Here is a 72,089-nt window from a genome sequence, read left to right as displayed (position 1 = left end):
TCATCAGCCCACACGCCCTTGCCTCCGAGGACTACATTCTACTGGGAGACCTCAACTACCACCTGGAAAAGAAAAACGACTGCAACACCACCACCCTTCTGGACAACCTGGCCAACCTCGGACTCGAACAACTTGTCAACACCCCCACCCACTATGCCGGACACACGCTCGACCCAATCTTCACCTCCAGCAAGCACATCTCCTTCAATCACACCACAGCTCTCTACTGGACGGACCACAGCTGCGTTCACTTCAACTACAAAAAGACCACGACCAACAACCCTCCACAACCTATTCCCCGAAGAAACTGGAACAAAATTACTACCGACCAGCTCTTCACATCGCTTCACCAAAACCCTCCTGCCAAATCATCGGACCCAAACCAAGCAGCCACCAACCTCACACAATGGATCACCCACAGCGCCGACGAACTAGCACCCCTGAAAAACCATCAAATCAAGCAAGTTAACAAAAAAGCCCCCTGGTTCAACGATAACCTTAAGAAATCCAAGAAGTTATGTCGCACCCTCGAGAAAGCCTGGAGAAAAAACCCAACCACTGACAACCTGACCACCTTCAAGAACGCCACCCGCAAACACCACCAACTGATCTGATCCGCCAAGAAATCAGCATTCAAGGATCGACTTGACAACAACGCCCACAACAGCAAGGAACTATTCAACATCGTCAAAGAATTTACCAACACCACCGCCGGCACCAACGACATCACTCCCTCCCGAATCCTCTGTGACTCCCTAGCCTCTTTCTTCTACAACAAAATCGCCGACATACATAACAGCTTTGAACACCAGTCAGGAGATCAGTCCACTCCACCCACCTCCGAACCAAAACTCCCCTCTATCAACCTTTGCGCCTGGAACCCAATCACCACTGAAGACACCATCCGCCTGATGAACTCCATCCACTCAGGATCGCCAACCGACCCATGTCCCCACCACATCTTCAACAAAGCAGACTCCATCATCGCACCCCATCTCCGAGACAGCATCAACTGCTCCCTCAACTCCGCTACCTTCCCGGAAAGCTGGAAACATGCCAAACTCAGCGCCCTTCTGAAGAAATTCACAGCAGACCCCACTGAACTTAAGAACTACCGCCCCATATCGCTCCTCCCATTCCCTGCCAAAGTTATTGAGAAAGCCGTCAACAGTCAGCTCGCCGCCTTCCTCAAATCCAACAAATCCCTCGACCCCTCACAGTCCGGCTTCCGAGCCAAACACAGCACCGAAACCACCCTCATCGCAGCAACAGACGACATTCGAACTCTACTGGACAACGGAGAAACAGCTGCCCTCATCCTACTAGACCTCTCCGCTGCCTTCGACTCAGTCTGTCATAGCATCCTCATACAACGCCTCAGCAACGTCGGAATACAAGGAAAAGCATTGGACTGGATCATCTCGTTCCTCGCCGGAAGAACCCAGAGAGTCCGCCTCCCCCCTTTCAGATCAGAGGCCACCGAAGTCATCTGCGGCGTACCACAAGGATCATCACTCAGTCCCACCCTCTTCAACGTATACATGAGTCCCCTCGCATCCATCGCACGCCAACACAACCTCAACATCATCTCCTACGCAGACGACACCCAGCTGATCCTCTCCCTCACCAAAGACCCAAACACCGCCAAAACCAACTTACACGAAGGAATGAAAGAAGTAGCCGAATGGATGAAGAACAGCCATCTAAAACTGAACTCGGACAAAACGGAAGTCCTCATCTTAGGATCATCCCCCTCCGCCTGGGACGACTCATGGTGGCCACCGGCCCTGGGAACCGCACCCATACCAACGGACCACGCACGTAACATGGGCTTCATCCTGGACTCCTCCCTCTCGATGACCAAACAAGTCAACGCCGTCTCATCCTCACGCTTCAACATCTTACGCATGCTCAAAAAATCTTCCGCTGGATCCCCACCGAAACAAGAAAGACGGTCACCCACGCACTGGTCACAAGCCGACTGGATTACGGAAACACCCTTTACGCTGGAACCACAGCCAAACTACAGAAAAAACTCCAACGCATCCAAAACGCCTCAGCTAGACTCATTCTGGACATCCCCCGTCAAGTACACATTTCCGGTCACCTGAAAGACCTCCACTGGCTCCCCGTCAACAAGAGAATAACGTTCCGTCTCCTCACCCCCGCACACAAAGCCCTCTACGACCTAGGACCCGAATGCCTCAACACGCGACTGTCCTTCTACACCCCCACCCGCCAACTACGATCAACCAATCAAGCCCTCGCCGCAATTCCACGCATCCATAGATCCACCATGGGGGGAAGAACCTTCTCCTACTTAGCGGCCAAAACCTGGAATTCTCTCCCCACCCACCTCCGCCTTGTACAGAACCACCTCTCCTTCAGAAAGCAACTAAAAACTTGGATACTCGATAAGTAAAGTACTGATGGAGCAGATTTCATCTGCAGTCATGCATTGTTTTATTTTTTGTGCTTCAGACAGGCTGCATTTAAATTGCCACGCACATTTTGGTGCAGGTTAAAAACATGGCACATGAAAAACATGAAAAGTGAGGCCTATTCACTTCAGACTGAAAATGCTTTTGCTGAATTAAATTAACATGTGTTTTTTTTTGCAATGTAGAGAAAAAGTGGCCTTTTTACCTTCGAAGATTTTTAATAGAATGTGTTTCTCTCTTCCCAGCACATCCATGTAAACTAAATGTATTATTCCTGTCTTAATAGACTTTGACTTGTTGCATATTTTGATAAACATTTTCAGTTAATAACACCTCTTTTTATAATGTGTGTGAATTAATAATGCACTTGGGACACATAATGGACTGATTTACATGAAATTAATATTATCTTTGTGTTTGTTTTATTTTTGGGGCCTACACAAAACATGGCTGCCTGTGAATCCATCAAGACTATGGCTTGCAATTTAATGAGAAGGGAGCATGCGCAGACTGTGGCAGCTTTCCTCATGACAAAAAGTCAAGGACAACCTGAATTCTTGTCATTCTGCCAATGTACCAGTTAGTTAAAAGTGTCCATCTACTGCGCTGAGAAGGAAGGAAAGATGAATTAGATTGAAACATTTTTCCTAGTAAATGTTGCAATGTTTATAAATGTAGTTATTCATGTATGCTTCTTTTGTTAAGACTAGTGAAGTCAGGTTTTTAGAATGAGTCAGGGAAGTGTGACCTCATGCATCATGACTGACCAATCACGTAAAGGTTTTACTGAAAAATGTTACATCTTTGTGTACTCTGCCAATAATTATGGTATAAATACTGTCCTCTCTGGATGGGAGCTGCCACTTCTTCTTTTTTCTCAGCTCAGCTGGCTTCTATGGGTTAGGTACGAGAAACGTCCCGGGAGATTGCTGAAGGGCGGGCTTGCGTCCGAGGAGTGTCAGGGGGAGGTTTCTTGCTTCCACGTCATATCTTGGCACTTTATGCCACATTCCTTTGAGGCCTGTGAAGGGCGGGCTGCTTTCCTCTTTAGACACAGACAGACAGAGAGTGCAGTGGATCAGGATAGGATTAGAGGCTAATATGTTTTGACTAATTAATTAGGTCTGAAAAGATTTATTTGATTTATGCATTTATTTCTCTTAATAGCATATTTTTGCAAACTATTTAAGTACTGATTAGCTTTGCAAGACTATTTTTCTTAGAAACTCTTTAAGACTTTTGCGCCACATTTTTCATAACTACATGTAATGCTTATATGCAGACTGTAATGTGTTCTGTATTATTGATATTTTTCCTGTTTTCCAAATTCTGTAACCTGATTGATATTTTACTAATGAATAAAGGGTCAGAGAAAAATTTACTTTTTGACTAGAAAATAAAACCCTTTAAAATAATCAACAACTCTCTTTATTGGCTTACAATAATAATTGTATTTTGACTGTTCATCTTTATTTAAAGTCTCCTGAAGGTAATACATGGTGTGAAGGGCCCAACACCTTTTGAGCGGTAAAATAGAGGTAGCATGAGGGTTTTGCATTGAGAAACTACCAGAAGAAATTACCGCTCTCCATCAGTTTTTGGTAAGCAGAGGATGGTCATTATTGATTAGTTTGGTGATTAGTAATTATTGCTTTCACCATCAACTACTCAACTAATGGATCATTGACCTTAAGAGGGAAATAAAATAATTGCCCAAGTTAGATAAATGTCTAAGTCCTGATTCCTGACTCCAATGCTCAGAACCTGAAGACTGGCAAAGCAGTACTGGCAGGTGATGCAAGAAGTGGTGTGAGTATCAATAGGGTTGTGAAATGTTGTTAATATGCTAGCATGTTTTTTTTGAAGTGTTGAAAATAGTAAGGATTTTTTACTGTTGGTGACATTTTGCTCATTTTGAATTGATGGTGTTATTGATTATATTGGTAATTTCATAGGACATAATTTTTTGGTTATTGATTACATGTTTTAACTCTTCATGTTAAGTTAGTGTCTTGTTCTATGTTGTCTGGAACACGCAGGTATGCACACCTGTGGAATCCCGGGAAGGAATAGCGGGTGGTAAATGGAAGCCACACTGCACTGAGGTTACTCGTCTGTTGGAATAACACTGAGAAGCTAAGGAGGGCTGGCAGTGTTAAATTAGGGACTATTTTCTGTGTGAGTGATTAATAGCAAAGAGTTCACTGGTGAAACTTTGGTCTGATATCACCTAGAAAGGGTCACACTAAAGGAGTAGCAGGTTCTTCTGAGCTTGATTGATAGCAAAAGGGTTCGCTGGTGAAACTTTGGCCTTAGATATATCCTGAAGGATAAGTCCAAAGGAGTAGCAGGTTCTTCTGAGCTTGATTGACAGCAAAAGGGTTCGCTGGTGAAACTTTGGACTAAGATATATCCTGAAGGATAAGTCCAAAGGAGTAGCAGGTTCTTCTGAGCTTGAGTGAAAGGTAAGCGTAAGGGATTTACCTGTAATGTTTGAAGAGTAAACGGAAAGTCTTACTTTGTGACGGGTAAGCGGAATGTGTTACTCGCAGTGAATATAAATCTATCCTTTATTTAGCACAATAGACAGAGTAGCGAATGTATTTATGTTGTTACTAACAGAGTTATTGATTAAGAGAAATATTGCAGTAAGATTTTGTGGAGGGTCAGTGGTAGGAGTAAAACTGACTAAAATTGAGACTGACAGCTTTGGAGAAAAGAAATTGCATTGAACTATTGCAAAAATGAAATTGTTTGAAGGTTTAAAGAAGCTGTTAGGAGGTAAAGTGAAAAATTCGTTTTTTATTGGTGATGCTCCTGAAGGAACACCTGTGCATTTTATGTCTACCAGTTTGGGACAAAACACATGTATGTGGGTTCACCAATGGTGCAAGATTACTGAAAAAGAGGGTGCTTTGAGGTTTCCAAAAGATGGTACTTTTGAATTGCACATTATTGACAAATTAAGGGAAGTGTTATGTGAAATAAAGACACCATCTAAAGCTGCACAATTTGAGGCCTTAAGCACGTGGGAAAAAGCAGCAAGAGAGAAAGCAAGTGAGGATGAAAAGGTAAAGCACCAGATACAGGAGAAGGGAATTAATGCTGACAATGAGCTTCAAATAAATAATCATTCAGGGAATAAAATAATGGATGCATTGTTAACTGAGTGTCCACCACTTTATGTGGTTCCCATGAAAAATACTGAAAGTAGTGCACCAGTAAATACTACAGGGGCTACTGCTTCTGTTGAACAGAGAGAAATACAGACTGAGAGAACTGTGCAGGCATTTTATATTGACCCATTACTTGTTGATTCAGCACTGACAGTGATACCTCCAGGTGTTACTGCTTTAAATGTGCCTGATTTAGTCCAAGAATTGCAAACTGCAGATGCACAGATAATGCCTAGAAAAAATATGACTGTCCCAATTAATATGGTCCCTACTGAAAAGGTTCAAAGAGCTGCAGAATCAGTGATTTTGCCAGGGTTTATTTCAGAAACTAAGAACACACAGATTATTGAACAGAAAGTACACCAAGCACTGAAAGGTGAGAGAAAAATGGTGTTTACAACATCTGCAGCCCAGGATAAAATAAATATATTTGAAAATGGGATTTTTCAAACCTGCTCTGAGGAAGCAGCAGTGATTAAAAATATAGAAAACATGGGGGAACATATTAACACAGGCCCTGAAAAAGAGAAACAGCTTAGTGTTTTAAATTCAACATGTGAACATGAAGAAATTAACTGTCCCTGCTGTTTAAATAATGAAAATGTGAACCAGTGTCAAGAAAAAGAATTAATTTCCCTGAGTAAGGAAACAGCTACATGTTCATTAATTACTCATAATGGACTGACAGATTTGGCTCAAAAATATAAAACTGATGTTTCAGGAAGTTTTCCATTTCAGAAAAGTTTCAGGGTACACATGGATGATGAAGCAAATGAGAAAATGTATTCTTCAGAAATGCAATTGCACCTTGCAGAAATAAAATATATTTTCAAATGCAATGGGTTTGAGAAATTAGGAGACAAATGGGCACGAAAACATGAGAAGAAAAAGAAACGACCAGACCTAGCAAGGAAACTGGATAAGGAAAAGAAGCCACCAGATTTAGTTGAGAAAAATAATAAACAGAATGAGGGAGAGGCTTTTGCTTACTCATTGAGAGAAAAGGTGGGAGAAATGTATGTGCATATGCCACAGAATAAAAGTGAACTTGCAGTATTTCTGAACACAATCCCACAATTGAGAGACAAATTTATGCTGTGGTACCCACAAGTTGATGGATTTGATGAATTTTTAAAAGGGTTGTGCATTCATTTGGAAATGTTCTTTTACATTGCCATGCAAACAGAATTGTGGTTTGAATCTAAAGTTGTGGAAAGGCCAAGTGAAGAGACAATGAAAAGGGTTTGCATGAATGCACCATCATTTTCTGTTGTTATGGAGGAAAATATAGCAGTGATTTATTTCCTAAAGGGCAGAGTGCTAGCACAGGATGTTGATTGGGTACAGATTAAAAGAACACAGGATGGAAGTAAAGGTGTTTTGGTTTGTGCAAATTCAGGTATGGATGTTGTACTGCTGGAAAATGTGTCCTTTTGCCATCTTTATAACAGATTTGAGCATTGGAAGAAGAAAACTAAATTTAAACATGATGCACAAAAACATGGAGAAATGCAGGTGCAAAATATGCCAGTAAAGCAAATGCAAATGTCAGTTCAGAAACAGATACCAATGGCAGAAATTTTTCAAGCACAGATGGTCCCACAAAATATGGAAAATGCTAAAATTAATTTAAATGAGTTGCCCAGAGTAAATGTGAATTGTTTCCAGAGACAAAAACAGAACCCAGTCCAACAGGTTGCTCTTTTTGCAAATGAGAGTTTTAACACTCACAATTCTGAATTTACCAATTCCATTGTGAGGGCAGTGGAAAGTCCAGATTTAGTTGCAGGAGTTTTAAAGAAAGAAATTACAAACCAAGTATTAGAAAATTGTGCACCAAAATTAGGCCCATTTGAGGAAGATTGCAAAACTGTTGTCTGTGACTCAGGCCTAGCAGGAAAACAATTATTTTGCAAATTAAGCAGCACAGATTACTGTACACCAGATAATGCTATTTTTCGGATTCCTGATGAGGATGTACATTTTAAAATGGCCCATCAAGAGACAGTTGTAGCATTGTTTTCAGAAAAGACAGTTGAAAAATTACCTTCTGCTTTGGAAAAAATATTAAACACAGAAATAAGAGAGTTCACAGAGAAGGATGCCAGGCTAATAAAATGTGCTGAAAATGTCTTATTAAAATTTAAACCAGATGACATGTATTCAGGAACACAATCAGTTGCAGGAATTTTACCAATAAAAGGATTTTTGATGGAACTGATTGGAAGTTTGTGTAACTTTCTGATCATAGGTTCACAGAAAATAAATGAAAAGAACAGAATAGTGCAGGAGATTAAAAGCATATTTTTTCCATGTTGTCCTGTGGTACCGAATCCAGCTAATATATTTTTTCACATTCCATGTGGTGAAGAATGGCTTACTTTTATTGATTTTTGCCAAGTTCATGTCACAGTTCCATTGCATGAGAATAGTCAGGAGTACTGTCAAAAAGAAGATGAATATCTGGGACACAAAATTGGAAAGGGAGGTAGAAAGGTGTCACCAGAGAAGGTGGAAATAATTTCCAAGATGAATCCACCTCAAATTCAGAAAGAAGTCAGGACATTTTTGGGAATGGTTAGCTGCTGTAGAGAGTGGTTAATAAACAGTTCCCTAGTGGCTAAGCCTTTACTGAGGCTGACACACTCAGGTGTGTCTGATCCGCTTCCATTGGACAACAATTGCACAAAAGCATTCCTAGAGTTGAAAGAGAAAAAATGGCGCGCCCCAGCACTAGGAATGAAAGTTTATTTGAAAGAAAATACACTAATTTGCAGTGAGAGGGAGGGCTGCGCTCTCTCATTGCTTATTCAAAAAGATGAATGTTTTCAAGGGTCTGTGATGTATTGCCCAATGGCCTTTGACCCTAACTTCACAGAAATGTCAGCAAATGGATTGGATTGTGATGAAACTGAAAATGAGTGTCTAAATATCATGAAAATATGCATAAAGCCAAATTCAGACTTGAAGGATGAACATCTGAGTCAGCCCAACAATGTCCATTTTGTAGATGGCCCATGTTTGAAAGGTGACACATTAAAAGCAGCACATGCTGTGCTCCTTATACATGATGTTGTCAAAGCTTCATGACTTTTAGTAATTACCCCAGCCCAAAATTCGAAATTGATTGCCCTTACCATAACATGCAGTATATCTGCTCAATTGGGAGTCACTGTTGTCATGGGAGAGAGAAATGCTAATTCATTTGCACAAAATTGTGTTCTGTTAGCATATACATTCTATGGAATCTTCACAGTTAAGTTTAAAGAGGCTCAAGAAAATGTTTTTGAAGCAGCACAACAGGGTTGTATCAGAACTGTTTTTGAGAAAAATTACAACTGCAAAGTGACAAATGTGTTATTGCAAAGACTGATGCCCAGGTATAAATTGCCAGTTTCTCTGAAATCAGATCATAATGTGGTCTCAAAGATAATGAGTGCAGAACAACAGATTGGACAAGAAATGGATTGTAGCTATCTGCCTGAAGTGTCACGCATAATAAAGCAAAACAATGGCAGCACAGAGTTACCTTTTGCAAAAGACTGTTTTTCAGCATTACCAAAGTGGCTTGAAAATGCATATGCAAATGCACTTGTGGAAAACACTGAGGAGAACACTAGCCATTGCTGTGTAGGTCTGGTTGATGTACAGTGTGCAGTTTCTCACCAGATTGCAGCTGCTACACAAGATCTGCATAATGGATGGTGCAACGGTTTTGATCTGAGAGATGTTGTGGTGAAACATCTGAATCTGATCAAAGTGAAAATAAGAATGAAAGGCCTTGGTTGAAAAAGTGCAAAGGATTGATGGTGCTCTGTCAGAATTTCTCAGCACCTAAGTAGTCCAATTTGCATGGAAAGTATGAGCCATACTGATGACAAGCTGATGACAATGAGTAAAGAAATGCTGAAACTGTCCTGTTGAATTCCTTTTTTATTATTTTAGTTACTTATTTTAAAGAAGACTAACTGTTCCAAGAAGCTACTTACAGATCTCTGCACTAAAACATTTGAGCTTGGCTATATATGATCTGATTACAGACCAAACTTGTGTTTGCCTTAGAAATAGAAGTAACATTTTTATATGCTCAGCTTTTGCAATTTAAAAAAAAAAAAAAAAAAAAAAAAATTGTCACTTATGAAATGAAATATGTGTGATGAATTATAAATCATTTTATTATGATTTGAATTATCAAGAGGGTGGATTGATGGAGCAGATTTCATCTGCAGTCATGCATTGTTTTATTTTTTGTGCTTCAGACAGGCTGCATTTAAATTGCCACGCACATTTTGGTGCAGGTTAAAAACATGGCACATGAAAAACATGAAAAGTGAGGCCTATTCACTTCAGACTGAAAATGCTTTTGCTGAATTAAATTAACATGTGTTTTTTTTTGCAATGTAGAGAAAAAGTGGCCTTTTTACCTTTGAAGATTTTTAATAGAATGTGTTTCTCTCTTCCCAGCACATCCATGTAAACTAAATGTATTATTCCTGTCTTAATAGACTTTGACTTGTTGCATATTTTGATAAACATTTTCAGTTAATAACACCTCTTTTTATAATGTGTGTGAATTAATAATGCACTTGGGACACATAATGGACTGATTTACATGAAATTAATATTATCTTTGTGTTTGTTTTATTTTTGGGGCCTACACAAAACATGGCTGCCTGTGAATCCATCAAGACTATGGCTTGCAATTTAATGAGAAGGGAGCATGCGCAGACTGTGGCAGCTTTCCTCATGACAAAAAGTCAAGGACAACCTGAATTCTTGTCATTCTGCCAATGTACCAGTTAGTTAAAAGTGTCCATCTACTGCGCTGAGAAGGAAGGAAAGATGAATTAGATTGAAACATTTTTCCTAGTAAATGTTGCAATGTTTATAAATGTAGTTATTCATGTATGCTTCTTTTGTTAAGACTAGTGAAGTCAGGTTTTTAGAATGAGTCAGGGAAGTGTGACCTCATGCATCATGACTGACCAATCACGTAAAGGTTTTACTGAAAAATGTTACATCTTTGTGTACTCTGCCAATAATTATGGTATAAATACTGTCATCTCTGGATGGGAGCTGCCACTTCTTCTTTTTTCTCAGCTCAGCTGGCTTCTATGGGTTAGGTACGAGAAACGTCCCGGGAGATTGCTGAAGGGCGGGCTTGCGTCCGAGGAGTGTCAGGGGGAGGTTTCTTACTTCCACGTCATATCTTGGCACTTTATGCCACATTCCTTTGAGGCCTGTGAAGGGCGGGCTGCTTTCCTCTTTAGACACAGACAGACAGAGAGTGCAGTGGATCAGGATAGGATTAGATGCTAATATGTTTTGACTAATTAATTAGGTCTGAAAAGATTTATTTGATTTATGCATTTATTTCTCTTAATAGCATATTTTTGCAAACTATTTAAGTACTGATTAGCTTTGCAAGACTATTTTTCTTAGAAACTCTTTAAGACTTTTGCGCCACATTTTTCATAACTACATGTAATGCTTATATGCAGACTGTAATGTGTTCTGTATTATTGATATTTTTCCTGTTTTCCAAATTCTGTAACCTGATTGATATTTTACTAATAAATAAAGGGTCAGAGAAAAATTAACTTTTTGACTAGAAAATAAAACCCTTTAAAATAATCAACAACTCTCTTTATTGGCTTACAATAATAATTGTATTTTGACTGTTCATCTTTATTTAAAGTCTCCTGAAGGTAATACATGGTGTGAAGGGCCCAACACCTTTTGAGCGGTAAAATAGAGGTAGCATGAGGGTTTTGCATTGAGAAACTACCAGAAGAAATTACCGCTCTCCATCAGTACCCCCCCTCCCCCAAGCGCCTTGAGACCCTATGTGTGAGTAGTGCGCTATACAAATTTCTGAACTTGAACTTGAACTTATCCTGCGGAGCATGTGGAGGGTGTTGTAGCAGGAGGAGGAGACGGCGTTGACCTGCTTAGACATGGAGAGGGAGGAGTTGAGGATGAATCCTAGATTGCGTGCATGGTCAGTGGGTGTTGGTGCTGTTTCCAGTGTGGTCGGCCACCAGGAGTCGTCCCAGGCTGAGGGGGTGGGTCCGAGGATGAGGACCTCCGTCTTGTCCGAGTTCAGCTTCAGACGGCTGCTCCTCATCCAATCGGTGACGACCTTCATTCCCTCGTGGAGGTTGGTTTTGGTGGTGCGCTGGTCCTTGGTGAGGGAGAGGATGAGCTGGGTGTCATCAGCATAGGAGATGATGTTGAGGTCGTGATGGCGGGCCGCTTGTGCGAGGGGGGCCATGTAGACGTTGAACAGCGTTGGGCTGAGGGATGAGCCCTGGGGGACGCCACAGATGATGTTGGTGGCTTCGGATCGGAAGGGTGGGAGGCTGACGCTCTGGGTTCTGCCGGAGAGGAAGGAGGTGGTCCAATCAAGAGCCTTCTCTTGGATTCCGACTTCTAGGAGGCGTGTCTTTAGAGTGCGATAGCAGACCGTGTCGAAGGCGGCTGACAGGTCCAGGAGGATGAGGGCTGATGTTTCGCCGTTGTCTAGTTGGCGCCGAGGTCGTATGAGGCGGCGATGAGGGCTGTCTCGGTGCTGTTGTTTCATCTGAATCCGGACTGGGACAGGTCAAAGATGTTGTTGTCTTCGAGGTGGCGGGCCAGTTGCATGTTGACGATGTTCTCGATGACCTTTGCTGGAAACGGGAGCAGGGAGATGGGCTGGAAGTTCTTGAGGTTCTTGGGGTCCGCTTTGGGCTTCTTGAGGAGGGCGTTGATTTTGGCGTGCTTCCAGCTTTCCGGGAATGTCGCTGTTTCGAAGGAGGTGTTGATGACCTTCCTTAATTGGGGAGCGATGGCTGAGTCTGCTTTGTTGAATACGTGGTGTGGGCACGGGTCAGACGGAGATCCTGAGTGAATGGAGTTCATGACCTTGCGTGTCTCGTCATCGTTGACGTTGGACCAAGAGGTCAGGTGGTTGGGGCTGATGGTGTTCCCAGGTGAGGTGGAGTCTGGCGTAGTCTGGGCGGTCGTGGTGTTGAAGCTGTCGTGGATGTCAGCGATTTTGCGGTGGAAGAAGATGGCTAGTGAGTCGCACAGTTCTTGTGAGGGTGGGATGTTGTTGGCACTGGGGTTGGAGAGTTCCTTTACGATGCTGAAGAGCTCTTTGCTGTTGTGTGCGTTGTTATCCAAGCGATCTTTGAAGGAGGATCGCTTGGCTAATCTGATGAGGTGGGGGTGTCTGCTGGTGGCGTCCTTGTGGGCTGCGTGGTTGTCCGGTGTGCGTTCGTGGAGCCATGTCTTCTCCAGTTTCCGGCATGCTCGTTTAGAGGTCTGGAGCTCGTCGGTGAACCAGGTGGCTCTCTTGTTGGCATGGCTGTTGGATGGTTTCTTAAGCGGGGCGAGGATGTTGGCGCAGTCATCGATCCACTGTCTAAGGTTTCGGGCTGCGGCGTCTGGGTTGGTGGGGTTGGTGGGTGGGTTCTTGGTGAGGGAGGTGATCAGCTGGTCTTCGGTGACTTTGCTCCAGCAGCGACGAGGCAGCTGTTGGGTGCGGTGGTGGGAGGTTGGTTTCTTGAAGGTGAAATGGATGCAGCGGTGGTCGGTCCAGTGGAGGGACTGATCTGAGTCTCTTCTAGTGAGAGCTGTGAAAGCTATGAATGGGCCAATGGGCCCTGTGACAACAGTAGTGCATGGGCCTAGTAGTGCATGGCCTGTGGACAGTCCAGACTCTCGACGTGCCGCAGACTGCAGACACTGCAGGCTCAGTTGAGGCACAACTAAGGTGGCGGGGTCCAAAAATACAAGTACCATTACACCGCATGGTGCAAGCAGCAGCAGGAGCTGTTGGGGTTGTTTGAAACCTGTGCGCAGCACTGCGATGCCCGCCCGCCCGTGCGCGGCTGACTATAGGTGTGTCTCTCTGTGATGCATGACTGTTCTTGTTGTATCATTGGGCAAAATCAGTCTGTGACATCAGCGCTGACACCGCACTGGGTGAATGGATTACATTGTAGTCTAAGATAGAGCAAGCTCAGCTTAGCCACCCCCCAAGCCCACCTACCATATGCAGCGCATACCGCGGCTGCCACTAGATTGCTGTCACACAATGGAAAGAGCGCTCCGGGCCGGACAGCTGAGGAGGCACGATAAATGCGTGACTTCGCATTTCAGTGTGGTGATGCGGACCACCGCACTTAAATGCGTTAGCCTAAGGCCTGATGCGTGGTACTTAGCAGGGCTGCCGGGCTCAGCCACGAGGTGTAATGAATATAATCAAGAAATAGAAGCACTGTGATTTGAACTGTATTGGCGTTGCTGAGGAAGGCCTTCCTGTGGCGCCACAGCACACTACAACGGCAACGAGGACCCCACTCTGGATCGAATCGGATTCCAGCGAGCTCCACCATCCGGCACTGACAGCTGTTGGCACCTCTCCCCAAGGTCAGAACAGCACACATGGGGTATCGCCGCAAGACCAAGGTGGCTTTAGGCCAGGGCCGGTGTTAGCAGGGAGGGCAGGTGGGCCAGGCTCACCCAAACTTGTCCTTTGGCCCACCCAGTAACGGGTGAAGAGGCCACGGGGAAGGCACCTGTTAAGCACTTCCTCCATGTAAACTTGGAACATTGAGATGGTTTCTTTTCAGTCTTTTCCCTGTCTTTACTTTAATTATCAGTCATGGGTCATTATGGAACACCTAGAACACATTTATAAACTTGTAGTTTGTATAATTAGTACTTTAAATATGTATTGATAAGGGGAGAAAATACCAGCTTTATTTGCTTTTCCCGGTTTTTGTACTAGCTGACACATTATAATACTGGTCAAGTTAAATTACTGGTCATGTTGGTTAGAAAAACGTTCAGTTGGGAACCCTAGCAAGTCTCTCAACTGCTATTGAGCAGTGTGTTGGTGGAGCGGTGGGCGAGCCAACAAATAAACAGGAAGAGCCAAGCCAAAGCCGAGCTAAGGGTCTGGCTTGGCTCTTTGACCAAGGAGGAGGCTTGGCTCTTAGAGCCTGTGCAAGAGCTGAGCCCTGAAAATGTTTGCTATGTACATCATAAAAAGACTTCAAAATTCAAAAAAGTGTTATTTCTTTAAAACATGAACGGTTTGACTACTATGTTGCATAATAGTGCTGCACTGACACCGGACACCTGAAAGACCTGCACTGGCTCCCCGTCAGCCAGAGAATCACGTTCCGACTCCTCACCCACGCACACAAGGCCCTCCACGACCTGGGCCCCAGGTACCTCAACAACCGCCTGACCTTCTACATTCCCACCCGCCAGCTTCGATCGACCAGCCACGCCCTCGCCGCCGTTCCACGCATCCGAAGAGCCACCATGGGAGGAAGATCCTTCTCCTACCTGGCAGCCAAGACTTGGAACTCCCTCCCCATCCACCTCCGTCAGACCCAAGACCACCTCTCCTTTAGGAAGCATCTCAAGACCTGGCTGTTCGAGCAGTAGCGGACCCCCCTCCCCCAAGCACCTTAAGACCCTCCGGGTGAGTAGCGCGCTATACAAATATATTGATTGATTGACTGAGAAGTATTTATTAAAAGTGATAGTTTTTAACCATGAACTTACACTTATTCCTGCCTCAGTCCTCACACTGGTGACAATGCCATTAGAGAACCAAGAGGCAAGAAAGTTGTCACGTGAACCCTGTATGTGGCCCAGATTATTATAGAGCAACATTAGACTATTAATCCAAACACAATACGTTTTTGCATATTTGGTAATCTGATTCATGTATTTGAACGTGCTGTCATGTGCAAATATGAAGCAAAAAGAGTTTTTGTGAAATGAAATATTTGCAGATGGTCACACAATTTAAGCTGGGAATCTGTAATTTATCCAGGTTTTATGGTTTCACTTTGTAAAAATCAGCCACTAAACAGCTATTTATGTGTCTCACCTTTTATGTTAATGCTTTGTTTTTACCTCTTTGTGCAGTTTTCTGCAGTTTTTATATATCGTGCAAACTCGACCTGGAGGTATTGAAGAGGTTTACATTAAGTCTGGACGGTGGACTCCGCTCCGTCAGTGGAGTTGGCAGAATTTTTACTACTCCGCACTCTGCTTGAAGTGTGAAGTTCAGCAAAATAATTTCTGTCGAGCTCTGGTGGAGTGGACTTTTTCAGTGCGCTGCTGCTGCTCAAAGCTCACCCCTAAAATATCATGCAATCTTGTCAATTTTGCTGTCTTGGAATTATCCCCTAGATTCATCAAAGTCCCGTTTTGCGAGTCTGTGATAGCGATTATTAAGGAATCGCTATTACAGATTCGCAAAACGGGAATCATGTACAAATCGCAATTTTTTTTGCGATTCCTACAGCTTCCTTATTTCCGATTAGCTAACTGCTAATCGCAAATAAGGAATAACTCCCCATTCATCCCTATGGGCCTAAAGACCCATAGGAATGAATGGGAAGACATATCAATGTGCGAATCGCTATTAGCGATTCGCATTTTGAGTTTGCGATTTCAAGGCTGCAGGGGTGTCCACAGGACACCCTGTTGCACCCCTGAAATGACATTGGACGCTGGTGTTACGCACACACATGTCCCAAGGACATGTGTGTGTAACATACAACTTAGAAAAATGCACTTAAGTGCATTTTTCTAAGTTTCCGCTATTTACCACGAGGTTTGACTTTGCGGTAAATAGCGGCCCAAAATAGCGAATTCGCAATTTTTAAATGTTTCATGAATTGTATTTAAGGAATCTCAAATAGAGATTCCTTAAATGCAATTCCTCGCACAATTGCGAATTCTATAATAGCAATTTTTGCATTTGGGATGATGACTCCCAAATGCAAAAATTGCGCTCGCAAAGGGCCAGATTCTCAGAATCTGGCCCTTTGTGAGCCGATTTTCGTTTCATGAATCTGGCCATATATCTAATGCATTAGAGAAACCATCCACATATGGCCATCTATACTTCCATGCACAACATAGTGTCTTACAATAAAGTAATCTGCCGCCGGGTGTCACATGTTAGACCTCACCTGAGCTGGCTTGGATGTCCCGAGGAGGACCGTCCTGACACCCAACATGGTTCCCATAAAAATGTAGCCACGACGGACAGATTAAAAACAACCCCCATGGAGACATTCGCAGGCAGCTGTATTATTCTGTGGGTTTTACTGTTACCATTCACCAGACTTTCAGACGCTCTTTAGGCTGGTGGAGAAAAGGAGGATGAATAATGAAAGAGTCTGTAAGTCTGTGAAAGACTCCGTAGCATTAATGCTTGGCATGGCTGTGTGAACAAAGAAGAGACCCACCCTTCTGGAAGTTTGTCAGGTGCTAGGCAGGGCACCGGTGCGGATCCCATGTGTCTCTATATCCGGGGCTTGACCTACCATAGTGACATTATTGGCAACACACCCCACCGATAAAACAACAGAGCGTGCATGCTGAATAAATGAAAACACAACACCACTTCTGTTTGGGAAAATATTGCTGCAGGTTTATTCCATACAAAAGTATGCAATATAGTGGGTTATATTACGGGCGTTCCAAGGGCAGGCAGCTGTAACCAACCTATGCTGCCCTGCCTGCCTGATGAGCCGAGCACTGTGGGGATCGAACCCAATAAATTAGTGCTTTTACCTTATGGGGTGATCCACTTTCCGGTTCACGTGACACAGTGGTCCCTTATTTACTCACGCCCCTTTCAGGGCGGAGTGTAGCAAGGCAAGCCCCCTGTTGTTCAGACCCACAACCGCCCGAAGGACTAACGGGGAGCTGACGCGGCTTTCCAGGAGCCTGCCCTGAGGCTCCTGGTATCTGGTTCTGGCCCCCTTATTGTGCAGCGCAGAGGTACCCTTCTGTACCCGACTGCTTCCAGATTGCCCTATAACTACGCCTGCAACACAAAAAGAAAACATGACAACATTCCATGAACCTTGCCTGCTACCCCACGCCCGGGAAGCGCCTGTGGTAGGGTGGGAGACAGCATACCTGGTGCAACTGAGGATGCAAGGGTGGCCGGGGGGAGGCATATATACCCTCCCTAGCTCCTCATCGCGCAGGGAGTGACGCACCTTATGCGCCACAGGCAAAGGGGACTCCTCCCTGAGTCCCGACATCGAGGGGTTGTGTTAGTGCACAAATGGCACTAAAGGGACGCCCTTTTAGGGTGGCCGCCTCCGTGGGCCGTGGGCAGCCACAGAGAAGGGCTGAGAAAGGAGAGAGGGGGTAGGAATTACTGCAGCTGTGCCGATCACTGCCCGCGTCTGTGCACGTAGATGCTGGCAGAATCTCAAATGTACGTATGTTTGGATTTATATAGCGCTTATAACCCATGGGTCTCTAAGCGCTTTGCCTTGGGAACCCGTCCTGGCTTTTCCCTGTGAGATAGCCCCTACAGGGCATCCCCAAGGTGAAAGCCAGGCATCCCGCCGCGGGGGGCCGTTGTGGAGATTAAGCAAGCTTAATGCCCAGAGTTGCAGAGTGTGAACCCATGATTAGGTCAGGCACCGAAGCGAGAATTATCGAGTCCGTGGACATTTGAGCTCGAGACCCTGCCGCGTCGGGAATTGAACCCTGGTCCCGGGTCTGACCTCTGCTTCAGGGTCTGCCTGCTCTAACCAGTGAGCCACACTTCTCCAAATGGCTCTGAGTCTAGTGCAAACCAGGTGAGTGGCATCAGTCTCGCTCACCCGAGTCGTGCTTCAGTTCAAAATTGCCTGGGTGATGGGCGGCACATTGAAATTTTAATCCTTTTCAGGGCAACTACACTTTGGTTGACCTTTGCGCCTTTTTAAGTGTTGATCTGAAGTGATAATAAATTACTCCGCAAGTGTTCTATGAATTGTTTAGGCAAGGTTTGCAAATTGCACACTTTCATGCATTCTGAATATGATTTCTCTAACCTTAATTGTATAGGCTATGGCACAACAGCCCATGAGTGTGAGGGGATCTCTACAGCCGACCCGGATGGTGGCCGAACAATACTCCACCTGGTTGCGTAACTCCGCGGAATTTAGCGGAGATTCTCAGTAACTCTGTTGAATTCCGTGGAGTGAAAATACACAAGCTCTGCTCACCCTTACTTTACATGAACACCAGTTGCAATACACACCACATTCATTTCTTTTAGTCACAGAGATTTGGCCAGAATCACAGGATGTTGAGCTCATGCTGATATTTGACCCTGGCTGGTTCAATTCCAAAGTTGTAAGCTCTGGACGTAACGCCACATACTGGGTAAATTGACGGTGGCTGGCTGAAGGTACATGAAAGCTTGGCTTGTTATGGGCTCGAAGTTTCAATAGGACCTCGCGCTGAGCCAGGCTTTAGGCTCAAATCCATATCAAGCTTTTAGTGGGTATCCCATCTCTAGTTGGGAGAGTGGAGATAGAGGTTTACCTGCCAGTGATGAAGCATGCACAGTGACACCAGGGTCTAGGCCTATGAATGGCCTTCTGCACCTCAATTATCATCTGTGTAGGGGTTTTGAGAGTGTGTTGTGTATGTTAATTAGTGTAAGATGTGCATAGTAAATCAGTGTAGGATGGGGCATGCATTATACTATTTAGACAGTGGCAGTGCATGCCTCATTGGATGAAAATCACGTGGAATTACAATGCCTAATAGAGTAAGGGCCTGATTCACAAAGGTAAACTTGCACTTTTGTGTTAGTATTCTATTTGCTTTGTATTGAAGAACTATGATTTTATTTTAACTAATAGTAATGTTACGACTCCGGAGATGCCGCAGTCGGGGGTGTAGAGCTCTGCACATGAAAAGGTCTGTCTTTTTAGGTGCAGAGTCTCTACCACTGCAGTCGTAAAATTATATTTGTAAAATGAAACTTGTAGTTTTTGAATACCTAAATATAGTAAACTTACACAAAATTGTAGGTGTACCTTTGTGAATTATTATTTATTATTTATTATTATTTATTTAAAATTTTATATAGCGCGCAGTTACCCTAGGGCATCCCGGCGCTTGAACAGAGCAACAACAGCTAAAAAACAGTCAGTTCGTCAGGGCAAATCATGCGGGAAACAAAAATGTTTTCAGACCTTTGCGAAAGCGCAACGTGTCGGTCTCGGCGCGAAGTTTTAGAGGTAAAGAGTTCCAGAGCGTAGCTGTATTCACAGAGAATCTTCTCCCGCCCGTGCGCGATCTCTTTACTCTGGGGACAAGGAGGAGGTGTTTCTGGTCAGACCTCAGCGTTCTATTCGCTTTATAAGGCACAGCTAGATTTTTTAGAATCGGTGGTCCTGTTCCCTGAAGAATTTTGTGGGCAATGCAAAGTGCCTTGAATTTTACTCTCTCACGCACTGGTAACCAGTGCAGCGCCTTGAGGGCAGGTCTTGCTGATGCAGTTCTGGGGATGCCCATGAGCAGTCTAGCCGCCGCATTTTGGACCTGCTGTAATTTGTTTAAGGTGGATTCAGGGGCACCCAGAAAAAGGCTGTTACCGTAGTCAAGGCGAGATGTTATAAGCCCCTGAATCAGCAGTTTCCTCGATGGAAAGGGGAGGAGCGGAAAGATTTTACGAGCTGCTCGTAGCAGGGCGAAACACACTCCTGCCGTTTTTTTGGCTTGGGTCCTGAAGGAAAGATCTTGTTCCAACCATACCCCCAAGCTCTTAATCTCCTCTTTCAAAATGGGGAGATCACCCATACAGCTCGGCCAGCAGGTTAATGGCAGTAAGGGAGCTTTATTCCCTAACAGCATAATCTCTGTTTTAGAGCCGTTCAGCTTGAGAGCTGAGTCATCCATCCATGTATGAACTTCCACCAGGCATGAGTGCAACAGATCGGGGTTGTCAACCAGTTGAGGAAGTGCGACCACTAGCGGAGTGTCATCAGCATAGCTGATGATCTTGATGTTATAAGGGGCCACCACATCCTCCAGGGGGGCCATATAAACATTAAACAATGTCGGGCTCAATGAAGAGCCCTGTGGCACACCCCACTGGAGGGGGATAGATGGAGTCCGGTTGCTGCCTTCCCAAACCTGGTATGACCGACCGTCAAGAAATGAGCTAAGCCACTTCAAGGCGGCCCCTGCCACACCCACCTCTGACAGTCGCTGAATCAACACCTGGTGATTCACGGTGTCGAACGCAGCGCTCAGGTCCAGGAGGATCACTGCCACTGAGCCTCCTGAATCCATGATGCGTCTGGATTCTTCTACGACTGCCAGGAGAGTGGTGTCAGTGCTCTGGCCTGGACGGAAACCGGTCTGCGAGTCTCGGAGCAGACCGTTCGACTCTAAGAAGTTTGACAGTTGGTGGTTTGCCAGCTTCTCAGCAATTTTGCTGAGGCCTGGCAACAGAGATATAGGCCTATAATTTGACAACTCCGCCATATCCAAATTAGGCTTTTTTAACAGTGCCTTTACCACTGCTGTTTTCCAGCTTGGTGGCACCAGGCCCTGGGAGAAAGATGCATTCATCAGGTCCGTAATGGGCACCACAACTGAAGTAGCTGCTTGCTTTAAAAATTTCATAGGGACCGGGTCTCTGGGGGAGCCACTTTTCATTGAAGTGAGAACTTTCAATGTTTCAGCCTCTGAAACTGGGCCAAAAGTGTCCAGAATTAGGCCCTAAGCGTGTCTGTTTTCTGCGAGATGCTGTGGTAAAGTAAATAACCGTGTTATCTCACGTAAGATATTGTGTTGGACTGAATTTATTCTCACCAGTATGGAAGAGTTACAAATGTGAGCATTTAATATTCTGATATCTTGTTATAGTACATTGCACATTCTCAGGTTCGGGTCAGGGATACTGGAATTATCCAATTTTATGGCTGGGGAATTTTCCGAAAAGTTATGGATGTGCCATATTTGCCATATAATTTATCATCTGCTGCATAACCTGCAGATAAAAAAAAGATTCTAGCTCAAAGGGATCAAAAGTTACTAGAAAATGCTGCAACAGATATTGCAGTGCAGTTGAAGACTCTTTGCAAAGGTTGACTGATTAACTTTCACATGCCTATTGCTATACTTTTGTGTTAAACCTGTATTCATGTGGTGCAACTCAGGCCCAGACAGTGTTAACAAGTGTAAAACAAATACCAGAATAACTAAGTAATACTATCACAAAACACAAAATGCCGCTTCATTACACAACATAATTTACCTTTTCTTGCTGCTGCATAATTTGGCCCTCCTCTACCGCATAAATTCAGTGGACCTGGTTATAGTGATACTCTTTGTCTAACTACATTTACTTGGAATGGGACTAATCTTAATTCAATTCAATAAAGGGCTACAACAGGTTATGCAATGTGACATGATATACACATGAAGGCATTATTACTTATTATCTACACTGACCTCAGAACTAAGGAGCTCATTACAATGGCGGAATGATCGGCACCCCGGGCCGCCGGTGGCGATCGTCCCGCCATCGTCATGAGATTTGCCCACCGACATATTAGGATGGCGGTGGGTATCACGGCGGATGCAAAGTCCGTCTGCCGCTTTACCGCCCGTGGAGCAGGGACACTAATAAGGTGGCGGTGCCTAGCAGGCACCGTCCGCCATATTAGGATGTGGGGACTGAACAGCCTTTCCATGGGGGCATTGCCGCCATAGAAAGGCTGGCAGGTATTGGTTTTGGGGCCCGTTGCGGGCCCCCCTTGTGTCTGGGGGAGGTAGGGTTCACTCCCAACATTTTTTTGCACCGTGTGGTGCATGCCATGTGGTGCAGTGAAATGCCAGACATGCGATTTTGACATTGTGGCAGGTGCTGCTGTCAGCAGCACCCGCAGCAATGTCAAATTGTAGAATGCCAAATTGTAGAATGCAATTGTAGGATGCAACCGCCATGGTGGCGGTTGCATACTAATTCGCGGTGCGGGACCGCCGCATGTCTGGCGGCCGGTCCCAACACCGTGGGGATGGTGGACGGACTCAGGTCTGCCCGCCATCCTAATGAGCCCCTAAATAACCGGTTCACTGACAAAACATTGTTACCCAAACATCCCCATACAACAATATCGAAACATAAATATCGATGCCAAAAATATCGACATCCTATATTTATAATGGTAAGTGCAAAAATATCGAAGGACATAATATTGATGACATAAGTATAGATGTAAAAAACATAGTTTTTTTATATATATATATAAATAAAATAATAAATATTACATATTAAAACTAATATTTTTTTATATAATATACATTTTAACAGATATAACAAATAACCTTAACTTATAAAGTTTAACACACATGTATAATATCATTATTATATATATTTACTGTAAAACAATTAATAAACTATGAATTTATTTTATAATTTTAAATTATATAAAAATGTAACAAATAAATATATATATATATATAAATAGGAGGAGCAGGTGTCCAATCAACTAGCCGATTTTAACACCAAAGTTGTCCTGTGGCTTAGGTACATCGATGACATTTTTATGATTTGGAATGGATGTCCTAACTCTGCCAAAGCATTTGTGGGTTCATTAAACAAAAATAATGTAAATTTGACCTTTTCAGAACACATACATAAGTCTAAAATTGAATTCCTTGATATTCAAGTAGAAATTCAGGGAACTGCCATAACAACCAGCCTCTTTCTTAAGAAAACTGCCGGCAATAGCCTCTTAAATGCTAAAAGCGCACATCCTAGAAGTCTCGTAAACAGTATCCCCTATGGGGAACTGCTGCGAGCAAAACGAAACTGCAGTACAATAGAGGCTTATGAGTTGGAAAATTCCACTATGTGCAAATGCTTCAAAGAAAGAGGCTATACAAATAAGATCATTGTACAGGCATGTAAAAGAGCTGATAGTACTACTAGAAATGAGCTACTCAACCCAAATAGAACCAGGGAAGAAGACAATCAAGTCAGGTTTATTACAACTTATTCAGGCCAGGCACATGAGATCAGAAGGATCTTTCACAAACACTGGCATGTCCTTCTGACTGACAATCATCTCAAGCCTCATTTAAACCCAAATCCCCAGATAACATTCACAAAAGGCAGATCACTAAAAGATGACCTTAGCCCCAATGCTGTAAGAAGTCAAATGGAACCTAAAGAAAATCCAGGCTTTAAATGTTGTGGGTCATGCAAAGCCTGTCGAAATAGCACAAACTGTAAAGAGCTGATTGTTCCTACATCTGGGAGAGTGCTTACAATCAAAAAATCACTCTCATGTCACACAATGTACTGCGTGTACATACTCATCTGTCCTTGTGATAGGTGGTATGTGGGCAGCACCACTCTAAAAGCAAAAGAAAGGGTTCTACAGCATCGTAGGGCAATTAAAAACCACAATGTACAATTTCCGGTAGCTCGTCATTTCTTTGACCATCATTTTCAAAATGAAAATCTGTTGAGGATGGTGGTCATCGATAAAGTGAATCTGGGAATCCGGGGGGGGGAAACAGAAAACTGGCTCTACGACAAATGGAATCAAGAAATATCATCGATTTCGAATGTATGGATCCTAATGGGTTGAACATTAACGAGGAATTAGCTGTACACCTTGCATGATAATGAAATTGATATGTATATTAACTGTTATACTGTCCGCTGATGGATCTATACAGGTCTTTCTTTTAAAATGTTTCTATGTATTTTATTTATAGGTACTTTGAGGAATTTAAGTGACAATGATCATGGAGCCAATCAGATTTGAATGCTGAAGATCATATAGCCGCCGGTTATATATATATTTTTTCAGTCAGTTTGTTTACGAAAGGATTTATCTACGAACTGTTATCTTATTGAAGGTAGATATGGAGGATTTTGCCCACTGGGGCTTGAATTCCGCAGCTATAATTGTGACTTTATTGAATCACTGTTATGTGCATTATGAGACAGTTTGCAACTATTTGCCCACTGGGGCATGATGTAGGTAAATGTGACTAGACCGATTTACCCTTGTGCACACTTGAGCGGGATATACAAATATTGGTAGGGATACCAACTCCTTAAAAATATGCTTGACTTATATCCTCTCAAACTGATAAATAATGATGACAGTTCATTTATTTATTTTTGCCGAAGAATATAATTATGTGAATATTGATATACACAAACTGAGATAAACTTCTATTCTGTGGCAAAAATGTAGGTACATGAACACTGACTATAAACATGGAGAATAGTGGTGGCAAAATGTCATTGTTTAATTCGTGTTTGAATAGAAATGTATGACATGTATTCTACAGATTGACTCTTTCAAAATGTCTGCTATAATCAGTACCGAATTCTCACACATTTGGGTGTTAGTCCATTTTCTATGTTATTCGAAAGAGTAAAAGGACAATTGTTTGGTGGCAATTTGTAAACGTGATCAAGCTGTAATGCGAAACGCGTTGTTTTCCTGCTGATTAAATACTACGTGCACTGCAATCTTTTGAGTGTCGGAGACGTCTGTTCGAAGGAATGGAGTACTTTGGAGAGAATATATATATATATATATATATATATATATATATATATATATATATATATATATATATATATATATATATATATATATATATATATATATATATATATATATTCCACTATCATAAAATGTATGTTTAAAAAACATTATATTATTAATTAAAACATTAAAATATTTAAAAATATTTAAACGTTAACTTAAATTCCCACTCCAGTCAATGCAAAAGAAGGGAAAGTTTTGGATAGCGGAGGGGTAAAAATTACTATTCCCACTCCAGTGAGTGCAACAGTAGGGAAAGTGTTGGATAGTGGAGGGGGTAAACATTATATTCCCACTCCAGTGAGTGCAGCAGTAGGAAAAGTGTTGGATAGCAGAGGGATCAAATTTACTATCCCCACTCCAGTCAGTGCAACAGTAGGGAAAGTGTTGGATAGCGGAGGGGTAAAAATTGCTATTAACGCTCCAATGAGTGCAACAGTAGGGAAAGTGTTGGATAGCGGAAGGGTAAAAATTACTATATCCACTCCAATGCATGCAACAATAGGGAAAGTGTTTGATAGCAGAAGGGTAAAAATGACTATACCCACTCCAGTGAGTGCAACAGTAGGGAAAGCGTTGGATAGCAGAGGGGTCAAAATTACTATTCCCACTCAAATGAGTGCAACAGTAGTCAAAATGTTGGATAGCGGAGGGATAAAAAATTGTATTCCCACACCAGCCAATTCAAAATTAAAAACAAACATTGAAACTAAAAGCGGACTAGTACAAAGAGCTAAAAAGAAGACTCCAACTTGCAGTCCTCGTTTAATGGAAATAGAAACAGGACCACACTGGTGAACAGGAGGCTGGGTACAAATAAGGCGGGTACAAATAAGGCGGCCATATGGGAGAAGCACCAACACAAGTATATCTTTTGCTCCCCTCGCCAGCCGATCACAATACCCAGTGGAAATAGGTCAGAATATTCATTTTACACCACTAACCTCACACCATTAGCCCATTTCATCTATTATTGCATCTCATTAATCATCGCAATATATACGAAATAGGCACATCACAATAGTCGTTCATCCGCTAACTTCTCACCAATAGACCTTACCATCTATTAATGTTTCTCATTAGTAATTCCATTAGATACATAATAGATACACCGCAATAGTCGTCGGTCTCCTATGTCTCTTTGCCCACACCTCTCCACACAATATAACACGGACTGCTTACAAAAACTTACCCACGCAGCACCTTACTAAACACCTACGATGGAGTTCACAGGCACACACACTTATACCATCACCTACCCCCCCCCAACCTTTCTAAAAGCGCACCTAAACGCTTCAAACACAATCTTATAAAACAACATCCTGAAATACCCATAGCGGATCCCTATTTCTCAATACACAACGGACACACAACTAATGATATCATCTTCCACACGAAGCACAGGGCGCAATGGAGAAATGCCTTTCTCACCCTATTTACACTGTCCGCCACCAGGAACATTCCACATGGTCTAGTTATCTATATCGCCCCCTCCCAACTTTTCCAAGCGACGGCAACCGTTACCATTTACAATAATGGAACCATACTCATGCAATCTACAGATCGCAATCTAAGCCTACTAGATAATCAAGGAGCTAGTGTCTAAACCCCATAAGGCTACTCAAGTCACCCCTTCAGCTAATGCTCAACATACCTCACGACCTATACCTACTGACAACAACGCCATTGCTCTCCGTCCTCTACCCGCCAACACATGTCAAATCACCACATCGACATTCAACACAGCGGAAGCTACCTACGTACTCCCAGCGAACACCGTTCACCCATCATCACCCATAACTCTACCCATACCTTCAGACCAATCATCCTACCCTACATACCACCTCACACACACACTCGCTCCTACAACACCTCCATCTTACCCGCAACCATCCTCACCTTCCCCACACATTTTAGCCTCATACCACACACCAAGCCAGTCCCCAGCGCCTACCCCCTCAACACAGACACACTCACCACCCACAGCCACCCCCACAGCCCACTCATCACACACACTATTATCAACAGCTTCCCTCCCATCCACACACACACACACAGACCACCCAACACACGCACTCACATCTACAACACCTCACCCGCAAACACCCTTACCTTCCTCGCACACTTTAGCCCCATACCACACATCAAGCCAATCCCCAATGCCTGCATCAATACCCTCGTGGTACAAAAGGGGGTGGTGATGGACGGAGCATCTGAACCAATCAAACACTCACACCCAGTCAAAAGATCTGGGTTTGAGCCATCACCGTTCTTTAGCCCACTCTGCCACCCCAGTTCAGACATGGCTATATGCAAATCAGTCTGACCCTGTGCCTCATGGGAACAGTCCAGCCCAAACTGCCAAGCATCAATACCATCAACACAGACGTACTCACCACTCATAGCCTCCCCCACTGCCCACCCATCACACACACTCTTACCTGCAACCATTCACACACCAGACCAGACCCCATCTATAGCCACCAATACTACCACCCACACAACCCACCTAACATACACACTCCCACCCTCAGCACCCTTCTCACCCACACTCATACATTCCACAACCTCTACACCAGGCCAGGCCCCGTTGCAGACATCCAAATCCATATCCAAACCCACACCCATCACACATCCGCACACCATGTGCCCACCTGCACACAACCTTAGACTTGACGAGATCATAGTCTCACTGAACCAAATCAAAGAAGAACTCCAAGCTCTCAATAATCGTTTAGCTAAACAACCGCGGGATGACAGAACAACCAGACTTCCCAAAATCTGCCAACATTGAAGACAAACTACCACTAACACGAATCCCTACTGCCCCAGCTGGTCCTCAGTCCCCTCCTCCAACAATTCATCTCGAACAATCAGAAGTACCAACCTGCTCTCAGAAAGTGATCTACTCTCCCTGGTGAGTTCATACGATCCTGCTCCCATGAAGCCTAACACACCTCCAGCATCACCGACGCATGCCCCACTGAAGCCTAACACACCCGTTGCTTCATTAATTCCTACTATTCCCCTGAATCCCCATAGGACCACTAAACCAAATCCCAGAGGAATCACAAACAACAACCTTAGAAGAATCCCTATCAAGCAGGCACCTTCGTCTACCACCAGCACGCCCATACTCAAATGTATTCTCCTAAATTGCAGATCGGCCTCTAGACACGCTGCGGACATAGCTGATTTCATCCTCACACATGAGCCTGACTTGATAATGCTTACTGAATCTTGGTTAAAAGAATCCTCCACACCAATCATTGACATTTTAGTTCCTCCCCACTACAACATCATCAGACTAGACAGAGCTAGAACCGACAAGTCCGGGGGCGGCATAGCCTGCATATACCGTAGTAATATCTTGGTAAGCAGAGCCATCTCCCCTTCATTTCACTCATGTGAATACATGTGCCTTAACATCACCAGCAAGGGTACACCACCAGCAAGGGTACACCGGTCTGCGCTCTGCATATCATTTATCACCCACCAGGTGAAAACCTGACCTTCACCGAACACTTCATGGACATGGTGTCATCATACATGGGTCGACAAAATACCCAAATATTCCTCGGAGACTTCAACCTCCACTGGAATGATCCTAATGATACAGCAGTGAATAGTCTTAAGAATTTCCTGGAGGATCTAGACCTAACGCAATTCTGCAACATCCCAACACACGACAAAGGATCGATCCTGGACCTATTAATCTCTAAAACAGGCTCCATTCAGCTAGAGTCGATCCTACCCTGCGACTGGTCAGACCATCACATCATCACTTTCACCATTAAGGAAAAGGTGAAAAAGAGTTCCACTCAACCCACAAGACCAAACGTGTGGAAAAGAGATCTAAAAAACTCAAGCCCAATACCCTACTGTCCTCCTGTGCCAACTTATTGCTGCCTCCCGTAGGATCCTCCACAGTACACGAGCTCACCAACCACAACCTCTCGACCATGACATCAATAATAGACGAGGTAGCACCTCTACAACTAAAAAGAGTCTCCTTGAAAGACTCTAAACCCTGGTATAACGGTATACTCAACGAGGATAGGCGCTCTCTCAGAACTGCAGAACGGGCCTGGAGGTCAACACCATCTACCAACCACCTTATGATCCTTAGGTCAAAGAGAAACGCATATTTCCGCAAGATCAAACGCACCAAAGCCGACTATTTCAGCCTCCAACTTGATCAGGCAAGAAATCGTCCCAAAAAACTCTTTGAGCTGATCAAAACCCAATCTAAGGAAGCACCCCATCGACCACTAGATGTTGAATGCTCGCAGCCAAACTGTGAAGAATTCTCCACCTTCTTCTTCCTGAAGACCGACACCATCAAGAAAGACCTCCTAAAGGACCTAACCTTATACGCGAGACCGGTTACACTTACCTCTCCTGCTCCCAGTACCACGCCAGGCCAACCCCCATCAAAGCCTATTCCCAAGAATAATGCAAGCTGGTCATCATTTTCCTCCTACTCTGAAGATGCTTTAGGCAAAATTCTCAGCGCACTGAACCCATCCAACCACTCCGCTGACCCGCTTCCGGCAAACGTAGTCAAAGACCTTACTCCACTGCTTTTACCTCTCTGGTCTAAGATCATAAATAATTCCCTTCAACAAGGATGCATTCCAGACATCCTCAAAGTAGGCCAGGTCTCACCTATTCTAAAAAAGCCCACAGCAGACCCCTCGGACTTAAACAACTATCGCCCAATCTCCAATATCCCTACCCTAGCCAAGCTGCTGGAAAAATGTGTGCATCTACAGCTAACGAAACACACTGATCATTTTGACCTACTCAACAAACATCAATCAGGGTTCCGGGCTGGTCACAGCACAGAGTCAGCTATGACACACATCATTCACGATGCGCTACAAATACTTGACCAAAATGGATCCTGTCTGCTCATCCTACTTGACCTATCTTCAGCCTTTGATACGGTTAAACACGAGAACCTCCTAGACCTCCTGAAACACAGAATGGGCCTATCTGGGGAAGTGTTAAGCTGGTTCACTTCATTTCTCCAAAATCGGACACAACAATTCAAAATTAAGAACACCCTGTCCAAACCTGTCCCGGTGACCCTGGGGGTACCACAAGGATCAGCACTATCTCCAACACTGTTCAATCTCTTCCTGGAACCTCTAACTGAAATTCTACAAACCTCTAGCATGCAATATCACATGTATCCAGATGATACACAGTTATACCTCAAGATACACTTCCTAGAGGACATTAAACTACTTAACTCAGCCCTCAGGAACACCCAAACTTGGCTGGCAGAAAATCATCTTAAACTGAATGCCTTAAAGACTGAATTTCTTCTAATAGCCCCGCCGGCTCAAATCCCAAAAATGCAAGATTGGATCAAACATATCACGGCGTTCAACGTACAACCGACCATCGTGGACTCAGCAAAGTCACTCGGAAAAACCTTCAATAGTAACCTCAACATGCAAAAACATATTAGCAATGCTACAAAGGGAGCCAACCTTCAGATAAACACATTGAGGAAATTAAAACCCTACCACACAATGACTTTAAGCAGGCAGTACAAGCTTTGGTTATACCCAGAGTGGAATATGGCTGTGTCACCCTTTGTGGCCTGCCCAAAGCATCAACCGCACCCCTCAGAGCTTCAATCAACACGGCAGCAAGACTCATAACTGGATCCAAACATAGCTCCCACATCACCCCAGACCTTCAATCCCTGAACTGGCTACCCCTAGATGCGAGAATTCAGATGAAAATTGCGTGCATGACGCACAGAGCTTTACATCAAAAGACCCCCAGCTACCTGGTAGACAAACTGACTATCTCTGGTGGGACCAGATCCTCAAGAAATTCTGAAAAACTATTACTGAAACCACAAAAATTCCACAAGAAAAAAACATATAACAGATCCTTCTCTGGGATGGCACCCAGAATTTGGAAAGCCTTACCCCCAGCAATCAGACGTAACCCTTCCACTATCGCTTTTAAAAATGAAGTTAAATCCATCCTCATGGCTCAATACACATGAGTATGTTCTACTGAGTCAAGGTGCGAAAGGCAGCTAAGCCCTTAACCACAAGAGACTTATTTATGCTAAATATAACTTTATTGTTTTTCTTTATCATATTCTTTGTACTTCTATGTGGATCTACCATTATTGCTTGTATATGTATCATTTAATGTTTGTATAGCGCTCTGATATCCGCTAGGATCTTGTTCGCGCTCTATAAAGCTTTCAAAATAAAAATAAATAAATAAACAATACATCAACAATAACAACAAAAAAATTAAATATATAACTATGTTCAAAATTAAAATACAAATATATTTAATATTAAAAACATAGAAAAATAAAAACATAATAAAATGTTAAATACATATCACAAATACCTACAAATATATAAAATGAAATATACATTTTTTTTTTAAACAAACAAATATTTTTAGTTAGAAATCATTTATAAACAAAAACATTATTGCATACATTTATTTAATTTACATCCTACCCTCTAACGCCACACAATTCACAACCCACATTAAACCCAAATTAAAAATAAAATGTACTTCCATCATTAACATATTTAATTATCAACTAAAGAAATATTATTAATTAGAAAACAAGTTAAAACAAATAAAAATTAAATTACTTCCCACCATTTACCGGTATAAACCCCACAACCCACTCCTAAAATTAATTACACAACTTCCATATTTAATTGTCAATTAATTAATTAATATTAATTAACAACTAATTATTAATTAATTAAAAATAAAGTACTTCCCACCCTTTACCCCTATAAACCCCATAACCCACACCTAAAATCAATTACACAATTTCCATATTTAATTTCCTATTCATATTTAATATTAACAACAAATTATTAATTAATTAAAAATACATGACTTTCTACATTTAAAACTATAAAATCTCAATTAAATAAATATTAATAAATAAAAAAATATTATTACTATATTATAATTAATTAACTTCCCACCCTATACCTCTATAAACCCACAACCTGCTACGGAACAAAAAAACGCGAAATTAACCCATCTAACCCATCTATCCCCGCCATATTAGTATGGCGGGGGTACCGCAGCGGATGGGAAGAATGGGGCGGCAGACGGGAAGACCGTCCGCCACTTTTCCGCCCGGTCGACAAGTCGACCGGGCGGAAAAGGGTTTAATATGGTGGCGGTGCCTGCTAGACACCGCCATCCATATTAGCATGGGGGCGGAAACATGCCTTTCCGTGGCGGCAACGAGGCATGCGGATTCTGCTTTCGGGGGCCCGTTGCGGGCCCCCTGGCTATTGGGGGGTGCACATGGGGGGTACCTTTGGTACCCCCTGCATTGTCATGGACATGGTGGCAGGCACCTCGTGGTGCCTGTCACCTTGTGCATGACAATGCACGCAGTGCATTCCCAGCATTGTGGCGGGCGGTGGTGTGAGCACCGCCTGCCACAATGCTGTGAATGGAGGATGCCACAGAGGCATCCTAATTGCTGGTGCGGGACTGCCGTACCACTGGCGGACGGTCCCAGCACCACTAGGGTGACGGGCGGACGGAAGTCCGCCCGCCATCTAATGGGCCCCTATATTTTTGCAAACGATAATGACTTCTATGTTTAAAAAAATGATATTTCTTACCTTCAAATCGATGTACTTAACCACGATAGTCTTGCTGTTGATTTTTTTGACTCATGATATTTAGGACTCGATATTTCTGTAGTTCAACATTTCCAACGCAATATTTTGTATGCACGCCCTAAATAACCTACACTTAGAACTTCGGATCATCATCGACTGCAAACTCAACATCATAGCCCAAGTCAACGTCATCATTGCCTTATGCTTTCACACAAGTTGTTTTTCGCCACAGGACTGAATGGTGGGTTTTCTTGGAAAATTCTTCTAAGGGCCCGATTATGAGTTTGATGGCGTGTCGGTGATATCGTCCCGCTGCCGCACCACCAAGCCCTTGTGAGGACCACCGCCCTATAATTACTATAATTACTTTTTTGTCATTGGTGTGCATTTCCTTTGCCGTTCCCATGGCGGTACCTATAAAATAAGCACCACAATAGGAACGTCAATGGAGATTCCAGCACGGCATGGACTGAAAAGTCCATGCTGTGCTGGAACTTCTGTACATGCACACAGGGGGGAACATGTTGTGCCCTAGTGTGCATTCACAAGCCTTTATTTCCTCACTGCCACTGTTTTCATGGAGGAAAGACCTCCATGAAATCAGTGGCATGATGAAAGTAGTAATATGCTTGGCGGATCTGTGACTGTCTTCCAAGCATATAGATGCTTTAGGGCTGCTGCACAACTGCCAGGAAACAGTGATTCCCTGGTATAGTCGGCGTTCCCAACACGGCGCAACCACTAGGGTCATAATGTGGCAGGCGCAAAACTCCCACCACCGAGACACCATGAGTCTGCCGATCCTCAAATTGCCAAACTCATAATCCGGCCCTAAGTTTTGAACTGTCTTGTACTGCAGCAAAGAGTAACTTAGTGCCTTCACAAGAGTTAACCAGTTTCTCAATGTCCTGTGTTGCTTGAACTGTGTTAGGAGTGTGTTTCATGCTAAAGTAGAAAAGCAATCATGAAGTAATCCAAAAGCAATATACAAATAATTTCAAGTGTTTTTGAACAGTTTACAAATCGTTTTCTGCAACTGAATGTTCCTACAAATCCAGTGTTCATTGTATTTCTAAAAGTAAGATTGTATGAAGATTTTAACTTACCTGCTACTAAGTAAATCTTGGTTCTTGAAATAAAACAGCAAAACAACAGATTTGTATACAAACAATTGGTCTGCATTCAGCCTTTGAGTGCATGACATCATTTGTTGCCTGAGTGTGTACAACAAATGCTTAACACTACCCTCTGATAAGCCTGATTGATCAACCACACTACCACAAAAGAGAGTAAGGTATTGTCTGCTATAGCCTTTGCTATACCTCTGGCGATCCACTGGACTCGGTGCATACTATACCTTACTTTGGCATAATATATACAGAGCTAGCTTCCTACAAATGGGCAATCAAGGATCATCCTGGAATCACCCAGCTCCCGACACCAAGCATGCAGTCTGCCCTAACCAGCCAAGAATCTACACTAAATTAATTTTTTTAAAGGGCGCTGGCACTGTGCTGTTATCAAGCAATGAAAAACTTACTAGACTACAAACTCCTCTAAATATCCTCCCCTCCTTCTGCTTCGACCACAAACATGGAACCAAACTTGCGTCTCCTCCCCTTGTCCGCAACTTCTGATCAACTGATGACTCCAACTCTTGCCCAATCACCAAGTACTACTCAAAGCCTGCACAAAATAGTGATGAGGGAAGCAGCAAACTGACAGGGTTGTTGGCCTGCCCAAGCAAGGGAGAGTCCAATTTAGGCACCCCACAAGATTATCATGGAGACTAGAGTCTTCCCTGCACACAAATAAGAAGCAGAAGACATGCGCCCTCTTGGTCTAACATGGCTTTCGAGGGCAGTCCAGTAGCTACCAGCAGTGCAGAAAATTTTAATAGCACTCTATATTCCAACCCCAAATGGTCAGCACAGGAACCTCACCTACAGAACTTTTCAGAGCACAAGAAGAAATTGAAGAGAAAGATAGCAAAGCACTCTTGTACTTAAAAAATGCTTATTCTCAGGTCCTGACAAACTACCTCGAACCCCTCTGCAACCACGTTTTCAACACAGCCCTGATGGCAGAAAATGTAAGGCAATCGTAGAACAACAACCTCTTTCGTACAATGCATGGATGTCTCTCCTGAATAAGGTACAGCTATCTACGGAAGCCTTACAGTATCAGCCGAATCAGAAGGACATTCAGCTCTTAATTTTCATCTCTTTGGCTCTCTATGTGCAGGGGCGGCTCTAGGCTCATGGCGGCCCTGGGCAGGGAGCGTAGGTAGGGGGCCCTGGAAGAGGGGGTCTGGGCGGGGCGGAGCACGGAGGCCAGTGAAGGGGGGGGGGGGTCAGGGTGTTTGGAAGTGGAACAGAGCTGGAGGTCGCCAAATCCCTGCCAGGGGCCGCCACGCAAATATGTATCCATCCTCAGAGGATTATTATATTAAGGATATACATTGGCGTGGTGGCCCCTGGGGTTTGGTGGCCCGGTGCAGGTGCACAGCTTGCACATGCCTAAGGCCGACCCTGCTATGTGGCCAGGATCGACGGCAATCTAGGGGAGGTAAACTCCCTGATGGAATGGGTACAAGACAACACTTCTTTTCCCAAATAAATTGTCCATGTACAAACATTGTTGACCAACTGTCAACCGTCCCCACAATGTTGAACAATCTCTTCACTGACCTCAAACAAAATTCAAGGACTCAGAATGACAAACAAACCGGGAAGGAACCACAAAACCAAAGCAAAACCACCCCTGTGGACCTTATAGACCTTTCCCCAACCACAGAAGGTTCAAGCAGGTGCAGAGATCAAGTTTTAGAAACAACAATAAACTCAGTAACTACAGGGGTTTGACAGAGGCCCACCAAAATTCGATGGGGATGCATCATGCATTACCAGGGATCCCTTGACATTAGAGAAGCACCCCGGCATCACAACCCCCAAAACTGGGCCAATGGGGATAGGGAACATAAAGAACAACTTCAAATGCAGATGGACACAAAGTAGAAAGGGATGCAATAAAAAGCCAGTTGACCAACAGCAAACGTACTCCCTCTTCAACTTAAAAACGAGACCGGTCAAAATGGTAGACCAAGTTTTCCTTCAAGTAAAAGAAGACGAGCAAACAGCAGGACAGACTCATGCGACTTGAATCATATTGGGTTAGGCAAATAGCCTTCCGAGCCCATCTACAGCTTTCCACTCCAGCAGCAAACCTGCCGTACAAATTGCCTGGAAAGCCTTCAACGTCAAACACCAACCCTAAAAAGTCTGATAGACCACAAATGGTGGTGGCAGAGGATTTCACCGTCCCAACTACCATGAACTTTCCACAGATAGGGCAAATTGTCTTCAAATTGCCAAACGAAGCCTCAAAGGATATAGGGGCCGATTAGGATCGCGTCCGCGACCCCGGAGGTGGAGGGAACGTCCGCAGGGGCTGCGGCGTTCCCTCCAGTGCAATTAGGATGTGACCGCCACCCTGGCGGTCACATCCTCAATATTTAACATTGCGGCGGGTGCTGCTTGAAGCAGCACCCGCCGCAAGGTTAAATATGCATGCTTCGCATTTGCATGCACAAAGCGGCAGGCACCGCGCGGTGCTTGCCGCTTCGTGCATGCAAATGCAGGGGGTACCATAGGTACCCCCCATGTGCACCCCCCACCCCCCTTCACCCCTGGGGGCCCGCAACGGGCCCCCAAAGAAAACACCGTATGCCTTTCCACGGCGGAGAAGCCGCCGCGGAAAGGCATGTGTTCTTTAAAATCCGAATATGTCTGGCTGTGTCTGTTAGACACCACCAGCCATAATAGAGCTTTTCCGCCGCGGTCGTAAGGCGACCGCGGCGGAAAGGCGGCGGACGGTCTTCCTGACCCCCCAGCCATCCTAATCTGGCGGGGGGTCTTGGAAGTGAGGTTCCGTGAATTCTGACCCTGGGTCATAATGGTCGTGGTTCTGTTACGAATTTGGTAACAGCGAACTGTAAACAGTGAGCTCAGCAAGCGTGAGTGTTTCCGTCATGTTACACTGATGGATTCACTGTGTATTTGACGATTTCGTTCTGAAACCCTTGGGTTCCATTTTGTGCTTGGCAGCCATTTTGTGGTTGCCCTTACATAGGCCCATGACTGTGGCAGAACAAGTTTCTGGGACACGTGCACCTTAGTTTGAGTTTGTGCTGACTCCTGTTTGACCTGAAATGAACTGACCCTGCTACCTGAAGCTGACCTTGCCAAACCAGTTCTTGCCCTCTAGCTGATCGAGATAGAGATCAAAGAGCAGGACATTGCTGAGTTTATGATACACACACACACCTTTCTATCTTGCGTCTCATCTCTTTCTGTTCCTTCTTTATGACCTATTTACGATGGGGATGTGCCCATTTTTATTATGGGTCCGATCGAACTGTCTGATGAAAAATGTTAAGTTTAACCAATGATTGATTATGGGCTGGACAAACTGGAAAATGGGCGTGTCATCATGCTCCTGCTTTTTGTCATGGAAACATGTGAGTGGTCAAACTGTAAATAAGGAATGTTTGCCTGAAGCACAATTTTTTGTATGAAAAGGGATGGCTTGCTTTGTAAAGTTGAGTAGTCTCCTGAGAACTCATACCGTGTTGACTTCTAGGACTTCTGTTACTGGCTGCAGCCAATAAATTTGATCTTTGACGCCACCAAGTAGAGTCCCGTGTCTCTGTGTTCTAAGACAGGTGATACCCGAAGACTTTAGGCGTGCCCCTGGTGCCGCTGGGTCGTAAAACCCGGTTCTTCAATTGGCGCCCAACGTGCGGCGACTTCAGCGGTACCGGTCCAAGCCTGACGATCGTGAGGAGCTTTGTGAGGAAATTCTGGAGGACGGCCACCACTTCATCGACCCCGGCATGTCGAATGTGGACTGAAGGTCTTTTCTGCGAGGCTTCCCGCTTTCCTGACGGCTACGAAGGACTGCTGCCCTGACTGTCGCCCTGTCTTGGACCCATTTGTGATGCTTTGTACGGCGAGACGATAGACGGGTCTTCTGGTGGCGTGACTGATACCTCAGTTAAGTATAAGTGGGTCGCTCCCCGTCCTTAGTTTTTGATTCTTTGGTTCTTAGTTTGTTTGGTCCTTAGTTTTGATTTGAAAATTGCAATTTCCAAAGCCGAGGGTCTTGTATATTTACGAGTGTATCGGTAGAGATAATCCCTTGAAGTTTGAAGCTCGATTAGTGAGCGAAGATGCCTAATCGTAGCAAATTTGGTACTTGGTTTGGTTGTGGTTGTAACAGGGATTCCCGATTGGAGGATTCATGTCCGATACCTCCAGTTGGAACTCCGACTTATGAGCTCTACTCTAAACACGGCGTGGGCCCCATTACGTTTAATGAAGTATGGGTCCGCTACACCAGGAAAGATGGTGTTTTACGATGGTCCCAACATGGTAGTTTTGATACTGAGATTTTAGACAATTTAGAGACTAAATTATTTAAAAAGAAAGCCCGGCCGGCAATGTTTGATTCCTTTCGCCTTTGGCGTAAAGAGGCCAAACAGAGAGAAATAAACCAAGCTAAAAGAGATAAGAGAGAAAAGGGGTTGTCGATAATGCAAGCTGCTAGGCAGTTTAAGGAAAATGAGGAAGATAAAGCAATTGAGGTGTTAGATAGGCAACGTTGCATGACCATAGATAAATGTTATCCGGCCTTGCCGTCTTCTCCTCCGAAAGCGATTGAAGATCTTTGATCTCACTTTTACTGAGATTACCACCTCCTTATGTGCAGGGTGCTACTGCGCCTCCATTACCACCGGTTGTTCCACCCTTTGTTGTTCAACCTCCTGCTGTTATTCAGCCACCCAGTACTCCACAGGTGGTTTTACCTCCTCCTGCGCAACCCGCTCTAGGGTCACCAGCTTTGCTACCAGCTTTGCCTCAAACTCCTTTGCCTTCCGCTTCGGCATCTGAAACTACTGTTCTTATTCCTACACCTTCTTTGCCTCAAAACACTTATTCCCCTGTTCTTATGACTGCTTCTTCTCCTTCTATTCGAAAACGAATGACAGAGACTGTTTCGAGTCTATTTTCGCCATTGTTTGGGTCATTGAATATGACCCTTGTTTCGGAACGTAAGCAGAGTCGTAGTCAGCTTCCTGGTTCCGAGGAACGGGCTGTGTTGGATTTGTTGGCCCGTAAATGGATTATAAATGCCTCAAGGTATAGTTTGCCAGCGGTTATGGATGTTTTCTTTCAGTGGGAACTGCCTAAGCAGAGGTATGTTTTTAATATGATGTGTATGTTTTTGCGTCAGGAATGGGAGGATAATGATTTGGGTTTGATCCCGCAGGAACTACTTGCTGTTCAGTCGGATTTTGCTAAAGGGATGATAGTGGAATCTGATATTACAGATGCCGTAGAGACTATACTAGCTTTTAGATCTAGCCTTCCGTCTCAGACATTGTACGAACCTGATTCCTCTGTTAGAAGAAAAGCGAGACAGTATCCAATGAGAGAAGTTCCTCCAGTGTGGCGTGAAGAGGTAGCTGCTGGCGCGAATAATGTTCCCCCAGCTATACCAGCACATTTTCAGCGAGTATGGGTACCTGTGCCATGGAAGAGAGCAGAGGTCTTGGCTCTTAAGCAGTCTTTACCTGACCCCCGTAAAAATCCGTCTGGTTATTACAAGGAGTTGTCTCAGACAGTTGACGCATGCATCATGAATTTAGCCGATATAGATATGCTATTGGGTAACGTGGTACCCCAACCTCTGTGGGCAAGAATTCGTCATGAGGATCATGCGATTGAGTTAGGTGATTCATGGGTGAATATCGCTGCTGCAGACGCTAGACAGGTTGGTGGTGCTAAACCTGAGGCTCTAGTGACAGATCTACCTGGCAAAATTATAGATCCTATGAAAACGATGATGCCAGCATTACGAGTAAATTGGGACAAGTTAGCAGCTTGTAAGCAGAAAAAGGACGAAAGTGTATCTGATTTCTTCACTAGGTTTGAAGAAACCATTTATAGATCATAGTGGTCAGGACATGAGTACGGAGGGTGGGCAAAGATTATTTGTGGACAAATTTGTTTTTAATTTGCTTCCTGAACTGTGTAATAAGTTGAAAGATTCTGAAAGTTCTTGGGCTGTTTCTTCGCCGGCCCAGATATTGGCGACTGCACAGTACTACGAGAATAGGGACAAGGACGAGAAAGATAGAGTAGAGAAAAAGACTAAAGATTTAAAGACCAAGGTTCTATTGCAGCAGGCGTATCCGCCTCGCTCGAATCAGCAATAATCACAGCAACGTCCACAGTTTCAGCAACCTCCCCCATTTCAGAGGCCGCAACAGAACGTTGGGTATTTTCCGCCAAGACCACCCTCGCGTTTGAATCAGTGTGCGTATTGTAAGGAGGAAGGTCATTATAAAAATGAGTGCCCTGTGTTGCGACAACGTGCGAGTGGTATGCCGGCCCGAGAGGTCGTGGTGGTTTTCAGCAAGTATGTAGGGGTAGAGGACATGGTGCATTTCCTCAGAACGAACGTTCCTTTCCTCCACAAAATTCTATGAATTGCTTTGATCAGCAGAAGATTACATCTGGTCGATCGACTCAGTACTATGCTGATGACTATTATGTTGAGAGTGAGAATGCTGACTATAATGATTGCTAGGACAGCCATAGACAAAGAGAGGGAGTAGTGTCGGTTCCAGTAGATCAGAGTGGGCCTTATGTTGCAGTAGCCACATCGGTGTAGTAGAGCCTTTTCTTTTGGATACTGGTACGACGAAGAGTTCTATCATGCACTCTAAACTCCCTGGCGCACCTTTGTCTGGCTTAACGAATGTTTCGGTAGGATTCTCCGGTGCCCCAGTTCGTAACCCAGTTTCTAGTCCTTTGTCTCTTTCTATAGGACCTTGTGAATTGGAAGCACCCCTCATTTTAACGACAGGTTGTGGCGAGAATTTTGTTGGGCTTGGATTTGTTGAAAAGGTTGAATGCGACATTGCATTGTTCTCCTTCGGGAGTACAGCTTACATTGGGTAAGAAAGTGATCTCTCCGATGTATTTGTCTAAAGATCAGCTTCCACCGGAATTGTGTTCTCTCCCTGATACTCTTTGGGCTACTGGTCCTAATGATGTGGGTCTTTTGGAGATTCCACCTTACGTTGTAACGCTTAAAGCGAATGTTAAATTGCCCCAATATAGGATTTCTATATTCCTCTGTTAGAAGAAAAGCGAGACAGTATCCAATGAGAGAAGTTCCTCCAGTGTGGCGTGAAGAGGTAGCTGCTGGCGCGAATAATGTTCCCCCAGCTATACCAGCACATTTTCAGCGAGTATGGGTACATGTGCCATGGAAGAGAGCAGAGGTCTTGGCTCTTAAGCAGTCTTTACCTGACGCCCGTAAAAATCCGGCTGGTTATTACAAGGAGTTGTCTCAGACAGTTGACGCATGCATCATGAATTTAGCCGATATAGATATGCTATTGGGTAACGTGGTACCCCAACCTCTGTGGGCAAAAATTTGTCATGAGGATCATGCGATTGAGTTAGGTGATTCATGGGTGAATATCGCTGCTGCAGGCGCTAGACAGGTTGGTGGTGCTAAACCTGAGGCTCTAGTGACAGATCTACCTGGCAAAATTATAGATCTTATGAAAACGATGATGCCAGCGTTACGAGTAAATTGGGACAAGTTAGCAGCTTGTAAGCAGAAAAAGGCCGAAAGTGTATCTGATTTCTTCACTAGGTTTGAAGAAACATTTATAGATCATAGTGGTCAGGACATGAGTACGGAGGGTGGGCAAAGATTATTTGTGGACAAATTTGTTTTTAATTTGCTTCCTGAACTGTGTAATAAGTTGAAAGATTCTGAAAGTTCTTGGGCTGTTTCTTCGCCTGCCCAGATATTGGCGACTGCACAGTACTACGAGAATAGGGACAAGGACGAGAAAGATAGAGTAGAGAAAAAGAGTAAAGATTTAAAGACAAAGGTTCTTTTGCAGCAGGCGTATCCGCCTCGCTCGAATCAGCAATAATCACAGCAACGTCTACAGTTTCAGTAAGCTCCCCCATTTCAGAGGCCGCAACAGAACGTTGGGTATTTTCCTCCAAGACCACCCTTGGGTTTGAATCAGTGTGCGTATTGTAAGGAGGAAGGTCATTATAAAAATGAGTGCCCTGTGTTGCGACAACGTGCAAGTGGTATGCCGGCCCCGAGAGGTCGTGGTGGTTTTCAGCAAGTATCTAGGGGTAGAGGACGTGGTGCATTTCCTCAGAACGAACGTGCCTTTCCTCCACAAAATTCTATGAATTGCTTTGATCAGCAGAAAATTACATCTGGTCGATCGACTCAGTACTATGCTGATGACTATAATGTTGAGAGTGAGAATGCTGACTATAATGATTGCTAGGACAGCCATAGACAAAGAGAGGGAGTAGTGTCGGTTCCAGTAGATCAGAGTGGGCCTTATGTTGCAGTAGCCACATCGGGTGTAGTAGAGCCTTTTCTTTTGGATACTGGTGCGACGAAGAGTTCTATCATGCACTATAAACTCCCTGGTGCACCTTTGTCTGGCTTAACGAATGTTTCGGTAGGATTCTCCGGCGCCCCAGTTCGTAACCCAGTTTCTAGTCCTTTGTCTCTTTCTATAGGACCTTGTGAATTGGAAGCACCCCTCATTTTAACGACAGGTTGTGGCGAGAATTTTGTTGGGCTTGGATTTGTTGAAAAGGTTGAATGCAACATTGCAATGTTCTCCTTCGGGAGTACAGCTTACATTGGGTAAGAAAGTGATCTCTCGGATGTATTTGTCTAAAGATCGGCTTCCACCGGAATTGTGTTCTCTCCCTGATACTCTTTGGGCTACTGGTCCTAATGATGTGGGTCTTTTGGAGATTCCACCTTACGTTGTAACGCTTAAAGCGAATGTTAAATTGCCGCGCATCCCCCAATATAGGATTTCTAGCGATGGAGAAAGAGCGCTTTTAGCGATCATCTATGATTTGATTGAGAAAGATGTGATTGAAGAAACTAGAGGCAATATGTGTAACAGTCCCGTTTTGCCTGTCCTAAAGCGCACTGACTCTTCTCAGCCACCTGTTTAAAGGTTTGTGATCGATCTTAGAGAGGTTAACAAGATTGTCGTGCCACAGTTTCCAGTTGTTCCGGATATTACTGCTTTGTTGACTTTGATTCCTGCTTCAGCTGCCTGGTTTTCGGTTATAGATCTGAAGAATGCTTTCTTCAGCATTCCAATTGCCGAGGAAAGTAGAGATATTTTTGGCTTCTCTTTAGGAGGCCGAAGCTTCCGGTTTAAGAGAGCTCCTCAAGGCTATTGCGAAAGTCCTTCTATTTATAGCCAGGCTTTGAAGACTCAGCTTGATACTCTTGTGTTGCCTGCTGGTGCTGCTCTTATTCAATATGTGGATGATCTGTTAGTGGCCGCTGATGATGAGAAAACTTGTAAAGAAGCTACTCTTTCTTTGTTGCGACATCTGTCGGACTTGCATCATAAAGTGTCACCTTCTAAGTTGCAGTATTGTCGACAAGAAGTGACCTACTTAGGTCATCTCTTGTCAAAGGAGGGAAGAAGGTTGACCCCAGAACGAATTCAAGCGATTGTGCGAATGACTGTGCCAAATACGCAGAGAGAAGTACGTGCTTTCTTGGGTATCACGTCATATTGTAGACAGTGGATACCGAATTTTTCTCTGCTGACCAAACCTCTGTTGGCTTTGACTTGTAAAGATACACCGAATCCCCTCCCATGGTCTAACGATTGTCAGAAAAGTTTTTCGGAATTACGTGATGCATTGTGTTCGGCTCCTGTGTTGGGTACTCCAGACTATAGCAAGCCTTTTACATTGTATGTGCACGAGAGAGAGGGATGTGCGTTGTCAGTGTTTACACAATCTTTTGGGGACAAGCAGCGTCCATGTGCGTATTTCTCGTCGACTTTGGATCCGGTAGCTAGAGCGTTGCCGAGTTGTTTGAGAGCCACAGCGGCAGCAGCTGTTTCCATTCGACAGTCTGCTGGCTTGGTGATGGATAATACGCTGATTGTGATGGTTCCACATGCAGTGGATACCTTGTTAAACAGGACCAAGACACAGCACTTAACTAGCGCTCGATTGTCAGGTTATGAGTTGACACTCTTAGCGAGTCATGTGCACATAAAGAGATGCAATACGTTGAATCCAGCTACGTTGTTACCGATTTCAGTAGAGACAGATGTTTCTGAACAGCACGATTGTTTTCTTAGGACAGAAGAGGAAACGAAAGGAAGGATAGACCTTAGGGATACTGCTCTTGTGAAGTGTGATGGTACCTTATGGGTGGATGGTTCGTGCTTCAAGCTTCCGAATGGTGATACGACTGCGGCATATGCTGTTACGACTTTGCATACGATTGTTGAAGCTGCACGTATCCCACATAATTCAGCTCAAGCAGCAGAGTTGATTGTACTTACGAGAGCGTGTGTGTTGTCGAAAGGGAAGAGAGTGACTGTATATACCGACAGCCAGTATGCGTTTGGTGTGGCTCATAGTTTTGGACGTTTGTGGAAGGAACGTGGGTTCCTTACTTCTCATGGAACTAAAATTCAGCATGGTCAGTTGGTGAATGAGCTTCTCGAGTCACCTACCTTGCCGTTGCAAGTTGCGATTGTGAAATGCAGTGCACATAAGAAGGTTACCGATGACGTTGGTCGCGGTAATGCGTTTGCGGATGAAGTTGCGAAAGATGTGGCGAGGGATGTGATGAGTCGAATGTATGTTTCAGGCCCTGCAAGATGGATTGGTGATGTTGGAATGTGTGAGGATACGATAGAAAGTGTGAAGTCTATTCAAGCTGAAGCTACAGAGAAAGAGTTGAGCGCATGGAGAGAGAGTACGGGTAAATTGGATCCAAATGGTTGTTGGGTTGAGTTGTCAGAGCATCAACGATGGTTGCTACCCGATGCGTACGTGCTGGCAGAGTTTACAATGGCGCAAGGAATGGCCCATATCGGTACGAAAGGAATTTGTAAGTTGTTGGCTCCAGTATGGCAAAATGCTGGAATTCCTAAGTGTGCAGAGAATGTGGTCAAGAATTGCATGGTTTGTCTGATGTACAATCCTGGCAAGGGAACTCCAACCCCAGCTGGTCATTTTGCGCCTCCAACGTATCCGTTCGAGGTTTTGCAGCTAGATTTCATCCACATGGAGAGGTGCAACAATTTGAAATATGTACTCGTGGTTGTTTGTGCCTTTTCAAGATGGGTAGAAGCATATCCCCTGAAAGATAATACTGCCTTGTCCACAGCTAAAGCCCTTGTTAAGGAGTTTTTCCCTAGGTATGGTTTGCCAAGAATGGTCTGGAGTGATAATGGGAGTGAATTTGTGGGTCAAGTGATGAAGAGAGTGTGTGAAGGGTTAGGAATTCACCAAAAATTCCATGCTGCAAATCACCCCCAATCAGCTGGTCTAGTTGAGTGCTATAATGGCACCCTTAAGTTGAAATTGTCCAAGATACAGGCGAGCTCTGGTCTTAAATGGCCTGATGCTTTGGCATTAGCACTTCTGTCAACAAGGATGACTGTACATTCCCGAGTGGGACTTAGTCCCTATGAAATAGTTTTTGGTCGCCCGGCAAACATATGGGGAGTGCCGAGGCCGACAAAATTCAGCGAGATTGAACACCCTGTACTGCTTGATTACCTGTACGAATTGACGGCGAAATTGGTTGCGTGTTTTACACCAACAGGTTCATGACACATTGCCTCAGGCTTCTGAAGATCCAGGACATGCCATCGATCCCGGCACCTGGGTACTGATAAAGAATTTTCAGCGGACAAAGAACGATCAGACCGGTCCCTACTTGGTGCTATTATCTACGCGATCTGCAGTACGAGTGCAAGGGAAGAAGAACTGGATCCACGGCGTACATTTTAAGAGGGTTCCTTTGCCTCTGCCGTACGACCGGTGGGTCCAGGAGGGTATCCCTGATTCAGAAACTGACACTGTGCCTTGTTTTCTGCCTTTTAGCGATGCACGTTTAATTGGGACGAGTTCTGAGCGTGAAAGCGACAATCTTCTGCAAGAAGCTGTGCCACCGTCACTACTGAGCCTGACCTTTTGTTCCGAGACCAGACATTGCCTGGGAAAGGCCGTTATAATTTGCGACCAAGAATTGTGGGACTAATAAAATAGAAATTCTTTTATTTGCTATTTTTTGAAATTCAGCTCTCCCATCTGAGAAACTGTTTTGACCGATTTTTGTTTTTTGAACCGCCATCTGGGTTCAGCTGTAGGGTCGCAGTGTAAAGTCTTTGGAGTGCAAGCTGAAGACACAAGGTCGACGGTTCTGGTTGGTCCTAGGGCTTTCCCTGGACTGACAGACGCATTCCTTAGCGCGGAACACCCAACCGCCGCGAGCAGCACGGTTAGAGGATGGAGTTTTTCGAGATGGAGAGACCTGTTGAAGAAATGAGTTTTTAGAGCAAAATGTGTCGAATTATGAGTAGAAAGTGTTTCCTAATATTATGTCTTTTTATGTTACTTAGCTTGATGATGTTTTTGAGGGATATATTAAGTTCTCTTTTCAAGTGACGTTTACACCCACTACACAACCCATACCTTCTTCTACTGTTTCTTCGCATTCTTTTCATCCTCTGCCTGAACATGAATCCATTAGAAGATTAGAATTTGTTAATAACTCCTTTGTTCAGCTTCTGCACCAACACCAGCTAGTAGTAAACACGACTAACTGTTGGGTGTGTGGTCTTATGCCTCACACTACTGATAAAGGTATTCCTTACCTGGTCCTGCCATTCAGCTATAATGGGTCTGTGTGGGCATACAGAACAATGTTCATGTATGCTCGTGAAGTCTACCCCCTACGTTCTGTAAAGGAAAATTCAAAGAATAGTGCTCTAGTTATGGGTATAGTCGACATGATTAGAGGAGTTAGCTCCTATGAGACGATCCCGAGACATGAGACACTAGCATATATTGGATGGAACGTGACTGGATATGGAGTTAGTCTGAGTAAGAACCAGCGAGCGAAAAGATCCTCTCCTATTTGGATCGTACCCCATCAGGGTCATCTTTGTCTGCAAGGTAATGGCAAGAATCCGAGAGCTCAGTTAGGGAAGAGTATCTGCACTGAGACGTATGTTTTTGCGTCCCAGACTTCCCCATCGTTTCTAGCAGCTAAGGGTACCTATTTTTGTCTGTTACGATAGAGCGTACACATGGTTGCCCCCTGATTTCTCTGGCACATGTTTTGTCTCGTTCCTGTTGCCTCCCACCTATACAGCTGCCGCAGATTACCACAAGACGAGAATTGTTAGAGGTGTCTTCAGTAAGGAAGATACTGCAGGACAGGAATTAGGAGATTTCTTGAAGGGTTTTCTGCCGTTTTGGGGACCTATGGTTAACAGCAGGAACATACGGCAATTGACGAGAGTGGTTGAGTCCATCGTAGTTGAAACCGCCGGTGCCCTTAGTAAATTGACTGCTGAGCTCCAGTCGGATTGTCTTATGACTCTCCAGAACAGAGTTGCGTTAGATGTCATACTTGCAGATAGAGGAGGGGTATGTAAACTGATTCAATCGAGCTGCTGCGTTTTCATTCCAGACAATGCTCCGACAGTGTACCAGGCCATTTCCAAGCTGCACAAGATCTCCGAGTCTATACATGTGGACGAAGGAGATTGGTCGTTGATGGGATGGTTCTGGGAACTGTTATACACCCGGGGATGGAAGATTCTGATGATCATTGGGATAGTCTTAGCCATTCTTTTCCTGTTCTGTCTTTGCGTACAGTGTGCTCCTGAGCAATGTGGCCTTTGTGCTACTTCGTGCTCGAGGAGACCTGTCCAGAGAGAGTTACTAAGTACTAGGATGATGCTACAGCAACATCTTGATGATCTGATGAGTATAGACCTGGATTCAGATTGACGTGAGTTTAGATCGTTGCCTATTTAAGGGCAAAAGGAGGGTCTGAGGTTCCGTGAATTCTGACCCTGGGTCATAATGGTCGTGGTTGTGCTACGAATTTGGTAACAGCGAACCATAAACAGTGAGCTCAGCAAGCGTGAGTGTTTCCGTCATGTTACACTGATGGATTCACTGTGTATTTGACGATTTCGTTCTGAAACCCTTGGGTTCCATTTTGTGCTTGGCAGCCATTTTGTGGTTGCCCTCACATAGGCCCATGACTGTGGCTGAACAAGTTTCTGGGACACGTGCACCTTAGTTTGAGTTTGTGCTGACTCCTGTTTGACCAGAAATGAACTGACCCTGCTGCCTGAAGCTGACCTTGCCAAACCAGTTCTTGCCCTCTAGCTGATCGAGATAGAGATCAAAGAGCAGGACATTGCTGAGTTTATGATACACACACACACCTTTCTATCTTGCGTCTCATCTCTTTCTGTTCCTTCTTTATGACCTATTTACGATGGGGATGTGCCCGTTTTTATTATGGGTCCAAGCGACCTGTCTGATGAAAAATGTTAAGTTTAACCAATGATTGATTATGGGCTGGACAAACTGGAAAATGGGCTTGTCATCAAGCTCCTGCTTTTTGTCGTGGAAACATGTGAGTGATCAAACTGTAAATAAGGAATGTTTGCCTGAAGCACAATTTTTTGTATAAAAAGGGATGGCTTGCTTTGTAAAGTTGAGCAGTCTCCTGAGAACTCATACCGTGTTGACTTCTAGGACTTCTGTTATTGGCTGCAGCCAATAAATTTGATCTTTGACGCCACCAAGAAGAGTCCTGTGTCTCTGTGTTCTAAGACAGGTGATACTCGAAGACTTTGGGCGTGCCCCTGGCGCCGCTGGGTCTTAAAACCCGGTTCTTCAGAAGGCTCCGCGGCGGTTTTCCCGCATCCTCCGGGCCGGCGGTGGCTTCCGCCGGCCCGGAGGATGCGGGAAAACCGCAATCATAGTAGGCCACATAGTGAGAACAATCAGATGCTCTCAAACAACAGTGTGACCGCGAACGGTCCTGGAGACACAAGAATGAGCCAACACCTGTTCACTACACATGTGCTACTGAAATACAAATGGCCTTAACACAAAGCTAAATAACCCGGACTTGCGCAACTATTTCAGGTCCTTCGATATCACCCCCCTGCAGGATACCTGTCTGGTCGACCCTGTCTACATTCAGGGCTACACACACTTTTCAACCCCAGCTATGAAATGGGTAAAACATGGACATCTCTCAGGCGGCTTGGCAAATTACATTTCAATAACTAGCATAGCCTCTGCAACATCCTTGGACATTAAATCCTCAGGAATTAATGCAATAAAATGTACCTTATTAAGTAAAAATGCAGCAGTTGACATAATCTTTATTAACATCTACGTTCATCCCAAGAGTAAGACCAAAGACTGCAGAAAAATAGTGCAAGAACTAATGAGGTTAGCAGAAGAGGAGGACTCAATGCACTTTGAAGTATCCGGGGACTTCAACTTACACCTACTAGGCGCATCCAGCAGAGACCTAGCAATAGCCCAAACCGCGCTATTGGAGATACCTGACTAGGGTAAAAACACACTTGGGTTTCAAACAAAAATCAGAATCTGTCTGCTGGACGGCCTTGAACATCTAAGCCTTGAGGCACTGAATGACATGTTCCTAAGAGAAAATCCCCCAGCCTCCAGTAAATGTCCTTCTGCTGGGAAGGTTTCTTCAAGGTAGTCAATAATACAAACAGAGTCTTTCTGATGAAACTCTTTGTTTTTAATTTATCTTGTTGTCATCACAAGGATAATATATTCATATGTTGCGGTTCTTCAATGCGTTCAAATGTCAAACATTTTACATTCCCAATGCATTTCGGCAATGGAATTGCCTTCTTCCAGGGGATGTCTCTACAACAAAGGAAATTATGCTGCACTCAGTATGGTTCCCAAAATATAATGCATGTCGAACTTAAAGGATAAACATAAAAAGTCAATGATCGTGAATCATATGAGGTATAAAACGCTCGCACTGGTGAATATAGGTGAATAAGTGGTGGTGTGCTGATATCGAGATTGAGACAAATAGTGCTGTTATAGACGCCTGTGACCGAATAAATAATGTGCTGTTGTGCCTTTCTAATGAATACCGTGGTAGACGAAGGTATATACGGGTGCAAGGACTTATAAACGTGCTTAGTGATATCAGGTCGCGTGTGATCCTAGGAACGTGCCTAATCGAATTTCGCTAAGTGCGTGGATATATATCACGGAAATGCATTAAAATTCTGTCTTTTAAGTCGAATAGGTTAGGTCAACAGGATTAGGGACTCTTAGTTATGGGCTTACCGTTTGGATCTTCGCTCTCGCGTCTCATTCGTGAACCGGAAGGAGATTGGAATGCCCCGGATGTTCTTATAACTAAGGAAATTTGCCGGTCGCGTTGCTAAGCGACGTGAAAATAAAAACCAAGAAATTATGATTGCGCTGGCTCGTAACAAGCCACAAGGAATATGGGGTGTGAAAAATAGAAAGAGTGTACTCGAGTAGGAGAGTGAAAATGACAATTCTACGAAGGTGGAGATAATCTGTTGGATTGTTGTCCGGTGATATCAATAAAGATACCTGTTTAAAAAAACTGAGTGCTCAAAAGGAGGAGGTGTATGTCTGTCAACGAAAACACTGTGGTGATCGATAGATGCATTTGTAATAGCTTCATACATATAAGCTTCATGAAAAACACTAATATATGTACATACATAGATAAATGAAATGCTTAAACAATGGGAATAATCAAGTTGAAGCCACTCTTCGAGTTAAGGAGCAGTGAAATGTCATAAATAACAGGTAAATTCCATGCGGTCATTGAGGCCGTAAGGTGTCATGCTGGCCAGGGTAGAAATCCAATAGTTTTCTCTTTGTAGCAGTGCTTTGCGATTGTCTTTACCTTCGACTTTGGGTACATTCTCAAGAACACAAAATCGTAATTGGCTGATGTTATGGCCTATTGCAATGAAATGTTGAGCCACGGTCGATTTTAGTTGTTTCGTTCTAATGTTTGACTTATGTTTATTGAGTCTGATTTTTATCTTTCGCTCAGTTTGCCCCACGTATGTTTTCCAACAAGGGCATTTTAACATATACACCAGGTTAGAGGTGTCGCACGTGGCTGTGGCTCTTATGTTGATCTTGTGTCCCTTCATAGGGTGATTGATGGTAGTACCCTTGATGATGCTGTGACAATGATTGCAATTCCAGCATGGGAGAGTTCCTTTATGTTGAATGGGCTTTTGGTTGGAATGTTTAATAAGTTCTCCTAGATTCTTGGACCTGGTGTAGGCGAAGATAGGATCCGTGTCAAAGATATGGTTGTAATCCTGTTCAATTCGGAGAATCTCCCAATGTTTTTTGATAATACTTCTGTATTTTTTGCTTGCAGTTGAGTATTTGGATACTACAGTGATGGATTCTTTGATGGTGGGTTGTCAAGCTGATAATAGTTTTGTCTGCACAGCGTTGTTTGGCCTGTTCGAGGATATGATCAGGGTAACCACGTGTTTTAAATCTTGATGTCCTATCCTGTAACTGTTGTTTTAATCTTTTGGGATCCAAAACTTTTCTCTTTGCTCTTATGAGTTGACTATATGGCAAATGATCTTTAAGAGGTTGAGGGTGGAAGCTAGAATAGTGCAATGTATTATTTCTGTCTGTGTTTTTCCTAAACAGATTTGTTTGAAAACCTGTCTGTGTCTTCATAACTTTCACATCCAAAAATGCTATGGAATCTTCTTGAATTTCGTAGGTGAATTGGATGCGAGGATCTATGTCATTTACTTGTGAAAGTTCAGTCTCTAAAACTTGTCTTGAGCCTTCCCAAAGAATGAAAATGTCTTCTATAAACCTTACAAACATTTTAACATGATTGTTCCAGATGGGTTTTTCGAGTACGTTTCCTACTCGAGTACACTCGTTTCTATTTTTCACACCCCATATTCCTTGTAGCTTGTTACGAGCCAGCGCAATCATCATTTCTTGGTTCTTATTTTCACGTCACTTAGCAACGCGACCGGCAAATTTCCTTCGTTATAAGAACATCCGGGGCATTCCAATCTCCTTCCGGTTCACGAATGAGACGCGAGAGCGAAGATCCAAACGGTAAGCCCGTAACTAAGAGTCCCTAATCCTGTCGACCTAACCTATTCGACTTAAACGACAGAATTTTAATGCATTTCCCGATATATATCCACGCACTTAGCGAAATTCGATTAGGCATGTTCCTAGGATCACACGCGACCTGATATCACTAAGCACGTTTATAAGTCCTTGCACCCGTATATACCTTTGTCTACCACGGTATTCATTAGAAAGACACAACAGCACATTATTTATTCAGTCACAGGCGTTTATAACAGCACTATTTGTCTCAATCTCGGTATCAGCACACCACCACTTATTCACCTAAATTCACCAGTGCGAGCGTTTTATACCTCATACGATTCACGATCATTCACTTTTTATGTTTATCCTTTAAGTTCGACATGCATTATATTTTGGGAACCATAATGAGTGCAGCATAATTTCCTTTGTTGTAGAGACATCCCCTGGAAGAAGGCAATTCCATTTCCGAAATGCATTGGGAATGTAAAATGTTTGACATTTGAACGCATTGAAGAACCGCAACATATGAATATATTTTCCTTGTGATGACAACAAGATGAATTAAAAACAAAGAGTTTCATCAGAAAGACTCTGTTTGTATTATTGACTACCTTGAAGAAACCTTCCCAGCAGAAGGACATTTACTGGAGGCTGGGGGATTTTCTCTTAGGAACATGTCATTCAGTGCCTCAAGGCTTAGATGTTCAAGGCCGTCCAGCAGACAGATTCTGATTTTTGTTTGAAACCCAAGTGTGTTTTTACCCTAGTCAGGTATTTCCAATAGCGCGGTTTGGGCTATTGCTAGGTCTCTGCTGGATGCGCCTAGTAAGTGTAAGTTGAAGTCCCCGGATACTTCAAAGTGCATTGAGTCTTCCTCTTCTGCTAACCTCATTAGTTCTTGCACTATTTTTCTGCAGTCTTTGGTCTTACTCTTGGGATGAACGTAGATGTTAATAAAGATTATGTCAACTGCTGCATTTTTACTTAATAAGGTACATTTTATTGCATTAATTCCTGAGGATTTAATGTCCAAGGATGTTGCAGAGGCTATGCTAGTTATTGAAATGTAATTTGCCAAGCCGCCTGAGAGATGTCCATGTTTTACCCATTTGCATGACTCTGTTTGTATTATTGACTACCTTGAAGAAACCTTCCGAGCAGAAGGACATTTACTGGAGCCCGGGGGACACATCCAACATCAGTGGGGGTGCAATCCTTTAGTATTACGTTCTACACTCCCTGTCAGAGAGTGATACCCCGGAGCACCGCACAACCAACACAACCAATTATCAACCACAGTAGTGCGCCCAATCAAACACCGTTGACAAAATCCCCCAGCCACCACATATCACTCCAACAGAGCCAGCACAAGCCTGGATTACACCTTTGTGTCTCTCTCAATATTTCAACACATTCATTCATTCCAAATCAAAGACAGGTTCCGATCACCTCCTGCAGGATGTACTATTTTCTTCAAGCCTAACCACCCCAAAACACATGGTGGAGACAATGGATAAAACTTACACCATAAATCTCAAACACAACACCTGACAGAGCTTCTACAAGTTTGGAATTCCCATGCTCCTAAATTTGGCAGCAAGGCAATATCTAGCGTTCTCTATGCCAACGACATGGTGTTGGTCAGCCACACCCGGGTTCACGAAGGCCTACTCTCTTGCCAACGGCTTGATGATCAACTTTAGCAAAACAAAAACCATAACTTACAACAACAAGAAAACTCAGACACAGGCAAGTTTTAAAAGTCTGAAGAAAAAATTGGCCAGGCCTTCTATGATGCCCCTTCTCAAATTAGTTCAAGCGCAACCCCTGCTGATGATCAACTATGGGAGTGAATCTCTAAGAGGCCAGGACAAGAGCATATTAGATGCTACAGTGGTTCATGCTTACAGTATCATCTTTGCACTGTTACCGGCACAAATCAGGTTGGGATTTGATCTAATGGAATATGTGCTAGCCAGACACAGAGCATATTTAACAAGTTGGAATGTGATTGGGAAAGCAGAACCAAATACATTGAACCATATATTATGGAAAGAGTTACAGGATCGAGACACGTCGCCGGCAAGAGCCTACCTGCAAGAATCACTCCACCTCATAGACCGCCCTCAACTTTGGGACAAGGGGGGATGACTCTTAACAATTAAAAAACTTTTGCTCTTCAAAAATACCTTACCACTGGGTACCCAGACACTATTAAGTTGCAGTTTTTAAAATACTGACTTGGTTTATTACCTGTAAAAGACCACTTACCACCTTGGTTACGTGGAAGTCTTCCTGACGCCTGCTGTTTGTGTGGGTCTGGGAAGGAAGACCCCCTACTCTTAGTCTGTTCCTGTAAAGCAGTGCAGGGTGAAAGGAACCAGCTATTGACCAGGGCATTAACCCAAGGGGGAATTCTTTCAAGAAGGCTGGCGATATTGGCCTGCTTTGACCCAGGGGACATCCAACTGAACTGTTGTTTCATCAAATTCTTGCTGAAGGTTGAGAAAAGACTGCTTCACATCACAAGCCCTTCAAGCTTGCTGAGTCAACCTCCCACCTAGGGACTAAGGACGAACCACTTTCCCTCATAAAAACAACCTAATATAATTCAGGCGGTGAAGCATCTTCATTCCGCATCCGTGAGTCCACATGCTGTCACAACGCGTTTGTTACAACGACCGCATTGTTACAACGCATACCAGTACTCTGCAAGTCATTACAACGACTTGCGGAGGGAGGGAGAAGGTGTTGGATTTAAAATCCAACACCTTCCCTAAAGTCCGCACAGACTGGAGTTGGAATAGTAAATATTACTATTCCAACATCCAGCGCCCCCCTCCGCAAGTCGTAACGACTTGCAGAGTAATGGTATGCGTTGTCACAACGCGGTCGTAACGTGACAGAATGCGGATTAAATACTTGCGGAGTGAAGAGGCATATTCAATTTAGGCTGCACATTCTGTATCTGTATTAAGAAACAGTACGGCCTTCTAATAAGGTAACATAGAGACAGAAGCAGGTCATGAAATTGTAAAAGTCTCATTGATTAACAAACTGTTATTCTTAATACGTATTTATAAAAAACAAATTTTAAATCGTGGATTTTGAATGTTTATGTTGTAATACGGCTTTTAAAAATGACCAGAGCATCACAGCTTAAATTGATGTTATGAAAATAACTCTGTAGCACTGTAGGTTTTAATAATTTCAAACATTTGGGCCGACTTTTCTTAACAAAAAACGTGGTAAATTGATTATATCACCTGTTTGGTAAAGTATTTAAGAGAGCATATGTTTTAGGAGCCTGAGTCACTGTGGCTGCGCCCGCTTGTGGAACGCCATGGAATTCTGCAGAGTGAAACTCTGCAAACTCCACCCATGCCTACCAATTATCATGTCCTCCATGTAGTATGAATATGAACAGAAGAAATTAATTAAAACCTGGCTTTTTTCTTCCATCTAGGCCCTTTTTTCTCTGGCCACCTGTCTGCTAGCGCTGGGACGCCCCGTTGCTGGGGCAGCCATGCGCTATAAATGTGCTTAACATAACATAACATAACATAGTGCTTTGTGTAGCTCACTGCTAGGTCACTTCCATTATGTTGCACAGGAGCGCATAAGGAAAAAGCTTTTTGTTTGGCTTGGTGGGCACAGTTTTATTTTGTGAGCCAGAGAGCATGCAAAGAAAGCTCCTGTAGATGAAGATGTATTCTATTTGTTATGTATTTGTTTATTGGTGTCCATTAACATGTAACTATACATGGGCCTTTCTGTTGTTCATGTAGCAAATCTGAAAAGGTTTTGACCATTATAACTTCATAACTACTTCATAACATCACATCATTGCAGATATTAAAAAAAACATTGAGACACTATAATGTATATTCATGTCAAATGTAAGATAAATTAATTCAGCTACATCATATGCAAGGGTTTATGGAAAATACATTGGGGGAAATAATCTGTTCTGGTACCCCCTATATTTTCTTTGCACCCCTTAACGATTCACCCCAATAAATTCATTCATCACAAAATGTAGAAAAAGCCATAGGTCTGGATCGTTTTGTGGTGATTTGTCAAACGGGTAGAAAGTTATTAGGGAACAACAATCCAAGGAATTCCCATTGTGTGTGTGCGTGTTTCTGGGTAGTCCCCAAGTTTTAGGTGGAGAGCTGCTCCTTATTTGCTTTTAAACATCCCTGCACCGTGTGGCAGGCACCATGCGGTGCCTGCCACACGAATGGTACCTGTCACACGGTGCAGGGATGTTTAGGGGGCACCTCAGGTGCCCTCCAGTCCCCATAGCAGAAGGTAAGGAGGGAGAGGGGTCATGCTAGGGGCCCCCAAAGTCAATTTGTGCCTGCATTTTCATGGTGGGCGGACTGCCATGAAAGGCCAAGCAAAAGGAAACATTGTAATCCCGACTCAAACAACTGGTCACATCCACAACCCACTCAGCAGGACACACACTCAACCCCATCTTCTCTGCAAGCAACAACATCTCTGTCACCCACAACTCCACGCCACAATGGACCGGTCACCACTGCATCCACTTCTCCTTCACCAAACCCACTGTACACCACCAAACCCACCGTGATCGTCACAGAAGCTTGAACAAGGTCGCCAAAGACCAGCTCATCACCTCCCTCAGCAAAACCTCACCACGGAATGAATGAATGAAACGGATCTTATCTTGCGCAAACTTAGCCCGGAAGGGCGTCAAGGCGCCTAAATCAGAAAATAGAAGCTAGGCCCCCCAACAGTACACGCTACAGCATTCTCTCATTGGTAGGCCCTCTTAAAAAGGCAAGTTTTGAGAGCCTTTTTAAATGACTCAATTGTGGGAAGAGTTTTTATTTCGAACGGAATCGAATTCCAGAGCTGCGGGGCAACCACAGAAAAAGCTCTGGCTCCCCATCTGGCTAGTTTGAAACACGGAACAACAAGTTGACAAAGTCCCGCGGAACGAAGGTCTCGTGTAGGAACATAGCGCGTAAGGAGAGAGCCAATGGCACTGGAAGAGCCTTCTGTCACAGCTCTGAAGGCCAAACACAGAATTTTAAAGAAGATTCTGTGCTGGACAGGTAGCCAGTGGAGTTCTTTCCTGGCTGCAGTAGCGGAGGAGGTTTTAGGAAGGGCCAGGACAAAGCGAGCTGCAGCGTTCTGCACAACCTGCAGTCGATGTAAAAGGCTTTTATTGGCTTCCATATAAAGAGAGTTACAATAGTCTAACCTTGATCCTATCATGGCAAATGCAAGCTGTTTACGTGCCTGGGGGGAAAGATACCCACGGATTTTGTTGAGTATCCTAATCAGACCCCAGCAGGTGGCCACGGTCCTGTTGACTTGAAGGGAAAGGGAAAGCGAGGTGTCGAAAATGACGCCCAGGTTTCTGGCAGATTGGGAGGGGGTGGGGCAGATGCCAAGAGAAGGTGGCCACCACTCATCTGACCAAACATCTTGGTCCTTCCCAAAAATCAACACCTCCGTCTTTTCGCCGTTCAGTTTCAGGGAATTTATAGTCATCCACGGACGCCAACACCTCAGTACGCAATGTCCACCATTGGATCTCGGACTGCACCGACACATTGGCTCCCCTCAGGGAACTCTCAGACATGCAGCCCTTAAAGAAAGTCCGCTGGTTCTCCCCCACCCTGCAAGAGTCCAGGCGCACCTGAAGATGGCTCAAGGAAAGATGGAGGAGCTGCAAGATCGTGGCAGACCACGCAGTCTTCAAAACCGCCATTACAGCACACCACCACTTCATCAGAACAACAAAGAAAGCAGCCATAAAGCAACATATCAACACCAACTTACACAGCAGCAAAGAACTCTTTGCCGTGGTCAAAGAATTCACCAAACCCAGCACATAGACCAAAGACATTCCCCCCTCTCAAGACCTCCGCAACAGCCTCGCCACCTTCTTCCACCCCAAGATCAAGGCAATATATGACAGCTTCACAACACAAGACCCACCCACCCCACCCGCAACCACCGCACCCAATGGCTACCGACCCCAGTAGACCATGTCAACCTGGACCACCCTCATCTCTGACGATACCGTCAGGATCATGAAGAGCATCCACTCCAGAGCACCTTTGGTTTCCTGCCCTCACCACATATTCAACAGAGCCTGCCCCTCCATTGCACATGAACTCTGCTGCACCATCAACTGCTCCATCGAGTCCACCATCTTCCCTGAAGACTGGAAGCATGCAGAGATCAACCCCCTGCTAAAGAAACCCTCTGGCAACCTGACGGACCACAAGAACTACAGACCCATCTCTCTGCTCCCCTTCCCAGCCAAAGTCATCGAGAAAGCCATCAATGCCAACTCTCCGAGTTCATCTAAATGGACCACATCCTTGCCCTCTCCCAATCAGGCTTCAGAAGCAAGCACAGCACTGAGACCACTCTCCTTGCCTCTACAGACGACATCTAAACCCTCCTCATCCAAGGCAAAACTGCTGCCCTTATCCTCCTGGACTTCTCAGTCACATCAACATCGTCTCCCACCGCACCCTTTGCGCAATATTCCAAAACGCAGGCATATGCAACAAAGCAATAGAATGGATCCGCTCCTCCCTCACTGGCTGAACACAGAGAGTCAGACTTCCATTGTTCAACACAGAACCCACAGAGATAAGCTGTGGAGTACCTCAGGGTACCTCAGGGATCAATCGCTGGGTGTCGTTGGCGTAGGAGTCTCCTACGCCAATGACACCCAGCAATTCTCTCCCTCACAGACAAACCCACAGCTGCCAAGAGCAACTTCCACAACAGGATTAAGGAAGTCGCCACCTGATGAAGGACAGCTGCCTCAAGATTAACTCAGACAAGACTGAATTCTGAAGTTTTGGGCTCCACCCCCTCTACCTGGGATTACTCCTGGAAGCCCACACGGCTCGGAACACCCCCACGCCTACGGGCCACGCACGAAACGGCAGCATCATCCTGGAATCCTCTCTTACAACGAACCGCCAAAACAACGCCATCTCATCCTCCTGCTTCCCCCTGCTCCACCTGCTTCATATGATCTTCAAGCGGATTCCCACCTAGTCCAAGAAAATGGTCACCCACACACTCATCAGCAGCAGACTAGACTATGGCAACGCAATCTATGCCAGCACCGCCTAAAAATCCCTAAATATATTGCAGAACACGTCCGCCAAACTCCTCCTGAACATCCCAGGACGCAGCCACATCATAGGCCATCTGAGAGACCTTCACTGGCTACCTATCAACAAAAGAATTGCCTTCAAGTTCCTCACGCATGCCTACAAAGCCCTCTGTACCGCCGGACCTGCAAGCCTTTCCCACCGCCTCTCCTTCTACACTCCCACAAGACATCTCCGCTCCACCCATCTGGCCCTGGCCACCATCTCACATAATAATAATAATAATAATATCTTTATTTGCGTGATTACTTAAAACAATTGCAACAGTAAAACAACAGTATCAAATTTCTCCATGTGGTAAAACCATGATTAAAATTAGGTTAAAGCCTTTACATTAGTAAAACCGTAATAGTCACATTTTCTGAGTTAAAAGCCTTTATTTGTATGCAGCATTTGCAGTTACATTTAGCCAAAGTAGCATTCTGATAGTGTTAAAAGGATTAGTTGAAATCAAAAGAGTCAAAAACTACAGTACTACTGAAAAAGAAGATTGTTGGCAATGTGTGGAGCCTGCAAATCACATGCTTTTTCTCCTAGGTAGCACGTTTTGGGACCACATAGTGTTAAGTGGGGCTCCCAGCAGGTAAGGCGGGCAAGGTGAAAATCAGCAGCGAATGCGGTGACTCTCTTGGTTGCTGAAACAGTAGTGGCTAACCCTTAGAAGCCTATTTTGAGAGCTCAATTGGTCAGCTAAGTACTGGTTTTTAACATTTCTTCCGCTATACCCATAAATTGGACCTGACGGCTGGACATCCCCGCCTTCGAAGCATGCTTTCACTGCCTGCCTGTACGTTCTTATCCCCTTGATCTTTAGGGCAGGTTTTAATATAAGTCTACAGTCCTTGTTTAGTCTCCTGCATATGCACAGTAAATGTAGCACATCCTCTTTTTGATTCTCCACATAATCGACTGTTGGTTGTTATCAGTGATTGTTTCCATGGGGGCAAATGGAGTAATGATGGTAGGATACCTAGCCGCAGGCGAAGATATTTTTCCTTTGATGCTTTCGTAAAGCCTGCACCTAAGTAAAATTGAGGGGAAGCTCTGGAGTAGCTCTGAAAAACAAGCCAACCGTGTGCCCTTTTCTTTAATGCAGCTTTGTCCTCCACTAGGGCCATAATTGTTCCTGTTTTATTTACCATTTCTTTGAAGCTTTTATGGGACCCAGCACTCTCCCAGAGATCTCGTAGGGCCAGACAGTCTATTGAAGTCTTGCAGATAGATCATAGCCGCGCTGCCGCTATCTTACGGACCCGCAAGACCATGGCTGGGAGAAAATTATTCTCCTATCTCACTGCGTAGACCTCTGCCTCTGCACCTCAGGCAATCACCATCGCTGCCGCAATTCAGGAAGGATCTCAAGACCTACCTTTTCGACTGAACTGCAGATTCCCCCCCCCCCCCACTCAGAGCCTTGAGACCCTTACGGGTGAGTACTCGTGCTTTATAAGAAACCTGATTGATTCATTGATGACTATATTATAAAATATTCATTACATTAAAACAAATTAAATTGGGCATTAAAATTGCAACTACATTTGTAAACATTTATAACACATATACTAAAAAACTAACACGTAAAATGTATTTACAAATATATACAATATATTAATTAAAAACTATATTTATTACAACTATATTACGGTAAATATTAAATACACACAAAAAATTTAAATTATATATATACAAATAAAATGACACTCTTGCATTCTTTTCACGATATGTTTGACATGATAATGATAATCATGTTACACGATATTCTGGAATTGATATTTGTGTCTTTCACAGATTTGCTTGACAACAGTCAGATCAAGCAGAGCGTGACCCCCCCCCTTGTGGGTCGTGGGTCAGGTTGCTACAGACTTGGGCAGCATCCATGCTATACCACTTTGTGGGAGGTGCAGAGGAAACACCATGGTATGTGGGTGCCCCTCACTAACGGCAGCAGTCTAATCCTGCACAGACTGAAAACTCAGGGACACCAAATAAGGTGCAGTGTAAAGACGGTGCATTGAAGGGAGAACGGTTTTCGGGTCTCTTACCGCCTGATTCATCAAGCTAAATTGCACTCGCAAAGGGCAAGATTCTCAGAATCTTGCCTTTTGCGAGTGCAATTTTTGCATTTGAGATTCATCATCCCAAATGCAAAATTCGCTATTTAATAATTCGCACATTTGCGAAGAATTGAATTTAAGGAATCTCTATTTGAGATTCCTTAAATGCAATTCATGAAGCATTTTAAAATTGCGAAAATGCAATTTTGGGCCGCTATTTACCAAGAGGTCAGACCTCTCGGTAAATAGCAAAAACTTAGAAAAATGCATTTAAATGCATTTTTCTAAGTTGCATGTTACACACACACATGTCCTTTGGACATGTGTGTGCGCAACACCAATGTAAATTACATTTCAGGGGTGCTACAGGGTGTCCTTTGGACACCCCTGCACCCTTGAAATCGCATCCTTATTTGCGATTAGCTAATTGCTAATCGCAAATAAGGAATAACTCCCCATGCATTCCTATGGGCCTGTAGGCCCATAGGAATGCATGGGGAGTTATTCCTTTTTAGCGATTAGCAATTAGCTAATCGCAAATAAGGAACATGTAGGAATCGCAATATTTATTGCAATTCCTACATGAATCCCGTTTTGCAAGTCCTTAATAGCGATTCGTTATGAATCGCTATTAGGGGCTCGCAAAACGGGAGAATGATGAATCAGGCTGCATGTGCTTCAGTCAAGTGTCATTTTAACAGGAGGGGTGAATGATAACACAAACAGAGAATATCATGCTTTTGATCTTAAAGTGCCGGTGTTAAAATTCACAGGAGCACTTTAAGCAGCATCAACTGTCCCTACTAGTAATGAGAAATGACGTTGCCTATTGTATAGCATAAATACGGCCCTCTGACTTTCTGCTATGGTATTGCGTTGTGCAATAGCAGTAATTTTTTACATCCGTAAAAGCACTTGATGGGCACTGATTTATCAACCATTGTTAAGGGGCAGATTTACTATAACTGGCACATCCCTGCATATCAGCAGGGATGCAGCAGTTATTTTGTGTGATGGTTAAAACCCCTTGCGCCACCATGGATGCGCCGCCTTTATAATGCGGCGCAAAATGGCGCAAGGATAGAGAGATGCTTGACGCATCTGATGGTGGAAAGGTGAAGCAGAGCGACACAACTCCAGCACTGCTCAGGGGTGCCCTATACTTGCGGTGCTGCGTCACTCCTTACGACTGCTACAAGCAGGCATAAGGTTTTGATGCAACGGGAACGTAAAAGTGACTCAGTGAAATCTTGTAGATTTCACTGCGTCACTTTTACGGGGCTTCCTTGCGACGGAATGCCCATCCTGCATACATTATACCTCACGCAGGTATAATGTAGCGCAGGGCTTTACAACGTGAGGCATCTCCCTAGATGCGTCACGTTGTAAATATGTCACATAGTGGTGCATTGTTTACGCCGCCGCTGCGTCACAAAAGTGACCAGCAGCGACGTAAAAGTGTTGCAAGGGGCTTGTAAATCTGCCCCTAAATGTTTTACCAAGTTTTGCGTCTCTCACCCCACACCACCTCCCTGAGTAAATCTTGAATGCTCAACTTCGCTACCCCGATGTTGAAGTGCTGAATGTATGTACTTTGTGTCAGAGGTGTCTCCTCTGCTAAGGAGGAGGAGCACCGCCCCACTTCTCTTTGAGCAGTGGAAAGAGGAAAAATAAAATGTTAATATCAGAACGTTATCATTTTATTTTTCCGAGGCAGTTTTACAGGGCCGGGCTGGGCTGTTGTCACGGCCAGCAGGGGGAGGAGTGGTTTGGGCACTTAAGTGGGCATGACGGTTTGGCTGGCCGTCTTGGACCGGCTAAACAGTCATGTGCACTTAACATGTTCTACACCGGGCTGTAATGCATAGCCTGGGTGGAGAACGTGCACAGGCTCCCACTCCCTGTCTGAGCACCCAACCACAGCGCGCAGATCAATAACGATGCTGCTGTCATGCTGATGGCATCAGCGTCGTGATTGGCTTAGAGAAGCCTGTCTGCTTCCTCCTTCCGGTCCAGAAGGAACAGAAGAGGACAGAGGAGAGGTGGCGTCCGGCAGCCAGGTAAGTGACATTTTATATTTTTCTCCCACCCCGTCTCACCCATACTACTCTGTGGGAGCCGCCACTTCTTTGTGCTCAGGTTTGGGGCCAGCACCAAGGTAAAGCAACAGGACAGCAGTAGTAAAAGGCTTTTGCTGTTATAATTTGAGCCCAGTCTGTCCAAGGATGTCTGTAAAATGTCCCACACATACACACAAAAGTACTCAATTGAATGTCCAATAAGTGTTTTATTTTAAAAACAGGAAAAGTGTTTTAGTACACATACAGTACACTAAATGCTACACATAAGAAGATAGAAAGAAAACCAGAACTCTCATGCTCCTTCCTAACTTCCTAGCTCCTTCCGGCCTGGGAAAACAAAAGCAGCCCTGCAATAAATGCTCAAAACATCCACACTCCCTTCTTGTCTTATGCAATCTCGCTCTTTCTATCCATCCATTCTCTCTCACTCCTTCTCCCCTCCCTCTCTGATCACTTTATCTGTGCCTTCTTCCCACCCTCCCTCTTTTCTCTCTCTCTTGAAGCCTCCCTGTGCCTATTGCAATGAACCTCATAGAGGTTGAGGAAGGACAGAGGCACCAGGAGAAGCCCTAATCTTTCCAAGAAGTCCAATTCACTGAGTAAATTCTTGATGGAACAAAAGGCCTGTCAAACCCTGTCACTAGGTTCCTTAAACGAGGACTGGGGAACTACGGTCACTGTTAGGTCTATGGTATTGTGTGCGATCATTTCACAACATCATGAGCCTAGAGCCAAGACTCACAGACTGATGTCAACATCAAAGGGACAATTCCATGCTGTGGGCCGCGACAGTCAAACGTGCAATGCACACTCACAGCCTTCCATTACATACAGTCAGGAGCATCTTAAGGATCTTGGGGGCCCTGGCGCAAATGTATTTTGGGTGCCCCTGTTCAGAACAGTTTAAAATTCACGATCCAATTTTAGCAGTTTAATGCCCTCTTTGGCCAGGTCACTGGCAGTGCACATGCATACTTGTCCAAATTCTAAAGGGTCGATTCAGATGTAGTTCCTGAGGGCTCCGAATCGGAATCAGGTTTGCCAAATTCGATCCGGAACCCTTGTTGCTGCCTGAATCTGACTCACTTCCCAACGACCAAGTGCGATGCCTGGAAACCAGTTGGGCTGTCCAAATCAGTTCCGAAAGGCATTCGGACAGGTTGCATCTTTTGGAGCCGAATCATACAGCTCTATGGACTTGGTTTCTGAGCAAGCCTGTATGATGACAGATTTGGGCACCCGTTCCGATTTGGTTTCTCCGGAACGAATCGTCTGCCAGAATCTGTCTTTGGGGCCCCATAGCCAGCCCCCCTTCACCCGGGGTCTCCCAAATTGGCCCCATGGGGGTATCCAAGGGACCCCCCTTTCCAACCATGCACTTTGTGGCAGACACCCAGGGCTTCCCGCCACAGGGTGCAAGGTTTTCCACAGCCAGCCCTTTCTTCATTGGGAGCCTATGATCTCGCTCAGAACACATGCTCCCATTGAAGTCAACGGGAGTCTGACCGAATCGTATCTTGAAGCATCCGGATACATCCAAATCGCTCGGTCGGATTCCCACAAATCCGAGTCATCTGGAAAGCATTCTGGAACCGATTCGTAGGAATGCTTTCTGAACAACATCGAAATCGACCCCTAAGTGTGTTTGCATCTAATATTCAGGGATGGTGAAATGTGTTTCCAAATTTTTATAACAGCAGCAGCTCACTAATATTTAACCTTGGGTGAAGTGCTACGCTACGCTTGCATAGTTTGTGAAGTTTGCGCTACTTCGCGCTACGCGAATTGCACGTAGCACAGTGCAAACACACGTAGTGTAGCGGTCATGTTTTGCTTGCTCGTGGTCCTCAACGTCAAGATGGTGAGCAAAATGACATCCCGGCGAGACATTTTCCTCGTTCACGATCAGCAACATCAAGGTGCCGATCGCGAGCGTGGAAAATAAACCTCCCGGCGAGATTCTCAAAGCGGGGAGGTCAGGTTTCTCATTGCGAGTGGTCGTGTATGCTCGCGACCACGCACGATGAGAAACTACCAGTCCGCGTTGAGAAAGCTGCAGCTCGAGTAGAAATCTACTCGAGTGGCAGAAAACGACCGCTTGCACTGTGCAAGATGCAGTTTGCACTGATTGCACAGTGTGGACAAGCATCCGGCACTGTGCAATCAATGCGAACAGCATTTTGCACAGTGCACTACGCAGGTCGCGTAGCTAGGCGTAGCTAGGCGTAGCTCGCTTAGTGCGAAGTGCTCTTCACGTAGCTACACGTAGCGCTACTACGTGAACTACAACCAGGGTTACGTAATATTACTGTGAATTATCTCTGTGACATCCTCCTATATCTCATATGTAAGGTCCTGCTTTGATCTGAAAGAAACTAGTTTTTCTGGATGTTGCAAGAAACATAAACATAACATTTCTCTGTAAAATGTCTGTAACAGACTTTCACACATCACCCACATTTAAAATAAATTGAAGGAAAATAGTATGAAAAAAATCTGTTTAAGAATTATTCAAGGTCATCGGAGAAAGACTCTCTGCAGGACAGCTTGAAAGACTGGGGCCCTGGGCCAGAGTTAACTCTCCCCATGCTTTAAAAACACGTCTGCATACAGTACAATTGAGCCATTAATCAAAATGGGGTAACCCAAAAGGTCTAGGACCTGGGTATTCAAGCAGTATTACAAAACAATGGTCCATAGACTATTCTATTAAATTGGGGTATATATAGGTCCAGGTCCTTGGACCTGGACCTATATATACCCCAATTTTCCTGTGCATAACTAATGATTAAATATATGTGTTCTAGAAATGTATTAAACTATGCTTTGAATGGATTTGAGGCCAGGCCAATCAAATGGATGATTTTTTGATCCACACTGTAAATAAATAAGAGTGTTTTGTGTTTTATGTCACTTATCTTTCATCTTCTCTCTTGTTTCAATTTCTTTCAACTACTTTTCCCTATCTTGCACGCTCCCCTCGGGGCAACCAGTATGACCCGCATGTAAAGTTTTACTGATCGCATTCCTATCCGGCAATAAATAATAATTTGCCTTGACTCTATATCCGGCTGTTGCGCTTTATGACACTGATACATTGATTGATCTAGAGTAGAATGTTCATACTCATAAGCTTCATTTATTAAGTGTTGATGCACTGCAACATTGAAATAGAATAGTCTATGGACCATTGTTTTGTAATACTACAGTACAATTGAAGCAGGCACCAGTTAGCCATCGACCAGTTGCTGCGATCCAAACAGGACTGTATCTCTTTGATTACTCTGCCTATATTGTGCTGCTGTTCAAAATGTCACTATATATAAGAGGATTTGACACACCTGCCTCAAAACCACCCAGGTCCAAAGTTATACATGTGAACCGGAACCCCCTCCTCCCCCCATGGCCAGAACTACGTTCTCAAAGCCTGGAAGAATAAATAGTCACAAAGTAAGTCAAGAGGCAATATCTAGTGCTTTGTGACTGGTGTTTGGGCACTGTCCAATGCAGTCCACTTGCCCAAAGGCTACAATGGGTGGCTACAGCTTCTTCCAGTCCACATATAATGGAGTCCCTTCACGGGACGCGCATATTAGTAAAGCTCTCAATATTTTGAACCAAGGGTCACAGTGATAATTTTAAGGAACCAGTAGTGCCCATGGGTTCTGAGATTCAGAATCATGAAGAGCAGCTGCACAACACAAATAGACTGAGGGAATCATCCTTCCTACATACTGCTTGATGAGGCCCAGGCTTTAGGTTTCCTTGGATTCAGTCTTTGCTTACATGCTGGAGGCCTTTAGATGGTCCTTCCCTCAAGAGATGTCAATATACCATCAATACTGGGCTTCCAAGACCCACAGTTTCCCCACTACCAAGGACAATAAGTGGCAGTTCACTCCTCTTGGAGACAAGCTCTCGACTCAACTAACTTGCAATGCTAGAAAGATCAATTTATATATTACCATGGGCACATGGTCAGCCAATGAGATGATAGATCCGCCATCAGTCATCTCAGAACCCATTACCTCAGCAGCTCTGCATCATCCCTACTTCCTGGAATAGATGTATTATTCTTTGACATGGGCCAAAGATCGATCTCTGATTTAGTCCAAATTCGCTCCTTGTTATTTTGGGTGCGCCTCAGAAGGATCCCCGAACTAGTTAATTATGCTCTAGTGCTGGATGAGCTAATTAGTTTGAATATAGCCAATAAAATAAAATGGCTGAACAAATTAAAGAACCTGGTGGTATCTATAAGTCTGGGCGACTCTTGGACCACTCAAACCCCCCCCCCCCCCCCCCGAAACAAGTTGTTAAAAAACTATATTGGGATTGGGTTGAGGCAAAGGAACTAATTAACTCAAACTGGGGTACACTGACGAATAACTTCCTTGAACACAAGCCCTTTAGGAAGTTAGAGTCATTTTTGGACTTTATTCAGACTCCCCGTGATAGAACTTTGTTCCTGAAACTAAGATATGGCACCCTTCCTCTTAACACGTTCATGGAAGGGTGGAAGGACAGGAGGGACTCTGACCTAAAATGCCCAGGTTGTTCATGTCCCAAAGAATCCCTTGGCCATTTTTTGTTTGCATGCATTGCTTACAAGCAGGCTAGAGCAAAATGGCTGAAGCCGGTTTGTAGAGAGCTAGGAGTTAGGGACTACAGAACAGCTTTGCGCATCATTTCAACAAATACATTTTCTATGTATATTGTTTGTGGGGTCGCTAAATACGTGGCAAGTGCTTGGTATACTAGGTCTAAATTGCTACCCAATGCTTGATTAGTAAGGAAACTCCTTTTATAAATGTTCCATTTCATTTATTATCTGTCTTAAGTAAATGTTATCTTAAATGTAATGGGATTTGCAATATCTGTAATACTGTTTATGTACTTGTGTATGTTTGAATGTCTGTACTTTTATGAAATATTTTTTCGAATAAAGTATTGTATATATGGAATAGATGTATTTATAGCTTCTCATAGATTTTAAGAATGCATTTTCCTGGTGTTCATCTACTGGTGTACCTGTTGCAGTTCTCAAGATCCCAAACGGACACTCAGTCATTCCTCTAGGGAAGGATGCTCCACACAGCTACAATAAGAGTAGCAGTAAACTTGAAGGAAGGACTTTTGCATATAAGGCAAACATGCTGGCCTTAAGAATGTACCTTGCGGTACTTCATCGCAGTGCACTTTTTTGAGATTCTAGTAGAGTGTTTTTTTCTATTTGTTAGAAATGGGGGTCTCTAGTTGGCAGGGGTAGGTACCACTGTCCAAATAGGCACCCTTGCTTCTAGTCAGGGTAAGAAGGAAACCCTCTGAGATAACCCCTGCTCACCCTCTAGGTAGCTTGGCACGAGCAGCCTAGGCTAATTAGAGGCAATGTGTAAAGTATTTGTACCAACACTTACAGTAACACAGTGAAAACACCACAAACTGACTCCACAACAGTTTAGAAAAATAAAGGTATTTAATCTAAACTACATAAGACCAAAACGACAAAAATTCAACATACACAGTTCAAGAATATGGTTTCAAAAGAGTTCTTAAGGTTGCAATAAAATTCTTTAGGTTGCGATAAAATACTCCACAGTTACGTGAAAAGTTCACAGTTGCGTCACGTTTAGCTCACAGTACCTTGAGTTGCGCAACAAAGTTCCAAAAGCAGAAGCTGGTGCGGTGGAAAACAAGTGATGTGTTGCTCCTGAGACCCTGGGGAGGCGTTGGCGACAGCCCCGCTGCAGCAGCGGGCGTGTTGCGACGAATCCGGTCTGTATGGGGAGGAAGGCCACTTGTATGGATTCCGGTGCGTAGGTTCCGTAGGAAGTTTGTTCTCGCAAAGGTACGATGCGACGATCTTTGGAGTTGCGACGATCTCCGGGGCGACGATGCGCGGACCAGCGGTGATCTTCTCTCTCGCAGCTCTTCGATGTGATGGCTTCTGCGACGACACTCGCAGCGACGTGATGCGATCCGCAAGCAAGCGGTGCGGCGATCTCACCCAGTGACAACAGGCTCTGCGACGACACTCACAGTGATGTTAGACTTTCCCGCACCGGTCTGGTGCATCCCGCAAACAAAGGATGCGACGGCTCTGGCAGCGGCAACAGGCGCTGCGATGATCTCGGCCTTCATAGCGGCGGGAATTTCCTCGCACTGTCAGGGATGCGCTCCGCAGCGAGCGATGCGATAACTTTTCAATTGCAAAAGTCTCTCAAGCTTAGTTTCAAGCTTCCCAGCACAGGTACAACTTCCAGAGGCCCCACAACTGGATCAAGCACTCTAGGAAGGACAGAACTCTCTCAGCAGAGTTCAGGGAAGCTGGGGGTGAAGTCCTTTTGTTCCTGGGACTTCAGAACAGGGAGCCAGCTCTGCTCAGGCCCTTGGAGATTCCTTCAAGACAGAGGACACAGCACAACAGCAAAGTCCTTCCCCTCTCATTGGCAGCAAAGCAACAGCAGGTCAGTCCAGCAGAGCAACAGCAGGACCGTCTTCCTTCTTCAGTTTCAGATTTCTCCTTGGCAGAGGTTCCTTCTTGATTCCAGGATGATCTAATTTTCTGTTGTCAGGGGTCCTGTACTTATACCCCTTAAAGTCTTTGTTCTCTTTGTGCAAGTGGGCCCTGAGCCCGGTCTGAACCAGTTCTGGGTGTTCCTTGAGCACTTTGTTTTCCTGGCCTCTCCCTTCCTTTCAGAGAGAGGGGCAGGGTCGTCAGCCGCCCAGCAGGAGGTGGAGCCAGCATTGTGGAGGGAAAGCACAGCCCTGGAGCACTTTGTTGACATGATTCCTTCTCTCCTTTCACAGTGCAAGGCAGAGACATCAGATGCACCACAGGGGGTGGAGCCAGCACTGTGGGGGGCAGGCACAGTCCTATTCAGGCCCAGGTGCTAACTCCTCCCACCACTCAAGTTGCAAATGTAGTCATTCAGCCTAGGGCTGACTCAGCCAGCCTCCCGGGGAATCCCCAGCCCCTGTCACTCTCATACCAGACAGTCAATCCACAACCAGGCCAAGGCACACAGAAAGGTCAGACAAGAGAACAGCAACTTTCTAAAAGTGCTATTCTCAAACACAGGAGTTCAAAACCCCCTTTCCTAAAAGATGTGTTATTAAATTCTGAGTTCAGGGATACCAGACTTTTATGTCCTATCTTGTTCCTATGGGAAGAAATGCTGGTAGCCACTGTAGCCAGCATCCCCCATGATAGCCTATGGAGCAAGATAGCCTTGCAGCAGTGAAAAACGAAAATGGCTGTAATTCACTACAAGAGCATGTCACCTGCACAAGTACATGCTCTACCTTTCACATACACTGCACCCTGCCCAAGGGGGTACCTTGGCCCTTCCATGGGGTGACCAATGTGCACAAAAAGGGAAGGGTTGGGCCTGGTCAGTGGGGACACTGACCAGGAGGACATGGCAGTTCACAGACCGCACACAGGCACTGCGGTGGCAGGCCTGAGACACCATTTTAGGGCTACTCATGTGGGTGGCACAATCAGTGCTGCAGGCCCACTAGTAGCATTTGTCATCATCAGCCCTGGCACACCCAGTGCACTTTACTAGGGACTTCATGGTGATACAAATATGCCAATCATGTATATCCAATCACAATAACAATTTACACAGAGAGCATATACACTTTAGCACTGATCATCAGTGGTAAAGTGCGCAGAGTCCTATTGCCAACAGCCACGGGTCAGGAAAAATAGGGGAGGGAGAAGCAAAAAGTTTGGGGATGACCCTGCAAGAAGGGCCAGTTCCAACACTATTCAATTGACTGCACTGGCATAGTGGAATGGAGGTTTTGCTATCTGCCCAGAGGGTACTACACTACATCTTCTGTTTGATGACTCTTTGTCAGGGGTCTACCCTACACTGGCCCTCCATCAGTTGAGTATCATTGTTTGCGCTGACAATGTGCAGCTTTCAGCTGTTGTGACAAGAAACACTTATCCAAGCTTGGGGCATGTTCCTTTCCATCCAGCCACTTCTGGATTTTGCAGAGTAGTTCAACTAGAGTGCCGCTGCCCACTTCCCATAAACCTGGAGCCCCATTTGAACCGGGAAAGTAAGTGTGTTTAAGCCTTCCCTGTTGTACAGTCACAAGAGCATCCCCAGAGCTCAGATCACATGATCTCCAGACTGAATACCCCATGGACAATGTAACACTAATAAAGGCCTGATTACTACTACGACCAGCCACCCTATTATAACGTGAGCGGTTGGACCGCCATTGCACCATCACAACCGGCAGCGATCATAGATCCCTGATGGTGGTGTGGTGGTCTTGAGGCCGCAATATGGTGGAACCGCTGCAGTCCTGTCGAGCATGTTCGAGTTTCCTCTCCGCAATGGTTTTCATGGCGGTTTCTACTCCATGAAAACCGTGGCAGAGAGGAAACAGAGAGGGCCCTACAGAGCCATGGGTGCATGCAGGCCATCACATGTTGTGCATGCACCCCAGTAACTGCACGGCATGGACTGCACCAGTCTATGCCATGCTGGTGTTGCCTTTGAGGTTCCCATTGTGGTGCCTATTTCATAGGCATCGCTGTGGGACCGCCAAATAACCGCCAAACAACTGCCTGCCAGTGACTGTAAAAGTCATAATCTGGCGGGCAGTGCGCACACTGTTTTGGCAGATGTGGTAGCGGGCATGGCGGTCCCACTCCCACATCGCCAAACTTGAAATCGGGCCCTAAGGGTAAGGTTACCAGATGACTTCATGTCAATAAGGACACAGTGTCTGTTGCAGTCTCTGGTTTCACAACCGAAGGCATTCTGGAAGATGTAGTCCTGGTTAACTTCAGTTGATCCAATTAGCTAACATTTGTACACAATTATTTGTCCACAACTTGAACATTGAGTCCATATTCAAGTGACAGTCGTGTGCTATACATAATCCTACCCTCGCTGTGTGAGCCCATCTCTGACGCGATCTTTATCGCGAGTCACCACAGCCTACGAACCTGCCATTTGGACCC

The sequence above is a fragment of the Lissotriton helveticus genome, chromosome 7, assembly GCF_964261635.1.
Source record: "Lissotriton helveticus chromosome 7, aLisHel1.1, whole genome shotgun sequence".
Taxonomy (NCBI): Eukaryota; Metazoa; Chordata; class Amphibia; order Caudata; family Salamandridae; genus Lissotriton; species Lissotriton helveticus.
This window is presented reverse-complemented; position numbering follows the sequence as displayed.